General features: G+C 36.8%; 4 protein-coding genes across 5 annotated transcripts; 1 reads left to right on the forward strand and 3 right to left on the reverse strand.

The window, feature by feature from the left end:
• Positions 1-5,701: 5,701 nt before the first annotated feature.
• On the forward strand, positions 5,702-15,620 carry LOC140778463 (protein NEGATIVE REGULATOR OF RESISTANCE-like). Of its 2 annotated transcripts, none has more exons than XM_073123190.1 (2): positions 5,702-6,338; positions 15,336-15,620. In XM_073123190.1, exon 1 carries the CDS (start codon positions 5,853-5,855, stop codon positions 6,285-6,287), a length of 435 nt encoding a protein of 144 aa, XP_072979291.1. In that variant the 5' UTR covers positions 5,702-5,852; the 3' UTR covers positions 6,288-6,338; positions 15,336-15,620. The 2 variants fall into 2 exon arrangements, with proteins under 2 accessions (XP_072979291.1, XP_072979290.1); XM_073123189.1 differs by having other exon boundaries at positions 15,390-15,620.
• Positions 15,621-24,209: 8,589 nt separating this feature from the next.
• Positions 24,210-25,905, reverse strand: LOC140779003 (ribulose bisphosphate carboxylase small subunit, chloroplastic-like). The gene is made up of 3 exons (XM_073123937.1): positions 25,370-25,905; positions 25,136-25,267; positions 24,210-24,656 (listed from the first exon to the last, which is right to left on the reverse strand). Exons 1-3 carry the CDS (start codon positions 25,544-25,546, stop codon positions 24,426-24,428), a joined length of 540 nt encoding a protein of 179 aa, XP_072980038.1. The 5' UTR covers positions 25,547-25,905; the 3' UTR covers positions 24,210-24,425.
• A 13,379-nt stretch (positions 25,906-39,284) lies between these two features.
• LOC140779382 (LOB domain-containing protein 42-like) lies at positions 39,285-40,225 on the reverse strand. The gene is made up of 2 exons (XM_073124412.1): positions 39,960-40,225; positions 39,285-39,869 (listed from the first exon to the last, which is right to left on the reverse strand). The coding sequence occupies exons 1-2, from the start codon at positions 40,147-40,149 to the stop codon at positions 39,310-39,312; spliced, it is 750 nt and encodes a 249-aa protein (XP_072980513.1). The 5' UTR covers positions 40,150-40,225; the 3' UTR covers positions 39,285-39,309.
• Positions 40,226-41,150: 925 nt separating this feature from the next.
• LOC140779567 (cleavage stimulating factor 64) lies at positions 41,151-51,141 on the reverse strand. The gene is made up of 7 exons (XM_073124687.1): positions 50,956-51,141; positions 50,788-50,865; positions 46,183-46,221; positions 45,537-46,112; positions 45,371-45,451; positions 41,851-42,039; positions 41,151-41,767 (listed from the first exon to the last, which is right to left on the reverse strand). The coding sequence occupies exons 1-7, from the start codon at positions 51,049-51,051 to the stop codon at positions 41,645-41,647; spliced, it is 1,182 nt and encodes a 393-aa protein (XP_072980788.1). The 5' UTR covers positions 51,052-51,141; the 3' UTR covers positions 41,151-41,644.
• Between the last annotated feature and the right edge of the window lie 2,300 nt (positions 51,142-53,441).

The raw sequence follows: 53,441 nt of genomic DNA on the forward strand, positions 1-53,441 counted from the left end.
ATGCCGCCTCTTCTTCAGGCATGGACAAAGGCAAAGGTAGGATGGAAGACATTCCTGTAGGTCAAGGCAAAAATCACCCTAGCTTGTCCTGGGCAAGGATTGGGCAAGGCCAATGCATTAAAGGCGTGTGACGTGGAGACGGTGTTGGATGGAGAGCCCTTCCACTCAAACCTATCGATTCAATATCAATAATGCATAACTCTGAATCGAGTGTGGCAACAATTAATGGAGTGTCCTTTCGCCTTAGCCAATGGATGGGACGGTCCCCATATGTGCGTACTAACAAGACAAATATGCAAAGGCATGGGAGTTTCTACAAGAACTCTTCAAGGATGGGCTGGCCTCGACCAAGTCAATGCTTACAACAAAAAAGATGGCCAACCCCTCGAGCGCGCATGTCAAGGCTGTGAAGTCGATTAAGTAGGCACTTATGCTAGCATTGGCTAGCCACGAAAGAAACAGCATGGAAGTGGATCCAACCTAGAACAACTTGGCGTTGGTGGCAGTCCACGAAGAGCAATCAGATGAGGCAGTAGACATGGAAGTGAAGGCCTGCCTAATGGGCATCAAATGGGAGATTTGCGCTCCCCCACCTCTAGGCGTGGGAGACTCACCTGAGCCTCCATGCGTATTTCCATAGTTTCTAATGTTTAAAGCCTAATGTTGAAACTATAGGGGTGCTCTTAACAAGAAGGCACTTGATCGGTGTAGAGATCTGAACAAAAGCTATAATTTGGATGTTCTTGTCTTGCTCGAGATGCATGCATACTGGGATGCAACCAAGACTGTGGCTAGAACACTCAACCAGTGTTGGACGTGGTTTGTGATCCCGACAAAGGGTAGCTCTAGAGGGATCATCGTCCTTTTGAAGAACTCGATCGACTAGGTCAGCCATCTATGCTAGCAACAACCTCATGACTCAAAAGGTGCTATGGGAGGAGCTTTCGTCTTACCAACCTTAGCCTCCATTGGATGATCATGGGAAATTTCAATACTTATGTGAACTCCGATGAGAACAAGAGCTACGACTTAGTCAAGCTAGGGACTTTTAAGGGGTTCATTAAACGTATGAATCTTTGCGACCTTGGGATTGAAGGGCTGTCATTCATGTGGGGAAATATTAAATAATGGTCCTGGAGGATCTAGATCAAGCTAGACCAAGCCTTGGCCAACGGGGAGTGGCTGGCTGCCCAACCCCACTTGAAAATCATTCACCATGATCAAGTAGCGTCGGATCATGCCCTGCTACTAATAACTATTCAACTTAATCATCTTCTCTTGCATATCGGCCTTTTCGATTTGAGCTCCTTTGGCTCAAATATGTTGACAATGAGAGTGTGATACATGAGATCTGGGATCAACTTGCTCATAAGAACCCTCTCCATGCCCTTAGTCACAAAGTTTGTATGCTACCCAAGGCTTTTTGCAGCTAGCATAGGAGGGTCGTGGGTAATCTAGAAGCTAACCTCAAAGATGCCTCAATGATGGTCAAGTTGCTAGATGAGAAGGATGTTGTTAGTCTACTACGCTAGGTGGAGTTGTAACCCTCAACTACCAATACAGTCACAAGATGGCGCTCAACCACCAAATCAACATTAAGTGCGCACAAAAGGGCTCGCCAAAAGTAGGTGCTCGACGGTGACTACAACACCAAATATGATCACCTCCTTATGACCATTCACAAGTAGCGTAATGGGATCTCGACGATCAAGAGGGATGATGGTTGTTGGATGCAAGACTCAACGAAGACTAGGGACGGAGACTAGGACTACCATTGGCTAGTGCTTTCCATGATTTTGCTAAATGATGCTCAGCTGCTTATATCTCTGGTTTTCTTTGAAGAAATCAAAGTGGCAGTATGGAGCTTGCCTTGGGGAAAAGCGCCAAGGTCAGACGACCCTCAAGTTGAGGTCTACATTCAATTCTCGGACATCCTTGGGGTCAACTTGTGTGAACCGATCAGCTTTTTCACATTGGCTTCCCTACTGAGCCGCTAAAGCAATACTTTCCTAACCCTAAAACCTAAGTCTGACAACCTAGTGCAACTGAAGGATTTTTGGCCAATTGCTCTCTATAATGTGGTGTATAAAGTCATCTCCAGTGTGCTTGTAGCTCGGCTCGTAACCCTCCTTTCCAAAGTGGTCAGCTTAGAGCAATCAACCTTCGTTGCCAGCCGTAATATCATAGATAAGACATTGGTGGCCCAAGAAGTTGCATACTCTCTAGTCCATGACAAGCATTGGCCATTGATGATGAAGGCAAAGATGGACATGGAGAAGGCCTATGATTGGGTCAATTGGACGGCGGTACTCAGCATGCTTGCCCGAATGGGATTCCTTTACCGCTAGTGTGCGTGGATCCAAGCATGCATCACATTGCCAATATTCTCATTCTTATCAATGGCAACCTCTTAGAGTGGTTCTCGTCCCAATGGCAACCTCTTAGAGTGGTTCTCATCCCATTGCGTCCTGCGTCAAGGCAACCCACTATCATCGTACCTTTTTAGTTTAATCTCCTAGGTCCTCACGGGTTTGATGAATGCTAAGGTTAACTCCAGCAAGCTCCAAAGGTTCAAGGTGGGAGGTGGGTCCATATCACACCTTTACACTGACGATCTACTAACTTAGCTACTTATCCAAATGCTGATTACATCATTGCCTGGATGGACAATATGAGACTAAGGGTGCCAAAATAAATTAGCGGCTTGAGCTCAGAGTTAGCTCAATTTGGCTTGAGCTGAGCAAATTGGAGCCTTATTTTAAGGCTCAATTTGAATTTTGAGTCAAGACTAAGATAAGCTAGAGCCAACTTGCTCAGGCTTAGCTCGATAAGCTCAACTTATTATTTATAAATATTATGTGTGTGTGTGTGTGCGCGCGCATGTATTAATATATATTGTAACAAAGTGTATTTATAGCTATTAGATCTTTGATTTAATGGCTACTATTATTCTATCTCTACCTAACCCTAACCCTAAATCTAATAAAAATCTCTCCAACAAACCTAACCTCTTCCTCCTCCTCCACCATTGACCGGCTCCTCTGGCCTCTTCTTACAGCCTTCCTCCACTAGCGTCAACCCTCCTCTTCCATCGACGCCGACCTCCTCATCTTCCTCCTCCTTCGCCACCTCATCCTCTTCATATTCCTCCTTCGCCTCCTCCTCCTCCTTCACCTCCTCATCCGACCTCCTCCTCCTCCTTCACCTCCTTCACCTCCTCATCTGACCTCCTCGTCCTCCATCAATAAGCTATCATCGTCTTCTCCTCTTCTCCTCTTCGTTAGCCTCCTCCTCCTCCTCTATCGACAAGTTGTCATCCATATCTCCTTCTCCTCTTCCTCATCTAATCATGCTTAGGCTTGACTTAGGCTTGGCTCTAGTTGAAGTAAGCTGAGCCTAAACATCTTTGGAGGGCTCGAAATTAATTTTGATGTGAGTTTGAGCTTGATACGAATCGAGTCAAATCAGATTGCATCATGAGAACGTTACGCTCGATGGATTGAGTCTATTTATCTTTTAATTGATTTATATTTATTTCTTATATATGCCTTTAAGGTAAGTCTAGTTATGCCATGTAAGTCGCTAAGAAAATTTTAATTAAGTCAAGTAAGCCATTAAGATAAGTTTAATTAAGTTATATAAATCTATAAAACAAGTTATAGTTCGAGTCGTATAAGTTTTTAAGGCTAAGTCAAAGTATGACTCATTATACCCGACCTCTATATATAAAGGGACTAGACTTCTTTGTTTATAAATTTAGAGATTCAGCACCGATTGAATATGATACAATTAACACTACATGCTAGAAGAAAAAGGCCAATCCACCGCATAAGCTCGGTTGTCTTCTGTTATTTATTTATATTATCTCGGTATCTGCGTGATGGTTACGGCGGTGCAATTTGAATTAATTTAATTTAAGACGACATGAAATAAACGTCATAAAAATGTAGTTGAGACTTAAAAGGAATAAAAAAAAGATCACGACCAAGACATTGCTGTGCCACCTGAACTTTGATGACGTTAATCGGGAACTTGCTGACTCTGCTCCTTACGTCATCGTCCTCCTCCATTAATAGACGTCCCTCTATCCCTCTATAAATATTCTATGGATTTTTACGTAATCACCACTTGAAAACTTTGAAAATATTATAAGTATCACCCGAATTTTTTATTCTTTCAAGATTATCATTACAAATAATTCGAATATAAAATTCCTAAACAAGCCAAGTGGAGCTTAATTTTTTGGTTTGAAATAGTTATCGAGCCGACTTAGCTCCCTCGAGCTCAGATCAAATATATATATTTTTAATATAATATAATATATATTAATTTAGAGAATGCTCGGTTGCTAAAAAATAAAATAATGTTTTTACCTACTAAAATTAACTATATCTCTTCATTTTATCTTCTTTAAAAAAAATAAAATAGTCATTTCATTAAAATTAAATCACTTTATTAAACTTCACCCACTAAATACATCCAAGTAGTGGATGCCCATATCGCCTCTAATGGTGCTAGAATATATAGCGAAGGCTATTAGCGAGGCTCTTCCTTTATTCTCACCGCATTGTTGTCTCACTCCTCGATGTGTCCAAACTTTCACAACGGGAGATCTTTAATTCCCCCATGCATGATCGATCATCTGCCCAATGTGAACACTAGAAGAAGTAGAAAGAATAGAATAAAACTCGGTGCCTTCTATTGTATCCCAAACTATACCTTCCAAGCTGATACTGGATTCCCAAACTATGTGTAAGGAAAAGAAGTTAAAAAGAAAGAAAAAAAATCTTATAGCAAGTGCGTTAGAAAGTTTACATTGAAAGACTAAAAGAAGATGCTGATCGTGCAAGATATGATAGTGTCGTGCTACTTTGCTTGATATCATGTAGGATTTGAGCATTGTATTTGGGAGGGGCTGGTCTCTTAATCTAATCTAATCTATTAAATGTATAGGGTTTTAATATTACAAGTGTAACACAACCAAAAGTGTTCTCCTAATATGGAATTAGAGAAATAGTGATGCTAAAATTGTAATTCAAATAATAAAGAGAAGGCACTATTCAATTCGCATAGGCCTTGACCACTAACAGAGTAGTTTATTAGGGTTCCTATCAATGACCAAACAGTCCATGATTCGAAATTGAAATATTTGCCAAAGTTTTTATTATGTCCAGATTTGGTTTATCTATGGTCCGGTTGGCTGGTGTATAAATAACATTCAAACACTACTTTTCTTTCTTTTAGAAATATATATAAGTCTAGTCAACATACATAATTATAAATATAATTTAATTTATTATTGGCCATACTTGTCCAAGTTTAGAAGAGCTTGTTGGAGTCCACTCGACGCGACTCCATTGTATGGGTTGATGCGAGTTTGGGAGGGAGAAGTTTCTTTGATGATCCTTTCGATTAACCAAACGTATTATATTCTTGATGGTTGATTAGGGTAATCATATTACTGTCCATAATTTAACTAGACAGCAGGGTCTCTGTCTTCCAGCATGTAAAGCCCCCAACATTTGTTGTCTTATGTATCTCTGATTACGATGATATCTGGTTTGCAGATACTTTAGAAAAAGAAGCATAGGATTCGAACTACAAAATAGATATCTAGGGGGACTAGAATGCAAATATTCCATAGCCTAATAAAAGTATTGAGGTACATAACCGGGTACTCGCAGCAATGCTCAAGATGGAAGCATTGATTTCTTTCCTCTTCCTCCACTTTCCGTTTTATTTTTTTAAATTTTTTTTAAGCAGCGGCTTACTCTTTTAACTTCCCAAATTCCTCACCTACTTCCGACCATAAATACCTACGGAGGTAACGCCCGTTAGCCCGTTGCCGTCAGATGGACTCCTCGAGCTCAAAGAGGAAGAGGCGGGCCGACGGTGGCAGCGACGAACGCCGCCTCCCGGCGAAGCCACGTGACGAGTGGGACGCCAGCAACGAGGTCACTGACGCTGAGGTCGAGGAGTTCTACGCAATCCTTAGACGGATGCGCGACGCCTCCAGGTGCCTCGCGAACGGCGATAACGCCTCCCCGGCGCCGGCGGCTGCGCCGGCTGATGGGGCAAAGGGCGAGGGGAGGTGGAGCCCCGCCTTCGCTTTGGAGGACTTCGTCACCGACGCCGTGAAAGATGACGACGTGAGGCCCAAGCCGGCCGCGGCCGTGAAGCCAGCGCCGAGGCGAATCGATCTGAACGCCGATCCGGAGCCCGAGGGGATGGCGGTGGCGAGCCCGCGCGGCGAGGCGGCTGCTCGGATCTCTTCGGCGCAGGCGTAGCTAGTTTGGTGGGGGAAGGTGAAGGACGAATAGGCGGTATCCTTACCGGAGGTATAACTGACTTCTCTCTGCTCTTCTTTTCTAATTGGGGGAAAAAAAAAAAAAGAAAAAAGAAAATGCGAGATGAGATGCTAACGTTTCGTCGTCTGAATATTTTCTATATAAATTTGTTCGAAAGGTAATAAGAGACATTAAACTACTTGTTGATTAATTGGCGTTGATACATACTCGTGTAGAATTTTGTCTACAAAGATATGTTCTGTTTTAATTTTTATCAGTTATTAGGGTGATATTTTATGAATCAATTTTCTTTTGATACCAAAGGAGGTTTATATGGCTAATATTTTGACATCCACTTAAAATACTTACAATTAGTGACTTCAAATTAAGATTAGACCATCTGAAGATGTTTCCAGATGTGTTCAAAGAAAGGCAAGTGGCGTGATTAGGATAATAACTCATGAGAACTTTAGATTTCATAGTTAATTGTAGATTCCCTGCTCTCCTCCCACACTCTCTCGAAATAAGGGCATTTGGGAGAAGGAGACTTTATTAGTATTATTTTTGCACTAATAACTCTCAATTTGTCTGCAAGAAATAAATTTAAGAGAGTAAAAATGGCTATTCAATTATTTGTTCTAATATTCATAGTTTTAGTCTCTTGCAAAACTTTGTATAAATTACATAGTATGATACCTGAAAAGTCTCACTCTCCCCAACCAAATGCCCCTAATTTATGCATAGTAACAACTTCGCAGCTTTCAATGCGTATTTTATATGGTTAGAGGTTTCTCAAGTAGAACAAGTGTCTGCTCTTCTTTTTATTTTATTTTATTTTATTATTATTATTAGAAAAAAGAGATACTTTTCTTCGTTAATTGCAGTGCAGGTTGATTGACAGCGCACCCCAATATAATACCAATCATATAAAAGATTAGATCTCTAGGTACAACTTTTATATATGGATGTATCTTCTTCTAATATATGTGTCAGATACAATAGACCAATTGACTAGTCGTAACGCCAAATTTGACGAAGCATTATTTTGGATGTACACTGCTTAGCATTTAGTCCAGTAGCATTATTTTAGAGCAAATATCATTAACAGTATACTATGGACTAACTATTTAAAAACGAGTAAAGTTGGCAGAGAGTAATTCATTTGTTGCAGATAATAATGGTGCTTTACCAACTATTCAAGGTAGTGGGCAATGTGACCTAATTGTAAGTCTCGATTCACTGTTGCAAAGAGTATTTATTATAATTTTATTAAAGGTGAAATACCTTTTTTTTATTTTTTATTTTCTTCACTCTATATCATAAAAATAATTATTACACCATTATTTCATAATAGAAATGAGCATAGAAATAATTATTTTTAAGATAAGGGCCTTATTTTGTGAATAAGAATTAGATATGCCTATTCTAAAATTGCCCTTTTAGGAAATGAGTAATTCGTACTCATGTACATTAGGCGGATATTATTGTTAGGTAGAACGAGAAATGATGTGATCCGGGTCTAATCAAGTCACCTCACAGGTGAGATTAGATTTATTAGGTGGAACATATTTATCCTAATAATAGTTGTTTATTATTTAAAAAAAACTTTTGGTATCAAGCTCTTATGGTCAAACAGTTGGCCGACATAGTTCGCAGCGGAACATAAGAGTAAACTTTATCGAGGTGTTCAAACATTTGGCTAACGGTGTTTAAGCGCCACAATCCAAGAGCAGGAGAACGTTGAGACGTTCGAACACTTTGTTAGCAACGTTCGAACCCTCCAACCCGAGAACAGTCTTCGTCGAATCATTCGAACAATCATCCATTGACATTACGAACGGCCAAACTTGAGAGCAGCATTCGTCCAACAATGTTTGAACGTTGTCCAGTGGTGTTTCGAATGCCCAACGCTAAGATCATTTTGTGTTAGAATTAATTTGCATATTTTTAAATTTTTGGTCAGCTTTTAAATATGTTGAAAGCAATCACTTTAGAATTATTAAAGAATATTGATATTTTTTATTTTCTTCTACTTCTCATCCTTTTCTTATCTCTTTTAATCTTTTCCTTCAATTCAAGGTCGACCTTGTCAAGTTGACAATATTCTCTTCTCGATTATTGATCCCTATAATCCAACATAGCTTACCAACTTCTCTCCCATCCATCAGACCCTAGCCATCGACAAGGTTCTCCATCCGTATCCATCGATTCTCCTTTTTCTTTAGGGCTCCTTTTTCTTTAGGGCTGATTATCTTACTCCTCTTCTTTATTTCTAAATCACAAATCTATCCTATGCCATTATCATCTTCATTATCCATTTAATTTCCATCATCTAGATCTCGATATTTTCACAGCTTTCACTATCGAACCACCTACCACCATCATCTCAAATAAATCACTTTAGCTTGGTCCACAACAATTGGAAACAAAGTCACCATTTCTCGAACTACTATGCCTACTAGCTCATCCATAGTTTAACATCCACATGAAGGCACCTCCGTGGAGGCAAAAGCAATGACTTTACATAGGAGATGATCCCTAACCCATGATAGTCATCTTAGATGATGAGGACCATGCAAGCTTTGGCTACTCAAGCAGCAAGGCTTCTGATATTGGCATTGATCCACATCGACCTTCACCCAAGTTGTCGGTGGAAGATTTCGAGGAATGGGAGGCCTTTAGTGATTTTGTGCCTTGATGAGCTTATAATGAAGATTTATAGTTTAGATGACCATACTATAGGGCTATGGCTATCCCTTATCGTAGCTAAGCGAACCGAAGAAGGGGAGACCTAATAATTGGCATTGACCATAGGCTAGTGTTAGAGACATTCCGATCACATGTGCAGCCGCAATAGTTGTAGTCGGTGTAGTTATTTCCCCACCTTCACTATTATTGGAATTTGAGGAGGATTTTGAGCAAGCCAAAGACCCACATCCGAGCAACCCTACCTTATCAAAGCCTATACTAAGCTAGTTGAGGTCACACCTCACTAGGGAGTTTGGATTCATTGGGTCCAACCTATTTATTGTTGTATAAGTTATTTACTATTTTATAAAACTACTACCATCGAGTTCGTGTGATCGAATGCCTAGCCAATGCTCGTTTGTATAGTGGAACATAAGAGCAGCATTCATCGAGGCATTCGAGCATTTGGCCAACATCGTTTGAATGCCATAGCTGAGAGTAGCAGAATGTCAAGGCATTTGAATGCCCCAACTTGAGAGTAATATTTATCGAATCATTTGAACGCTCATCCAATAAGGTTCGAATGCCCTAACCCAAGAGCAACATTCATCCAACGACGTTTGAATGCTCTCAAGTACCATTCAAATGCCCGACGTCGAGATTATTTCGTGTTAGGGTTAGTTTGAATTTTTTTAAATTTTGGTTAGCCTTTAAATATGTTGGAAGCATCTACTTTAGGATTATTGAATAATATTTGATATTTTCTACCTTCTTACCTCTAGCCTCTTTTCTATCTCTCCAATTTTCTCCTTCAATCTACAATCTAAGGCTGATGTCGTCAAACTAACTCCAATTATTTCCATCTCAATTATTGATCCTCCTAGTCTAGTAGGGCCGACCATCTTCTCTCCCCTCCTTCAAATCTTAGTCGCCGACTAACTTCTTTCTTCTCATTCATCGATTCCCCTTCTTTTTTAAGCTCGACCATCTTCTCCTTATTCTTTCTTTTTAAGTCATAAATCTATCTTACACCACCATCGTCTCCATTATTTGATACTCATCATATCAAATAAACTATCTTATCCCACTCCACAGCAAGAAAATAGTAAGGGTTGATAAGTGGTCATGTCATTCTATTTATAGAATATTGATAGAACAAATTATAATTTATCATCAATGATTTGGTCCGATTTTACTCCACACCGTTCTTGTGATTTAAATTTAAGCATTTAACCATCTTATATTTTAAACCAAATTATAACTTTTAGATATTTCATCCAAACTAATGGTATGAATGACTAAACTGTCTCTACTATCATTAGCCCCAATATTTTTTTTTAAGATAAGATATTCCTGAATAACTAAACTACCTCGCTATCTTTAAATAATTTTTCTTATTTTATTTTATTTTTTTCAAGAGAAGTGAAAACTTAACCGTGTTTTAAGTGGTGAACACGAAAGCACAATGAGCTCTTTTAACCGTCTGAACACTATTCCATTAGCAAAATCAGACACTATTTCTATATAGATAATTATATATTTTTTAATCATATTCTTGCTAGTATTTGGTCAACAATTGCAACTTGATTTAAATTATAGAGGAGTTAATTGTTTAAGTTTGAAATATATAAATATAAGTTAAAATCAGGTCAAATTGTGGACTTAATTTCTTACAAATATTTGTAAAGCGTTTATAAGTAATACTCAAGACTGCTGCATCTAATCAATCACATAAATTTACTCTCATACTCTTTTGATGTACTCTGTTTGGTTTTTTTTCTTTTTTTCTCTCTAACAGATAATTGTCCATTTTCTACTTTTATGTGGAATGTCTGCAACGTTATCTTGACAAGAATTAATAAGAGAAAATGATGTCAAAAATTAAAAATAAAAGATGAAAATCTTTATAAATTGCTAGGAAAAATGATAAGGACCTTGTTTTATAATGAAGGTATCTAAATTTTATATGAATTTTGTCTAAATTATTTAAGCAATTATTAGATAGAGGATCAGGAGATGGGCCACGCAGGAATACTGATAGACACTTCTTTTGGCTGCATGTTTTTATTATTGCGTGGTTGTTCTTTGCGGATAAGATGGCACTTATTCTTGAATAAACCAATTTTATCGCCTAACCTAATCCGCGTTTTCTTCTAGGTGCATGGCATGAATGGACTCATGTTTTGCATTTAAACCCGTCACTTTCTTTTATTTTAGACCAGTGATAGAGTTGGGGAAACTCTCACCGAGTGCGACAGGATCCAATAATAAAGGAAAAGTTGTATATATATATATATATATATATATATATATATATATATATATATATATCAATTTTCTATTATTTATTTACTTATTTATTTTTGCTGAGAGAATTGCCTACGATAATTTATAAAGATCCAAAACTTAGACCTTTTACAAATACTAAGTCACAAGTAACGAAAGCAAAGAGAATACAAGAGCCCAAAATTCAGCAAAAAATGATTAATTCCTCTGTCAGATTAAGGATTTAGACTATATATGCACATCTCAAAATTATCAAGCATCATAGGTCTAGGTGCTGCATTGATGACATCTCAAACTAAAAAAAATAATAAGATGAAATACTAAAAAAAGAATATACTATCGGACCGCAGGAGAAAAATCCTTTCGAGATGAAAAACTACAAAAATTCTAAAGTATTTAGATATTGGTAATGGGTTTGATAATTAATGATTAATTGTTCAATTGTATTGTGAACGGTTTATTTGTAGAGATGGTGGTAACGATTTGGTAGTGGATTTAATGGAGACGATGAGATCTATCAGATGGGAGCGAAAGGGATAATAGTGATGATGATGATAATGTAGAATAGATCTGTGATTTATAAAAGAAAAAGGTAGAGAAGATGGTCGGCCCTAAAGGAGGGGATCAACGGATGAGAAGTAGGAGTTAGCCTGCGGTTAGGGTTTATGGGAGAAGGGAGAAGATAGCCGGCCCTATTGGACTATGGGGATCGATAGTTGAGAAGGAAAGAAATGACGTCGATTTGATAGCGTTAGCCTTGGATCGAAGGAGAAAGTTGAGAGAGATAAGATAGGAGATGATAGAAATGTCAATATTCTTCCCTAATCTCTAAATGACTGCCTTCCACATATTTAGAGGTTAACCAAAATTTAAAATATTCAAATTAACTCTAACACAACGATCTTGGAGTCGGACGTTTAAATTCCATAAGATTTGTGTTCGAACACCATTGCATTTGCATTCGAATGCCATTGGACGGATTGCACTCTCAAGTTTGGGTGTTCGAACAATGGGCGACAACAATTTGAATGCCAAATTCTAGGAGTAGTCAACATATTTTGTCATTTAAACACTAGGTTGCTGCAAATGCCAAAATTCGAGAGCACTTATTCTCTGATAGGGTTGTGGCGTTCGAATGCCAAAACCCAAGACCACTTATTCTTCAATGGGCTTGTGGCGTTTGAACGTAAGGTTGCAACCGTTCGAATGCCATAGCCTAAAACTACTACTATTGAAAAGAAAATCTCGATGATAATCTAGTTTGACCTAGCTAACCCAATTTCCCTTATGAGGTAATCCAATTGGACCCAGATCATATTATTCCACCATACTTCTACTCATTTTGTCCTCAAAGTGAAAAAAAATCAAGGAAGCCATCCTCTATGGCCTCGGGTGGAGTTGCTAGTGGTTGTAGCAACTTTAGCACATCTCCATCTGCTTAAGGTGGTTTAGGCAGTCGTACCATCTATTGTGAGGTAGTGGTGAGTTGGTGTCAAATCTCATTAAGCTGCTCATGCAGCCCTTTCAATTTTTTGTCTAGCTATGTCTCCGCAAAGTCAAAAGTGATTGGACCCAAACTATAGAGCCATGGGGTGCCAAGCATGAAGTTCACTTTCTCAAAGAGCCAATGGGTTAAAAGTCTATTTTCGACAAGTATTCTTAGATCTTCAATGTGGCCAAGAATGAGAAGACCCTGGGTTGGTTTGAATCCATGTTTGGCTTAAATGCGGTGGAGGTTTGGGCTTGGATGCAAGGGGATGATTCTGACTAGCTCAATATAGGCATATGCAAGATAGGGCTGCTCATATGTGGGTCTTTGGTCTGCTCTAGATCCTCCTCGAATTCCGATGGTGATGGAGGTGGGGAAAATGCATTACAGAGTGGAGCAACTACGGCTGCTAGCCTATGGTCGGTGCCCATTGTTGGTGGGGCCAGTGAGGGCTCTATTGGTGGTTTGGTGTATGCCTTAATAATTCTCTGTCATGTGACGAACGTGGTGGTGGGGTCTAGTTGTGAATGAGGATATCCAATGTCTTAGGGTAAAGTTGCGAGTTGATGATGGTTTGCATCAGTGCTTCCACTGAGGCCTGTACAGCCCATTGCGATGTTAGAATTGAGGCATGTGAATCCAAAAATAAGGCTTGCATCGATCTCATCATCTGGATCAAATTGATAGACCTCGATATTATGGAAGCAGCTACCGTTGGCAAGTTGGGGCTTAGTTCTCTATCTTTGAAGGCTGCCATGGATGTCTCCACTAGGTGCATTGCTACCATGGATCTAGTGGTGGCCATGGTTGTCTGAGGATCTACTACTCTAATGCTAGTTGTTGTGTCTCTAGCTAAGATGGATTAAGTGGTAGATGAATGGTGGTGATGATGGTGGCAACAGATTTATGGATGGTGGTGATAAGGGTGGTATTGATGGATATGGGAAAAATGAGAAGGGAAGATGAGGGAGGAAGGGCTGGCCTTATGGGTCTAGGGAGGTGCAGTAGATGAGGAGGGGGGAGGATGACGTCCTTGAAGAAGACGGTGGCCTAGACCGAAAAATCGAGAGATAAGGAGAATGAGAGAGAGATAGAAGGAACAAAAGTAGGCTAGAGGAAGGAAAAGATAGAAAAAAGGTAATAATCTTTTATAATCGCCAAAATGGCTGCCTTCCACATATGTAGAGACTAAAAAAATTAAAATAATTCAAATTAATTCTAACATAACGATCTTAGCGTTGGACAGACTACACTCTTAGGTTTTGGCATTTGAACATTGGGTTGCCACTATTTGAACACCAAAACCCGAGGACATTTATTTTGTGGCGTTCGAATACTTGGTGCTGGTCCTTCGAATGTCAAAACTTGAGATCACTTAATCTTCGATGGGCCTGTGGCATTTGAACGTCGGGTTGCAACTATTCGAACGTCATAGCCTGAAACTACTATTATTGAAAAGAAAATTTCGATAATAACCTGGTTCAACCCAATCCCCTATGAGGTGAGTTGATTGAGCCCGGATTAGATCAAACTTAAACACACTCAAGGGTCTAATTCACACTTGTTTAGTTTTCACCCTTATAAATGAAAGCATGCTTAGCCCTTTTTAACAAGTTGTAGTGTGCTTTAATATGTCCTACTTTATTGCAATGTAAACACGAAGGGACAAATTATGTCATTCTAAGTACCTAAGTGGATGAATTGATACTTTGATTTACTTTCACTCTTGAACATACCCAACATCTCTTATCTATTGTTCTCTTTCAAACGTTGGCCTTAGCTCTATTAAAATTTGGTGCAGGGGTTCTTCTCTCCCTCTTAAGAGGGATCTCTCCCTCGCCCTCGATAAGGACTTTCCCTTCATGACCCTAGCCGACGGGCTATGTGAGGAGAGCATCCTCCTCCCCTTTTCTTCCCTCTTTCCTATCTTTTCTTCCTCTCTCTCTCTCTCTCTAAAATCAGTCTTCTTCTCTATGCACCCACATAATTTGTCACATCTCCTCGTCATTGCCAAACTTCTCCCCTCTCAACATTGTCGTTTGTCACCACCACACTTCTCACCCATCGACATTGTCATCTACTGCTCCTCGCCACTGCCACACCCACACCTCTTCCTTTGGCCTTCTCGACCTAGTTGCCCTTAGCTTCTATTCCTGCTTGCCCGTTGGCCTCCTTCTCTCCTCCTTTAGTTCAGCCCCAGCTATCTGCCATTGTAGCTACCACCTTTCATTGTCAACCTCCCACCCATGAGGATGCATTTCTGTTGCTCTAGCATTGCCTCTCCACTTGTTTCTGCCACTATAAAACAATCTTTCCGCCTCCGCCTTGTTGTCATCCATCCTCTTCTCTACTGCCTGCTCCTTATGTGTAGTGGCTTCGAGGTCTCTTGTTGGGTTGGGTGGTCTTCATTTTTGTCAAGTTAGGCTTTTTTTTGTATAGCGTTGTTGTTTCTGTGAGATTTTTATCAAAGTTGTGCTTGTTATGGGTTTTTTTTTTTGTCTATGCAAGAGGTTGTATTTACTTTGGAGTTACTTTAGCCTAAGCTAACTTCTCCTTCTTTTTGCTTTTATTTTTACATTTTGTAGTGTGTGCTGTAGATTTGCTCTTTTGGATTTATTGTGGTGTTGACTCTTCTATAGGACACAGAATCGTCTTTGCCTGCATCTTCTCTCAAGCTTCTTAATGCTTCTACTTGTGAAACTACTAGCATTTGGCAAGGCGAGAGGCTTATCTCTAGGGCACTTGTCTAATTCCCTTTACTTCTTTGTAAGAATGTTTGTTTTTTCTATCTTGATACTGTCCATCTCAGTTAATCTATTTGTATGTCAACTAAGTGTAGAGCTTGTTAAAAGGTTGATGCCATATTTTCCTTCTTTTTCGGTGTAATAGATCGCTAAGTTGATTGAATTATTAGTCTATAGACTTCCTCTCTCTAAAAAAGATATTCTTTTATGTACCAATAAGCAAAGAAGATCAATGGAATCTTACCATTGAGAAATAAATAAATTAAAAGTGAGGCAATCAAACATAATTAATTAAATTATGTGTAACTCAATACCAAGCATATTACTTAGTTATTAGAATGTACAACTATTAGATCTAGCTTTAAATATAGCTATAAAATGAGAGAGGGAATTGTTGGCGGTAATAATCTAATTCTAAAAGTCACAAACATCTGATCAATAAAAGAAAATGAATTATATAAACTTATAGATTTAAAAATGTAAAATTCTATTTAGTCGAGTCTAATATTAGACACTATTTTCTTAAATCAATTTGCCCAAAGTACATGGAAAGTTTGACACTTATATACCCTGCCAATATTTTTTAAATATCTATTATGATAGTAAACTGACTTCTTTTTATTTTTTATTGCCATAATGGACATTTTAAAGCCACTTTCCATTAACTTTTCTTTATAGATTTGAATAAGTAAATACATGACACTAAAATATTCTTTGAGCTTTTTTAATTCTACGATCAAATTCCACGATCAATCTATCATTAAAAATATGTTGACCGCACAAATTTTGGTTCGAAGGTAATAAAATATTAATGTTCAAATATATGATATGTCTAACAATCTCCCACATGAATGTATTTGCTATAAATGCACTTGAAATGCTTGATTGAGAGTACAATAAAAAGTTACTACATTAGGATAGATAATTTTTAGCTTTGAACCTTTTCTAGTTAAGTATCATCAGGTTTATTTGCTAACTAATGAACACAATGTCTTGAACTATTCATCTTTTGTATAAACTAAAATAATAATAATACTCACACTTCTTCTTTTCAACACAGTTGGCTCTATATGTTGTGTCCATTATATCCCTAGACACACTTTGTTATTCTTTGAGTACTCTAGAGATTTAACCTAGTCATATTATAAAAAACGACCCACTTCACACTCACGTAAGTGATCAATTATTAAGAGTATCTTATTGCAATCCACTTAGATTTCTAAGATATAAGGATAATTAAAAGTATTGCGTATCCCAACATACAGTATATGTTTATCACTATGTCATCATAAGAAAAGGTATAGAAAATAATTCTTTAGTGATTTTAGATAACACCCCAATAACTCGGTTGCCATTTTGAACCAAGATCTTGAGATCTTCAATCAACTAGGTTGGATTGTTGTTGTGTTGTTACTCTAGGTGATAGGCTTTAAATCTATTCTCCTTGATGAACAATACCTTAATATTTTATTAAGCCCTTCATTAACGGATCCGTGATGTTATCCATTGATTTTATATAATCAATAAATATTATACTATTTGAGATTATCTCTACAATATTATGATCCAATCACGAGAGTGGAGTTAGTTAAGTTGAGTTGAGTTGACTCTAGCTAGTTGATTCTGCTTATTGCTTTTAAATTTAAATGAATTAGATTGGACCTTGCCTTTATCTTTTAATATTAGCTTTCTAGTTTCTTAGGAGTAAATCTTAACCTTAGAAATCCTACCAAACTACCAAATCCTAATCTACACCTCCCCTCACGAGCCACCCTATTTTACGGCCGACCTCTAGCATCCCATGACCGTCCGCCAGCTTCTGACGACTGCCTCAATGTCAGTATTCTTGTTTTAGTCTTATTTTGACCTTTCCTCATTCTTTTGGCTACAACATCTTACTTCAATCTCCAAATCTACTCAAACTAGAGTTAAAAGAACTCTAACACCTGAGGCTACCACCTATAAAACTTTTATATTTATCGTACAAATAGATCGTTCCAAATCTAGTTTGTAATAGTGATATCAGAGCCACCATTCCTCAGACAATGGTGAACACAGGCTCCAATGCAAATCCAAAGGAGATCGCTTCTCTTGTTTAAGCGCATCAAGCTAATCCTTTGATCGAGAAAGTGGTGATCAACTACCTTACTTTTATGACCCCTGGCTACAAGATAGGGAATGGTAGTTTATCTTCCACTTGATTAAAAAAAGTAGGGTTAACGACTCTTTTGAGTCATTACTCCTTTTGGCCTGGTGTTGCGGTTTTTGATTTAGATACATATTGGACATGATTAAACCACTTAAAATTGTATCATTTTCTATTTATATTTTAGAAAAATAAGATGACTTATGGCAGGTATGTTCGAACGTAAGTGGAGGGCGTTCAAACATGGCATTTGAATACCTGATTTGCGTTCACATATCTAGAGCCCTGTTTTTAGCAGTTTGAACATGATCAAGGGGCGTTCGAATGTAAGTTGGATAAGTTGTTTTGTATTAGGATTTATTTAGAATTTTTGGATAATTAGCTCGCCTCCAAATATGTGAAAAAGTAGTCATTTTTGGATTACTGATTATTGGAACTTGTTTTACATCTAGGCTTGAGCGAACTTCTCACTCCTTCCTTTCCGTTGGTATCCAACCCAACCTCTCATCTATGATCGAGGTTAGTCCTCCATCGCTTCTTCCTTCTCCTTCTAGTGACCAACCATACCGAGAAGCTCCCTTCTCCTACCTTATCTTGTTCAAAGTACTAATCCATCCACCATAGCCATCGTCATCTCCCATAACCCTAACAATATAATCCACGTCCATCCCCCCACCTCCTGACCTTTAGTTATTGTTTTCTTTATAACTTTTGATCTACTAGCCTGATCGATGAGATTCCGGTTGCGCTGGATTTATAACTTCTAGAGGAATAACATATTGAATCTTAGATCATTCCAATCGTTGGATCAATCCCTATTGTCTTCACAAATTTTGTGTTGAGTTCTATCTAGATTAACAAATCCGATAGATGATCATCTTCCTCAAGGGCAATCGTAATGCCTGACTAGCTTTCATGGATGACCAAGAACTCATCTCCACCTCTGTGGAAGTTTTCTTGACACCACCATCGTCGATTAACCAACCATGTGGACGAGAGCGATAATTGAGTCCATGGACACGTTAGCTAGATCTACTATGGAGAACATCGAGAGGCTCTCTTGATGCAGCACCACCATCCTACGCTACCAGCGCATGATACAAAGTTATAACCCCCCACTTGAGTATGTAGGGTAATACCCCGCAGTATGTAGATATACGAGGTTGCCTTTGGAGAGAAGAGAGAGAGGAAATAGCAACTCGATGCTATGGCAAAACTAGCCCCCCATGGCAAGAAAACTCAAACCAGGAGGGAGGGGAAGAGTAGGACCAAATTGCGGCCACAACCTCTCCTTCGACAGCGATGGACCTCTTGCCACCTTAGTAGACCCTCCTTACCTGTAGTAGTGACACTGGAGCATCTCGTAACGACGGTCATGACACCGTCTTCCCCAACCACGATGGAAGCTAGGGCTCAAGACCCTACTTCTTCATCGGTAGTAATTTAAGCCCTTTCGGTCCTAGCCACCACTACTAGTCCCTTCTTCAAACCACCAGCACTCAAACTATAGTTAGAGTTTATGCCAGTACTGGCCAAAAGGCCCCCGTCGACAGCCTTCGACATTGTGATGAACCTTTTGTTAGGTTTTTATTTGTTGGCAATTGTGTACAAAATAATCTAAGTGTATTTTTTACATGTATTTGAGCTTTACACAAGTCTAGAATATCTTTGGTGTGAAGAATTGCAAGATCATTGGAGAAAAGCCTCGCGTTCTCACCGCGTTCACAAACGCGTTCGAACGCGGGCACTGCGTTCACACAGACAGAGAGCCGCGTTCACAAGCGCGTTCGAACGCGGGCACTACGTTCACACAGACAGAGAGCCGCGTTCACAAACGCGTTCGAACGCGGGCACTGCGTTCACACAGACAGAGAGCCGCGTTCACAAACGCGTTCGAACGCGGGCACTGCGTTCACACAGACAGAGAGCCGCGTTCACAAGCGCGTTTGAACACGGGCACTGCGTTCACACAGACAGAGAGCCGCGTTCACAAATGCGTTCGAACGCGGGCACTGCATTCACACAGACAGAGAGCCGCATTCACAAACGCGTTCGAACGCGGGTACTGCGTTCACACAGATAGAGAGCAGCGTTCACAAACGCGTTCGAACGCAACCTGAAGAATTCAAGCTGTCGCGTTCGAACGCACTTGGGCCCGTTCGAACGCACCTGAGATTAAGTTAGGCCGTTCGAACGCACTCGGGCCGTGTTCGAACGCACATGTGAAGTTTGCAAGTTATTGGATTTTCGTGAGTACGAATATGACTTGGATTTGGCTCTATCTTGGAGATCATATATAAGGATAGTGTTGCCCTAACCTAGGGTGGTTGAAGAAGATTATTCAAGGAGACTTTTTGGAGGCTACATCGGTTCTTCAACAAACAAGGCCCTTCGCATCTACAAATCTTAATCTTTCGTCTTAAGGGTGATCTAGACGAAAGATCAATCTCGAGGGCTACTGAGATTGGACTTCAATCACAAGAAGCAGTGAATCGTGGGTTCTAGCGATCAAGACTGAGAGGAACAAAGTCGTTTGGATCGACGGGTTGTTTTGTGAGTCAGTCTTGTAACTGCTACTGTCATAGTGATTGGTTTTGATCCGAGTTTGGATCCGTGGTTTTTTTCCCGTTTGGGTTTTCCACGTTAAAATCTTGGCGTTCATCTCTACTTTCGTTTTTAATATTTCTTCTGACTTTTACTTAAGCGAACGAGAAATATCATTGCCTAGAGATTAGATACATACGTGTGTCTAGGGATTTATTTTTTTCACCTTTGGCTAGTGGCATCAAGAGAACTAACCAAAAGATCTACCATTGCGAGGACTTATCGGACGATGACCGTTGTCGGATAGCAATGCTCCCTAGCCACCATCGAGGCTATAACAGCTTGTGGTGGCGCCCCTAAGCTGAAACACAATTTTATCCTAAGGATTAGGGTTAGGGCAATCCTACGAGGAGATGAAGTACATATATTATAAGACAAGCTAAAATTTCATGAATTGGCTCAACCACATTATGCGACTTAGTTTGGGACTCATGAGCATGATTTTAGGCTCGAGTATGAGCCCGAGAATGACTAGTGGAATGATACGGTGGGCTTGCATCAGTTTATTAAGCTGAACATGTATGAAGCCCAAGCAAGACATGAGCTAGACCGATGGGCTTGAGCAACCAAAAGGTCTAGCTCATATATTAGTCACTTTGAGGACAAGATATCGAAAGCGAGGTGGACTGTTACGATCTGACCATGAGAACCAAATTAGTTAGGTTGAATCAGGTCGAGTCTAGCTAGTTGATTTTGCTTATGACTTTTAAATTTAAATTAAAGTGGATAATCCATGGATGTAAGCCTAATAGGCTGAATTGGATTCAACCGGCTATGAGTCTACTCCTATATATAAGAGTAGTCATGGGTTATTTATCATCATAGAATGAATATCAAATTTAGTTAATTTATTTACCGTGTCTTTATCTTTTAATTGTAGCCATCTATTTTCTTAGGAGTAGATTTTAACCTTAGAAATCTTACCAAGCTATCAAGCCCTAATCCACACCTCCTCTCACAAGTCACCCTACCCTAGAACCAACATCCACCATCCCACAACCGTTTGCCATAGAGTATGCAATCCATAGTTAGTAGTGTATATCTATTATCCGAGTACCCTAATTATTATTTTTCAGTTTTTATTTTTTGAATTACTTGTATATTTACTCAATTTACTCACAAAGTATATAATATCTAGATGAGTGTAATTCATGATGTACGTCAAACTATCTATTATCTAAAAATACTCTAACTGAGATGAAGATTTACATTTACAACTATATTTATTATCTCTATCTTTATCAAATTTATTGAGCAATTTCTCAATATAATGTGATTGACATATAACATATCTTTCAGTTGTTTTAGTGATCTTTACACCAAGAGTCATACCTACAACTCCCAAATATTTTATGTCAAACTTACTAGCCAATATATTCTTGGTAACTTTAATAATGCTAATATTGCTACCTATTATTATCATATCATCCGTATAAAGATATACAATGACATAATTATCTGAAGCAACTTTCACATAAATACACTTATCACATTTATTAATGAGAAAACTATTTGACATTATAACTCGGTTAAAATTTCCATTTGTTTAGGTGCTTATTTATGCCTAAAGAGACTTAATTAGTTTCCACACCTTTCTCTCCTATCCTAGAGCCATAAATCCTTCGAATTATTCCATATAAATTTCTTCATTTAATTCACAATTCAAGAATGTTGTTTTCACATTCATTTGATGTATGTTAAAATTATATAATAGTGTAAGAGTAATTATTAATCGGATAGAGGTTATTTTTGTAATTAGTGAAATATGTATCAAAGTAATCTATTTCCTCTATTTATTTATATCCTTTGACTACAAATCTTGCCTTGTATATATTAATTGAACCATCTGCTTTCATCTTTTCTTTGAAGATTAATTTGTAACCTAAAGGTTTGCACCCTAGTGGAAGATCCAATAGTTTTTCGGTATGATTTTGTAAAATAGATTCAACTTCACTATCAATAGCTTCTTTCCATAAAGGATTTTCAAGAGTAGACATTGCTTCCTTAAATTCTGATATTCTTTTTCTAGCAAATATGTTAGAAATGATGACCAAAAGATGTAGAGGTCATTGGCCTCTTACTTCATCCAGGATTCATTATCATTTCCTTCATGCATAAACTCTTGGTCTTACTCATCTTTTTTTTATATTTCTGTTAGTTCTTTAGAAAAAATTTACTTTGGATGTAAACTTATATAAAAATACATTCTAAAAAAATAATGCATTCCTAGACTTAATGATTCGATTCTCATGTACCTCAAAATTATTTGATTTAAAAACTAGGAATTGATATGCTCTCTTACGAGCATAACCAATGAATAGACAATCAATAGTTTAAGGTTCAATTTTTGTGTTTTTAGGAACTGAAATGGTAACTTTTGCCAGACATACACTCCCACACTCTTAAGAATTTATAGTTAGGTTCTCGACCTTTTTATAATTCATAAAGTGCTTATCCAATTTCTTATGAGGTAATTGGTTAAGAGTATGATCTACAGAAAGCAAAAAGATTCTCCCCACAAATTTTGAGATAAACTAGAATTGATTAACCTGACATTCATCACCTTTTTTAGAGTTCTATTCTTGCATTCAACAATATCATTTTGCAACAGAGCGTAAAGAGTCATTCTATATTCTGCACATATTTGTACAAATGTTGACTTATATTCATAACCTCTATCACTTCTTAGCATTTTAATTTTTAGCTAAGTTAATTCCCAACCTCAGTTTTAAAATATATAAGCATTTCAAATGTCTCATCTTTGCTTCTTAGAAAATTCACATATTAATATTTTGTACAATCGTCAATAAAAGTAATAAAATATTTTTTCCACCTCTAGTTTGCGTAATCGTCACTTACACCAGTTTATATAAGTTTTAGAGATTTTGTACTTCGTTCAATAGAATAAAATGAAGCCTTAGCCAATTTGGCTACCACATATGCTTTACATTTATTATTCAAATTAATATGAAAATTACATCATTACATGCATTAGGGGGTGAATGTTTCAACTTGGTCTCACAGCCAGGAGAGTTAGTCAGATTCCATAGATATTTTAGGCAATCTACGAATAATGTAATTATTATGATGATATTACTTTATGTTATTATTGATTACTTTTATGTGCATTAATTATTATTTATCGCTTTATTCATAATAGACTCCATACTTGGTTATGACATATTATCTTGATGATTATGATGTAATAAGGTAATAGAAGACATGACACCATATGCACATATCATTATTTGTCTAATCCCAATTAGATAGTGTCCTTCTCACCACTTAGCCTAGGGTTAAGGGTAGAGTATATTATATAGTATTATCATATTAGCGGTCTATATCTGAGGTCATTAACTAGTGGAGCATTCAAATAATTGCACCGCCTTGTTTGGAAACTAGTCGAGGATGATGGTAAGAAGATGCTTAAGAGGTAGGGTTATAGCTCTAACAGTACCCGATGACACAGGGTTAGGGCGTCCATTGAGCTATGAGCTTTTTCCCATTGTATGCAATAATTCTGCTATGTGTGATGATTCAACTACAAGTAGGCTATGTGCTCATTATATTGTTCATAGGTTATTATTGGATTATACTTACTAAGCTGCGTGCTCACCGGTTTTTTGGTAGAAACATTTTAGAGTTAAATATAGTGGATGCATATATCAAAGAGTAGTAGATTTATTTTCTTATCAGTATTGCTTATTTTTTTCTTCCTAGTTAAACTTTAGCCCCTACGAGAGTTTTTATGTTTTAAGTTTGTATATGAAAAAATATTCTTAGAGGCTTAGAGGCCTATGATATTTGTAATTTTGGATTATTTGCTTGTTATTATTATGGTATTTTAGACTATCTTAGATACTTTGTGAGAATAATTTTTCTACGTGATTTTTGGAGATTAGTGTTTCAAATAATGTGTGAACTCCACATAAATTTGGGCTCAAAATTAATAACATATTCATGTTCAATATTTCCAAGAGGAATTGATCAAACTTCTTCACGTTGCAGAAGGAGAAAAAATAAGTTCCACGCCATTAAGCAGACAAAGGATAAAAACAAACAAACAAACGATGATCCAAAGCACTTCGAAAGAGCAAATCCGTTGGGACAAACACTCTTAAGAAGATGTAACAACAACAACATTGAGTTGTCAATGCATGAATCATGCATGCATGCATGATCTAGTAGTCCTCAGGCTTGTAGGCGATGAAACTGACGCACTGCACTTGGCGGTTGTTGTCGAACCCGATGATCCGGATGAACGCCCTGGGGTATTCCTTCTTGCACTCCTCCAGCTCCTTCACGACCTGTGTGGCGTCAGTCGTGCCAAACATGGGCAACTTCCACATTGTCCAGTAGCGCCCGTCGTAGTATCCTGGAGACCGGTTGTTCTCACGGTGAACAAACCCTTCCTGCATGCACAAAATCATACGCTGGTAAATCCAGCCATTCTCCACTATTCATTTGATGACCGATTCCCTAGAACCTAATCTGACCCATTCATCACCTCCATCGCCAATTTGCTGGGTCTGCTACACATTACTTGGTCTAACTTTGTGATATATAGGAGTATAATTTGCTAGGCATAACCAATTAAGCTGGTTCAATTCGAGTCAAATTAAAGATTATTATGTACTTAGTTTGCATATATAGTCTTCAAAAATATATAGCTTAATATTACTCCCTTGTTATATATATGCATCAATATCAGCAGAAAGGTACTTTTGTCCTTTTATTTCACCAGATAATGACCTTGACAGCTGTCTTTTAGAGGTATATATACACATTAAGAGTGTCACAGAAAACTTACCAGTAAGAGTGTCGATATATTAATGTCGATCGTCTATAGCTATATATATATTAAGGAGATTCTCTAGTTCAGAATACTCACGTAGCTGAACTCCAAGCAGGGAACCCAATTCGAGCGGAGAAGATATTCGATTTGCTTGATGAGATCCTCGACGGAGAGTGGTGGGAGGTAGGAGAGGGTCTCAAACTTCTTCACCCCCTCGATTGGCCACACCTACCATTAACACAATATACATCCATAATATATGTATATATATATATATTCGCAGCTAGCTCATCTCATATTATGTGTACCCTTAAATAGTTTTCAGGTTACCTTCATGCACTGCACTCTTCCTCCATTGCTAGGGAGGTGGGAGAGGTCGGAGTTAGCCCGTCGGGTGGCGGGGAACGCCGAGTTGGACTTGAGCCCGGTGAACGGCGCCACCATGCTGGATTGGGCCGGGGTGGTCCGGGCCACAGTAGCAGTAGACACCATCATGGAGGAAGCCATTGATTCCTTACTCTCTCCAACCTCTCCCTCTACTTTCCTTGAGAGTTGTGCAAGAGGCTTGAGGGTTTAGGTCTGCAACTCCAATCCTATATATAACCTTATTCCATGGCTTCCATTCAATTCTGTGGTGGTCTCCTAGAGATATGGATGGAGTAGCCATGCTTGGCTGCTCGATTTCGGGAAGGGGGAGGGGTGACATTTCACTTGGAGCACCACAGGAGAAGGGTAGCAGTGGATGACAACCTTATCATCTTCTGCACCTTCCGGGTTGCCACGTGTCATCAGGTGACTCAGCTTATCCCCATGGCCAATGGCCATGAGTGAGTGATGGACCCAAGTTTGCCGGTGGACGGACCGTTATTATGGTCGACTGGATGTAGGTCACGAGGAGATTTAATGCTTATAAAGAAGTTTGGATCACCAAGCTAACCATGTCCCTCAATATGTTTCATTTGGCTCCTAACTTGGATGGGAATTTAATAAAGGGAAATCTTTATTTACATGTTGACTCTTTTGCCCTTGAATCATGGCTTGGGAGATCGGTTATTTCTTTTATCAGATGAATTATTAGACAATAGAAAAGTTATTACAAAACATCCCAAAAGTAATTACAAAAGTTATCAGATGAGTTGGTTCCTCACCATTTCACAGTAATTCCAAAACTTTCAATATTGCTCTCAATGAGTGTCGTCAAATGCTTATATAACCCTCATCTTTGTTCTATAGACTTGCATACTGAAACATTCGACATACAATCTCTTTTTGTTGCCCTCTTCATAGCCTTCGATTTCCAATCATAGTTGTCTATTAGTTACTCCATATTAGAGTTTGCTTTTGAATTGGTGTAAACTCTTCCACATGAGTGAGGTCCTCTTAGACCCTTAATCTGAAAAATATTTAGTTGTTCGTTCACGTTGGAGAGGCATGGCATCTAAACTAACTATTTTCATTTGAGAAGATAACTGTTACTCTAGAAGATTCATTTTTGACAAACTTGTATTGATAGCCTTTTTCCAATATGAAATTCTTTTAATTGATTCCCTGAAAGACTCTATATTTAGATAACTATTTCAAGAACCAACTTAGGCTTGCTTAAGTCCTTTTGACCTCTAAATTTATGATATTTAGGTCCTAAGTGGTCCATAAACTTTTTTACTACTGTCAAAAGGATCATCATTATTATTAAAATTGTCACCTTTCTATTTTCATTTTCTTTTTCTCCTCAAAATTTATATCAGAATTTGCATGGGTTATAATTGTCACATCCTTATTATTGCTACTTAATAATCACCGATTTAGTTTTCATATTCCCTGGATCAACTTCAGTCAAAAAAAAAAAAAAAAAAAAAAATCTTCATCTTTAGCATATCTTTTAGCATTTTTATCATCTTTTTTAGTAGTTTCTTCCCACTTGGATTTTTTTAACATGTATAGTTTGAGTTACATCAGCAATGCACCCTCACATTGCATATACTGATCATTATGCTTAAACTAGTCTGGTCATGGCTTGTCCTACAAACTCCAAAGAAGTATCTCTTTATTAGTCTCATTTGCTTTGCCACTCTTTCAATACTAGGGTCTTACAATATTGGCTCGTGAATCATTTCATTACTATCTAATTATGGTATATCAATATAGACATCCACTCTTTTAATACCAACATGCACAACAAACATTGTCAAAATATTTTTGTCATTATTGATCTCTTTAAACCAGTACTTAGGCCATGTCTATCAAGGTTATAATACAATTTAGAATTTAGAGGATATTTTATATGTAACATATAGTCTAAATCAACCATTTATGACAAAAGACACATTCTTATGTAAAAAAATAAATAGTCATAATTGTCTAGTCTTTACAAACATAACACATTCTAAATTTTAACCTACTGGGACCACAATCACTCTGTGTCATAAATAAAACTGCATATACACATTCCCATACTTATTACATGTAATTAGAATAAAATTCATCCTTGTTAAATGTAAATAAGAATAAAATTCATGCATATTACATGCAATTACAAATACATTCCTATGTAATCTGACAAAAAAGTATAAAAGAAACAAAATTTTAAACAAGTCCATGCATATCATATGAGCATGCACTCATAATTTGCAACAATACAGAAAACCCTAATTTTTAACATACTAACGCGACAAACACTTTGTAAATTATAGACCCATTTCTATTCTTATCCGACCACATGGATTAAGCCAGTTGAATTAAGTCGAGTCAAGTTATTTAGTTAGATTTACTTATTATTTTAAATTTTAAATAAAGCGGATAATCCATATTTGGGTTTGATCTACTAGGACTTCACTCCTATAAATATGAGAATCATGAGTTCATAATAATTAGCATGGAATTGATCATTGAGTAAGTTATTTTATTATCTTATCTTTATCTTTTATTATAGTTGTTAGATTGTCTTTATTTTCGTAAGAATATATCTCAACCGTAAAACCCTTTTGAGCTTCTAAACCCTGCCACCATCTTTCTCCAACAGCCACCCTACTCTATGTTGTCCACCACCACCCTTGGCTATTTGTCATCCTCCGATAACCGCCACAAACGTCAGATGTTTTCACGTCTATCTCATTCTAACCTTTCTTCACTCTTTTAACTTTAACTTTTCATCTCGATCTCTAATTTATATGAAACTAAAGCCATTAGAATCCTAACATATGAGACTACAATCACAAAAAATTACATAATTTTCTTACGTCCAGATTGTGTTACGAACTAGATCTGAATCATTCTAGATGTAAAAAAAATTATAATATTTTATATAGTGATAGCCTCCTGAGTTAGGGTTCCAATGGTTCTAGTTTCATAAAAGTCTAACGTCTGGATGAAAAAATATTAATAAATTAGTGGAACAATGTTAAATAGGGCAGAACGGTAAATAAGCAATATTGTGGCAGTCATCAGTGGGTGGTAGACGACCAAGTGTGGTTGTGGATAGTCATAAGGTAGGATGGCTGCTGGTGGAGGAAGATAGCTAGGGTTTAGAAGATTGGAATATTTCTATGACTATGATCTACTCTTAGACAAATAAAAGTGATCTAACACTACAGTAAAAGATAAAGATAAAAATAATAATTTGGCTAAATTCAGATTCGTTTGTAGATAATAATCAACATATGTTCGCTCATATAGATAAAAGTAAAATTTCCTAGCAGATCTGATTCACATATAGATTATCTGTTTTGTTTGAAATTTAAAATAAGAAGATAAACTAACTAACTAACTCAAGTTGACTCGACTCAACTAACCTAACCCACGTGATCGGATCATAATAATCCACCACACTTCCAACACCTTGTCTGCAAGGTGACTAGTCTCTTACATCCTTGTACTCATATAGCTTGTCGTGCTAATTAGTTGATTCGGGTTCATCCTCCTCGAGTCCACCTAAGAATATGACATGGGTTGGCTAGCGCTTGCATTTATGATCAAGCGTAAATCGGTCATCATATTAAAAACACGAGCCTTTTCTTCGACGCTCCTCCAAGTCATTAGATATAAAGCGACGCAAGATCTATTAGGCTGAGCCATTGGCGCAAGCTGAGTCGAGGAAGATGTAGTCTCTAGTAGGTCATGGGTTTGAGCCATCTTTCTTTTCTCCTCTTTGTAGATCTGGTTCACCTAATCCAATTTGGACTCCATCAGAACGGCTAAGGGAAAGGCCTCGTCAGAAGTAATGGGCCTTAAAGTCTTGATCTCGACTTGAATGTCATGCTTGAGCCCACTAATGAAGGTACTCTTTAGGGCCGAGTCAGTCCAATTAGTGATCGATTGTAAATCCGCTCAAACTCCACCCAGTAAGTTCAAACTATTATTAACTAAGTCAGTTAGTCAACATGGCCTAAAAGTGGTCGTACTGGTACCATCTAATTGCCAAGACTCAAATAGTTGAATTCGCTCAGCCGACTAGTACCATCTAATTGCCACACCCTCCGATTGGAATAAAGCTAGCTAAATCTTTTGATGGTCTAGCGTGCTATGGTACGTGAAAAGCTACTCCGCTAGATAGGTTCAGTGATGTGAAACAATTAGATCGTTAAGATTCTAGGAATAATGATACTAAAAGAAAGAGAAAAAAGAATGAGGTTTCACACTTTTATTCTCAACTAGGGTTTCACACTCAAAACTCACATTGGAGATATTAAAAAAAATTTATTTCTTCATTAACTCTGATTGAATAAAAAGCTGGCATATATATAGACCTTACAAATGACAATAAGCAAATAACACCCTAAACAATTGCAAAAAAACAAATATAACCCTAAACACCATAAATAGCAAATGTATAATAAAAATAATTAACTTAAGACCAATTTTCTAAAGGAGGAACTGCACTGATACATGCGCCTGTGTATTATGTCACTGATATTTGCATCATACTCCCTAAGTGGGAGAGAACTCGAGCAATGACAGAGTTTAAAGGAGATGGCGTTGGCGGCTACAAGTAGGCGACGGAGTTCATAGAAGATGGTATTGGCGGTGGTGGAGACTAGGGTTGGCGACGTCGGTGGAGAGCGACACTGACGATGACGGCATCAATGGAGAGCACTACTAGTGGCAACAACGTCGACGGAGAAGTTGCTGGCTATGGGGAGTCTGGTGAAGGAAGGAATTGGGTTGGCATTAATGTAGGTTTAGATAAAACTAAGGTGGGAAAGGGGTTGGGGTTAAGGCTAATGGGTTGGATTTAGTTAGGTGCTAATAGATTTGGATAGGGTTGAGTTGGTAAGCTGAATTGGTTTGGGTTTAGGTGGATTCGAGTTTAATAGGTTGGAGAAGGTGAGAGAATTTTGGTATTCTGGGGAGAAATTAAAATTTGAAATTTTGGTAGATATGGTAAAGAAGAAAAGAAAGAAAATTTTGATATTTTGGGGGAAATTTTAAATTTTGAACTTTGGGATAGGCTTGGATAGTTTTTAGATAGTTAGAATTTGTTGAGAGAGTTAAGGTAAAAATCTAATTTGAAATTCAAAAATTTTAAAATTCAAAATTTTCTAATTTCAAAAATTAAAAAAAAATGAATATTCAAAATTTTAAAATTTGAAATTCTTTGAGAACAATTTTTTTTTTTTTGGCTCACCTATGGAAAAGAAGGTTGATTTAAGTAATGATAGACTATTGGATGATGTACGAACACTCCACGTTTGGTCGGATCTTGCTTTACAATTCCAGAATGATGACTGATTCTTTTTGTTCTTCCACAACGACGATCTCCTCATGCGATGATGATTTGATGTTCATGATGTAAGTGTCGAATGAAGGACAAGTGTAAGGTAGTATAAAACCTAGAAGGTGTCTATACACAGTGGAACTGGTGATAAAGGTTAAGGAAGATGGGTAGCACGAGAAAATTAATGGACAATGGAGACAGAAAATATGGTTTGGAGAAAATTTGAATCCCAAAAAACCATTGCGGCGATACCAAAATGAAATGAAACAATTGAATCGTTAGGATTCTAGAAACGATGATGGTAAAAGAAAAAGAAAAAAAAAGAATGTGGTTTCACACCTCCATTCTCAACTAGGGTTTCACACCCAAAACTTATATTAGGAATCTCAAAAAATATTCATTTCTTTATTAACCTCGATTGAGTAAAAAGATGGCTTATATATACACCTTACAAATGACAATAAGCAAATAACATCCTAAACAAATACGAAAAAGCAAATATAACCCTAAACACTATAAATAGCAAATGTATAATAAAAATAATTAATTTAAGACTAATTTTTTGAATGAGCAAGTACACTGATATATGTGCCTGTGTATTATGTCACTAATGTCTACATCATTCAGTCTCGCGAGTCTCCTCGAGAATTTTGGGAAATTAGATTTGATGGTCCGAGCTTGGATCCCAAAATGTGGCTTGTCATCGAGAGCCAAGTGACCTCGTAGTCGAGGTTGGCCACCTGGGGTATGGACCCACGGATCCAGCTCATGTCACAATTTATTTAAAAATTTAAAATAAGAAGATAAAGCTAACTAACTAACTCAAGTTGACTAGTCGATTCAACTAACTCGACTAACCTACCCATGTGATCGGATCATAATAGATTGGGTTCATAACAACTTCGAAATTTGATAAAAAAGTATAAATTGACCAAAAATTTAAAAATCCATGCTATTATATGGACATCCACTCACATTTAGCAAAAATACAAAAGACCCTAAATTTTAGCCTAATACAAATTTTGACACCTACAAAAGAAGAATCAGAGGACAAAGAAGTATACATTTAAAAACATTCCCTTCAAGAATGTGACTACTAAAACAAATGAGATGACTCAAAGATGAACGAGAGGAATATCAGATCGACTTCAAGATAGGTGTTCGTAGTTAGGAGTTACCTTAATCAACTTCAAAATCTCTGTCTTGATTAGCTTAGCAGATGCTTTCATTGGTGGAGACCTTCATAGTTAGAGACGATGGCAAATGTTGGTAAGAATGGTCGGGTTTTGGTGAGAAGATAGGTTGAAGGCGATTAGATCATCTCGGGAAGAAACACATGTCACAATTCATAAACTCCCACCAAAGTAAATGGTAATATGAGAATATAATTAATGTTGGTCAATAATCAATCAGATTGCAAGTCAATGCCACATAATCATGGGTTAAAAAGTTATTTTGCCTACCTGGCTCACCAAGTCTTTATCGTTATAATTTCCACTTTTTTAGAGGGTGTTAGTATAATTTAACCTAAACAAAATAAAAATGAAGACTAGTCTAATTTGGGGTCTAAGAACAAAACCCACCAGACATAGACTTGATCAAACGGCCCAGTTCGCCCGTGCCAGGCCCGAACCTGATTTAGGCCTGGCCTAGCTTGAGCCCGAACTACCTATGGGCGGCGCAAGCCAGCCCTTTGCTCGCCCAACCCGGCCCGGAAGCCTGCCCGTTTGGCCCGTAACTAGGCTCGCCCGTTCTGCTAGGAGCCCACCCGTCCTGTTACAGTAATTTGCCCGTTCTGCTACAGTATTTGTCGTTCTACTATAGTAAAAATCAACACAAATTTTGGTATTGTATCGTTTTGCATTATTTTAAGCACACCTTAAAAAAATTTTAATTTATTTTAATTATTCTTTAAATGGAGGAACATAGATTTTTTTTAAAAAAAATAAGCTAATAGAAAAAACAATTCTAAAAATAGCTAAAATGTGGGTTGAGCCGAGTGATTGGTGGGTCGGGCCAGCGTGGCCCGACAAGCTAGCCCGATCTCTCACGGGCCGACGGGCGGTAATGGGCTAGATTATTCTAGCCTGGCCCGAGTGATTGGTGGGTCAAGCCATGAATAAATACTTAAGCCCGATTGGCCCGAAAAGCCTAACCCAAACCTAGCCCGGCCCGTCCAATGATCATATCTAACTAGATCTTTGTAAACGAGGCCACTTTAGCTTTTATATTATATATTCTCACTTTTATGTCACCATACGTTTTAAATATAATGTAATTATATTCGATTCCACATTGTTCGTAAATAACTTAAAGTTTGGTTCATATTTTTAGTGTGATTACAAAGTAGAATAATCCTTATAAAAAATTATCATTTTTATCCTCATATTTTATAACAACTTAGAAAATAAAAATAATAGGAAAAGAATCTTAATATTTCAGCTTATTTACGTAAGAAATTTCTTGCTACCCAAATTTCCAGCATAATAAATTTCGACTTTCATTTTAAAAGGTAAGGATAATTATACTTTGACCCTTTTAACTATACGTTAATGCTTACCCTGTGACATAATTATCAAAAAAAAAAAATTCCCCATCTTCAACCTCTTGCTCTATCCAATTTTTTTTTTTCTCAAACTCTAATCCTAAATATAAATCCCACCACCACCATCACCCATGACCAACCTCTTCTCCATGCTATGGTGTTATGAACTAGATTTGGAATGATCCAAACGTAAGAAAATTATAAAAATTTAGGTGGTGGTAGCTTCGTGAGATAGAGTTCGAATAGCTCTAATTTCATATAAATCAGAGGTCGAGATGAAAAGTTAAAAATAAAATAGTAGAGATAGGTTAGAATAGGGCAGAATGATAAATATCCGACGTTGCAGGGGTCGTCGGAGGGTGGCGGATAGCCATAGGGTAGGGTGGCTGCTAGAGGGATGGTGGGGGCTAAGGTTTGGATTCTTTGGAAGTTTTACGGCTATGATCTACTCCCAGAAAAGTAAAGATGATCTAACGACTATGAATAAACGGTAAATACGGTAATAAAAAAATAACTAAACTCAATTAATTCTCAATACTTGGATATATTTGAATTCTTAGATTCTTAACCAAGAGCCCAACCCCACTATATATAGAAATAGGTTACAACGAGTCCCACTATGACTAGTCCTAAAGGTTGATACGACTGAAATTAGGATTTATCTTAAATATTTACATGACTTAATTGAACTTGTCTTAAAGGCTTACTTAACTTAACTAGACTTATCTTAAGGACTATTATGACTTCTTTTAACTTGCCTTAATAGCTCACATGACTAAACTAAACTTACCTAAAATGTTTATATCATAAAATAATTAAAAGATAAATAGACTCGATCAATCAAACCCAATGTTCTCGTGAATTGATCTGATTAGAACCTATTCGCATCATATGGACCCTAAACCCTCATATTGTTTATCTTCTTCTTTAACCTCTTGCCTTGTCCTCCACTTTTTCACAAAATTTAGACCAACATAGAAATCGCACAGTAATTATAAGTATCATCCTCATGACCTTAGTAGTGGTAAATGGATTTGTCGTTAGAAGTGGGTGTTTTTATGTACGGGTGAAATTGTTCCATTTCAACATATTACCTAAGAAGATATAAATGTGATTTTTAGGGGCATAATAATCATTTTTCAGTGTTTGTTGACAGCGTTCAGATTATTATTTTTAAATAGTGTGGAGTCAAGTTAGTTGTTTGGAAGGAAAAAAAAAATCAGAAATAAAAGTGAAAATGGTATGTAATTAACAATAACAGGTATGTTTTCTCTTTATAGAACTGAAACTAAGATCATGATACTATGATCTGGATAATTGTTAAGTATTTAGACCTTCAAAGACTGACACAAAAATTATTGTGCTGAAAGAATTGCTATAATTCGGGGTGCCTTTTAGTGTAATGTTGTCTTATTTCCATGCAAATAGCATGAGTTAGAATATAGCAACAACCTCTCTAATGACAATACAAAGTTGTATATGCCAATTCTTGCATTGTGTGCATAGCGAGATAGAATAATTACCATATGTTCCTTTCTTGTGTACAAAGTTCTTTTCTTTCGCATATCTAGGAGATTTGTATGAGCATAAGCACAAAATTGTGCGACAAATCTTTCGGAAGTGATGTGATCACTTCAAAAATGGTTCAAACAAAAAAGAGTCAGAATTTTTATGCAAAGGCTTTAGAAGATTGGTTACTCTGGGAATGAAAATCGGAAAAAATAATAATTTGGTAATCGAGTGTTCGGAACGCGATGAATAGTAATCAATGAGTAGTAGTACTCCGTTCAAATAGTGGATGGTGAGTTGGAATGAACTCACGGATTCCTTTTCACTTTTTTTTATCGATTTTATAGACAATTTTTAGGGTGTTTTAATTGGTATTAGATTAGGACTCTCTTATTCTAGAGAGTAATCCTTCATGAGATAGATTCATGAAGGATTTTCCCTTATTAAGTAGGCAGCATATAACACGGATTTTCTAATCAAAGCTGTGTGCAGGTTTTATGATGTTTTGGACTTACTCAACCATTCACATATATCATAAAGAAGAAGTCTCAGAAATTCTCAAAGTTAAATGTATTCACGTACAATTTTCTTAGTCCATGAAATTCATCGACGCCCGTAATTGTTGCTATGTTTTACTTCCAAGAACTCATACAATCATGAAAGAATAATGACAATATCTATTCCTTCATAGTTTTTCTTTTTATCTTTGATAAACGATAGCTATCATTAGAACTTAGTCCTCTAGCTAGCATTTATTTATTTATTTTACAATCAACATGGATCATAGCACTCAGATTAAGCTGCGTTCAACAAATAGAGACGCATTCTGATGGTAGGTCAATGAATCAGCTCAATTATTCTGATTTTATGACAATCTACAGATTGAGTGATTAAACCCATTGACCTAACTATAATTTAGATTACCAGGATCTGAATATTAAGCCACGATGTTGATTGCATTATCTAAGAAAATTAATGGAAGCTTGATTAGAGTACTTAATTAAATGTCTAATCTAATTAACTGAAGAATTCGATCGTTTGCTAGCTAATCGACTCCATCCCCACCTGGATTATAAACCACAGTGCTTCGCACTTTGCACCATCTCTATAAAATAGACTATATTCTATACTACCGAAACTCCAATTGTTTATACGTTTTGCAACTCGTATCAATGCTTATGGTTAAGGATCAAAATCTCGAACAGTTTCTGCTTCAGTTCTTAGAAAAAAGACACAAGGAATCTTCGCTTAAAAATGGATTACAGGCTTTTCTGCAACTTAATTAGTCTCTTTTTTAATTGACAAATTTGGATTTTAAAAAACTTAGTGCAAACATTTTCTAGAGTAGATGCACATCTTACCATATTAATAATAGTGCATATAATTTACATGTAAGATGCAGACAATAACTTATTGTTCCTAATTGAAAAATAAAAAATAATTAAGTTGCAAAATGCCAACAGGATCATTATAGCCCTAATTAGAACTAAAATTAAGCTATAATTAGTGGATTAGAATCACAGGATCTATGAGATTTACATTATGATAAAATTAGGGTTTGTTTTGACTGACCCTCCATTTCGATAGAAAATCTAGAGTTTGTTCCGGTGATCTTTTCAAAAGAAGTTTTAGCTCAGAAGGTGCCTAATTATGTCATTAGCCCCTATATATAAATTCCAATCCTTATCTTAAACCTCATATAAAAGCTGATTAGTGTGCCCAACGCTTCCAATAATTAATTATAATGCAGTAAGTACTACTCCTATACGTTATCTAACACCATAACGTAGTACAACAAGACGATTTAAAAATAGGTTAAAGATGAAGATATATATATATATATAATCAAGACAATTGGAAGAAACAAAAGCAAATAAATAATAGTACATAACAGTGGTAACAAATAGAGAGTGGGGAATATTCTAATACAAAAGCTGGAAAGATGATACAAACCTTGGCACATAGTTTTCTTACTATAAGATGGATCTCATGGCAACCACGCGACTAATTATTCTATGTTAAAATTTTCATCAAGTTGACTCCTATTAAGCTTGATAAGGGCCGGGGCAGATTTTCATCAACCCTAATTGCATGGATTTCATGCATCATTGGATGGCAGATAAAAAGTATAGACTTACTTGGATCACTGCAGGAAATTCCTGCAACAGATGATCATTGTCACTAGAGTGGTGCTCCATTCCAGAATGTTCTAGATGGATCGAGAGACCAACTAGTTTATTTTTCACTGGAGTAGTATATTTCTTTTGTATATGTCACTGGTTAGGTATGAAATAGAATGGAACTGAGATAAATGTTATCCTGATAGAGAATTGTAAGCTTGTGAGGTGATAGATAAGTTAGCCCTAACAAGTTTACTACCATTGCTGGAATTTTCGATCTTCTGATCTTAAAACTCAATTATTGTTTCCCTACTTTTGTCTGATTTGTAGTTAGTATATAGTTATTGTAGGGTTAATTTATATGTTCTCGTTTTTGCTTGTTTCAGCATGGGAGACTTGACTTTAATTCTCTTGCATTTTGTTCCACCCTGCTGTTACTTTGAAGTGGCAAGATTATAATGAGTTATATTAAGTTAATACTAACGTGAATGCAAACAAAGAAAAGATGCAACTTATTTATATAAAAAATTCTAGACTTATATTTAATGAAAAGCATAACCTCAACTAGTGTGCTGAAGCAATTTTATTTTTCAAGAGATGAAAAAAATGTTAAATAGATCGAACGTCAAAATAAAGATGAATTCCTTTTCATGAGAGTTTCACAAATAGGCCAGTTTTTATTCTCCAAGTATGCTGTTGGATTATGCAGTCAGCTTATTAGTGGGCAGCAAATTGGGCCAGTTTTAAATTAATAATATTTATTTATTTTTTTCGAAAAGTTGGGTAGGTAGATGTGGCAATTAGTCTAGAGAAAGTCTAATATTAACAAAGAAAAGGCTAATTGATTTATTTCTGGCCATTAGCCAAACTATTCACCCTTTCTAAATCAAGTGATTTGCTATCCTAATAGCGGTTAATAAAACTATGGGTTAAATTAGTTCTCCTTGTAAGTTATTGATAGAAACTATTCTGATGATATCTACTAAAAGTATTTTCAAATCATAAAATTGTTTCTCTGTCAAGTCTTCCGACTTATTCAATCTGAGATTGAGTCATTCTAATAACCCTGGTATGTTTGGCTAATTTAGCCATTGGTGGAAATGACAACTTGAAATAAATATACATAAATATTACCAGTTCCATTTTTTAAGACAGAGAGAAAAGTGGAAATTTATAGTGCCCCAATTAAACCGACAACTGAGCATTATCCCATTTGCTAAATCTATGAGATCTTATCACAATATATATAGATAGATAAATCTAATTTTAATGTTTATATATATATATATATCCTTTTTTATTCGATTTCAACAGTCTTCTGCATGTTTAAATATTCTTCACTAAGTGACATTCAACAATATTGCCATATAAAATAATTAATGACCCAGTCCAAGGAGAAACCCACTGCCATTAACTAATACTATTCGATTATAAACCGGTTATGCATCTCTCATTTTCTCCTAACGTATTTTAAATATAAAAGTAAGTATCTTCACAACTTCTAGTAGTTCGTTATCTTGTTTCGGGATCATAATGCTGCATATGCATATAATCTTCTTTTTTTCACGGTAAGGGGTAGCGAGAACAATTCATTAAGGCCTGGTTGATAGAGTTGAAAAAAGGGTTATTCAGGATAAATCCTCTTTTATTTTAAAAAGCTCATGTCAAATAAGAAAACAAAAGAAGATAGTGGCACTTATCCAGATATCTTTTATCCCAGCAGTTATTCCAAAATACAAAGAGCTAATTTGCCACCAAATAATAATGTCAATTTGATCATTTTTGTTTCTTATTTTAACTATCATAATCAAACGCTATCTTATCTCTGTGTTTATCCTTTTTTTTTCTCAACCAATTCACACTCAACAAAAAGTTGGAACAGAAATTTATTTTGTCCTGGAATAAGTTTTATTTTATTCCAATCCTAATTGTCTACTTATTCTGCCAGCAAACTAGAACTAGCTTGATATACACGAAAGATATGGAGAAATAAAAGAACTAACTCTTTGACAAAAGCTTCGTACTAGTCTAACATGCATATAACTCACAGATAGTGTTGATTGAAAAGATAGTGGGGAACACTAACATCTTTTTCTTTTCTTTCAGTTCTTTTCGTGAAGTACTGGCAAAAGATCATTTTAGCTAGCATATATATACACTTACTACCAAGCTGCAGGCGATAATTGGGTACTATTAATTATGACAAGGTTTGCAAATATAACATTAGCCAAAAGATGAAGTAGTTGCTCTACAAAAGTGAAATCAAGAGGAGGAAAGTAACAAGGAGGCCATTACGAGGGATGGATTCATAATTTCATATAATAGAAACATTTAATTTCTTAAACAACCCCAGGACTTGTTATCAGACACGTTGTAATGAACAGGGTCACGCCGGAGGTGTCGGCATAGCATCTGCCGGACACGTGTCAGATCTTGATTCGTCTGCGTCCGACCGGATCTCCTCGATGGGTCCAGCTGCCGGAAGGAGCCCTAGGGGCCCTAGGGTTAACTCTAGACCCATGTCGCGCTCCTCAACTCCGTCTCCAAGCTTTCGGCTCAGCTCGGCATGGCTAATGTGCGAGTTGGTGGTCGTCTCCGCGGAGAACTCGCTGTCGTACTCCCGGCTCACAGACTCACGGCTCGGCTCAACCCAGACCTCGACGGGCTCAGCGCCCGGCCGCTTGAACCGCGCCCGGGACTTGGTGTCAACCTTATGTAGCTCCGTCCCGGCGTGGCGGTTCTTCGTCACGTGGCGTATGTCGTAAATCTTGAGAGGCGGCGCCGCAGCGGTGCCCGCAGTGCTCTGCGGGATCGCCGCCCCTCTCAGAACCGCGTCGACGGTCGCCTGGCATTGCTGCCACCTGCCGGACCACAGCAGCCCGACCGACCCATAAATCGGGTTCACAATCCGACCGCAGGCTTCATACAATAGTGACCTAAATATAGCTGTCACGTATAGTAAAACAATAAACATTTTATTTTATTTTTTTTTCCCAATTTATAACAAAGAGAATAGTACGTCGGAAGAAGACCGACCAGGACGAAGGTGTTGGGGGCCGGCGACAATGAGGTTGATGAGGCCGGCGCGGCCGTAGAATTTAGCGAGGAATACGGTGGCGTTGGCCTGCCCGTCAGGGCTTCGGATCCACTGCAGGCACGGCCGGATGACGCAGTCGTCGCCGCAGGCCTTGCGGAGGACACGGCAGCCGTTGCAGCTCATCCTCATGATTCAGCTGCAACGGCAATATTGACGGCGAGGATAGAAAGAAAGGAAGGGAGAATAGTAGAAAAAATTAATGGCGAATAATGGAGGAAAGACTGAAGAGAGGAGGTCGGAGACAAGGAGAGGAGGGAGGGATGATGGAGTATATAAAAGCATTAGGAATGCATGGAACCGTGGATTTGGTGGGTGGAGCCCGTCGATTTTGGGATTTAAGAATGAAATTTGAGACGTGGACTTCTCTTAAAGAAATGCTTGAAGACTTTCTTTGTTTTCGGAGACAGTACGGTAGTAGGGCTGCCCAGGTTTACAGGTGAGTTGAAGTAGAGGGTGGAATCGGTAATTTAGCAATTAGGAGGGAGGGAGGATGAGAAAACAGTACGGACAACGGACAACGGTAAACCCGTACGTGGCCTACTGCTTTGGAATTAGTTGGTTGGGCACATGATCTTATTCCTTCCATGTCAGTTCCCAATAAAGAGGCCAAGTTGAAACATGGGACAAGCCAATTACTTGTTTCAGGATAAGAACGGAGAGGAGCATTATTACTCTCTTTTTTTCAATGAAGAAGTTATTAGAAATTTGGGCCTATCTGAATGTTTTGGTGTCGTTAATAGAGAATAAGGTTAGGGAGTTTGAGATTTGGCACGGTTGCATAAGATTGCAGTTGTAAGGTTCAAATGGAGTATCAGTTGATCAGAAGATAGCCTGGGATTGTTTCCATTGCCATGGGAGGATTTACTCTCGTTTACAATGCAAGAAATCTCTCTTAAAACTCTAGAAATTAGGACGAGCTACAGATAGCTCTCCCATCAGATATAAGTTACACAGTAACCACAACTCAAGAATTGCTGTATCATGAGAGCAGCCCATCTGCAGTGATAAAGGATGTGAAACACTTTATATTGAGATCACACGATCACTGATCGGAGGAATAAATTTATCAATACGATTATATTAGTGTATCAAACTCATTACATCTTGAAAGATTAGAGGACTACAAGCCAGCAATTTTCAACAGCCAGCATCTCCATTTGCAAATAACAATACATCTGCTTTCAATTTGCCATGATCTACATACTTCCCTTCTCATAAAGAGAACAGGGCTGCAGCAAATCCAACCGGTTATGCGAAAATGTTATGCATTAAATAATCCGTCAGTTTCAGTGTTTCGAGAAGGCAGAGTACAAGCATAAAAAGATTTAGATCATGCCAAAACGAAAAACATGCTTTTACTGAGTCATCAAAACTAGGACAGACAAAATTAGATAAATTTAGGACAAACACTTTAACACAGACAGGACAACGATGTTGCAGGACAAGCGAATCTAGATAATTGAAAGAGCTTTTAAGCACAGCTGAACCAAATGGCCTATGATAAATAATGAACCACTACTAAGAGCAGCAAAACAGCACTGTAACGGCCCATCTACTTAAAACTTTGTGGTGTAGAATGTAAAATCTTCTGTAAAGTCATCTGCACTGAAGGGCTGGTTCATCACTATCGAAGCATATCTTGTAGTTGAAGCACCTGTTGTCTTTGCTCAGGAGGCAATAAATTAATCTGTTCGGTAGTGAGGTTCAAAACTTGCTGAAGTAGGGTCTTTTCCATTTCAGGTGTCAACTGCACAACAACAAAGAAAGAACTAATAAAAATGAAGGCAGTTCTAGGAACGGAAATACTAAACTTTATTTAAGAATAACTACCGGTCGTGGACGAGGTGGCTGACTGCCCATGCCTTGCATCATCTGTCCAGCAAAAAAAGATGGTGGTCCCAGCAGTTGGGACCCAGCTGTAGATGCTTCAGGAAGGCCAGGTACCCAAGGAGCTGCCCTTTCAGCTTGGATGGACATTCCAGCTTGAGAACTATAATCCGCACCAATATGCGGACCGCCCTGTAAAAAATAAGCATTGATTTAGGCAAGGAACAACTAAAATAGAGAAAATAAGCAATAATTTGTTACCATCCAATCACGTAATTTAAGTCGAGTCTAGTCGAGTCGAGGCGAATTAGTTAATTAACTTTATCTTATCATTTTAAATTTTAAATAAATTGGATAATTAGTATGTGGCTCCGATCCACTAGGATTTTTACTCCTATAAATAGGAGTGAACATGTACTGATAATTATCATTGAATAAATCTGAATTTAACCAATTTATTTTTTTTATCTTTATTTTTATATATACCCAATAGATTGTCCTTATCTTTCTAAGAGTAGTTTATAATCATATAAGTCTTCCGATTTTCTAAACCCTAATAACCTTCCTCCACCACAAGCCACCCTACTATACGGCCATCAACCACTACTCTTGACCATCCACTACTCTTCGACGACTACCATAACATCGAATATTTACCGTTCTGATTTTACTTCACTCTTTTCTTTATCCCGACTTCCGATTTAGATAAAATTAAAACTATTAAAACCCTAACTTACGAGGCTACTACTATCTAAATTTTTATAATTTTGGTCTGTTCAAATCGACCTAGATCTAGTTAATAACACAACTTAGCCATATACGGCAAGGCTATCAAAATTATCAAGCCAGCTTGAGCTCAGCTAGACAAAGCTCAGCTCATATCTGAAACAAATCAAGCTTAATCAATTGGATCAAGCTCGAAACTAATTTTGGGCCGAGCTTAAGCGAAGGCCAGCTATACATACATTAGTTATATGTTTGATTTAATATTTCAAAGTGTAGACCACCCAAAATTCAATTCATGCTTGATTCGATCTTTGGCTTCATGTGCATTATCTTGAGATCAGCTAAAACGGGCAATGAAGGGATCTGAAGAGAAGCTATTTATCCAGTACAACATTAGGTTTTATTGTAGAGGAGGATAGGGCAACATGAGATGATATAGTATAGCTGTAGGTCCAAATGAATTACATGTTTTCAATGCTTAAATTTGATATGGAAAAAACAAATATAGAGGCAATGTCAATACCAAGGCCTCAAACTGGATACTTCAATAGGTCAATAAGTGCATGTCTTATTGAGGTTGTTGATATTAATTATTGGATCTTATGGTTCTAACTTGGAAACAGCTTCAATATCCCATCCAGTCATTGCAGGTTCAATGGGGGTTGACGAGTAAGCCAGTGGAGGATTTTCATTGAAGATCTCAGTACTGACTTCAGTCTATTCTAAGTATTAAATAAATTTAATTTTCCTAGTCCACCTGCAACTCTAACAATAGGGAGAAAAAATTGCATTGTTACAACTCACAAATAATTGACAATTTTATACAATCTCCAGCCTAAGATAAATTCTTGCTTCTAGAGAGAGAAACAACCAGATACTTCACAAGCTCCCGTTCCTACTAGATCAAAAGATTTTAAAGTGCATTCACTTATATGACAAGCAGCAACTAGACACTATGGATTGAGATTAGACATACTGAAAAATAGAACAAAGAACAAAATATGCACACAATCTATTTCACTGGATTTGTCAGTGCAGAAACTAGGGGCTAGCGTTCATTATTCTTTATAAGATGTCACAAATTTAACATCAGATCTTTATATTCATTCTTTTCTCCATAACAAAAAATGCCAAATCTGAAGCTACACAACTGAGTTTTCTCAGTAATGTCTTCCAACACTCCTCATTCATATGGTTAGATAGTCTTAACTTGAGAAAAGGTATGCTGATACAAAATAATAGCAACAGTGTTGGTATCAGCCTGCCTCATGGAGTATATTTTGGCAACCCAGAGTCCCAGACACTTCTTTTTTCTACATTTCAATTCAGCTTTTTGACATCCTAAGATACTGAAGGAATTAGAAAAAGAAATAGAAACCTCAAAAGCAACAATGTAGCACATTTTGATGTAGTAAAGTTTAGTCTAATGCAATGTAAAAGATTATAGAACTGTAGCTGTCACTAATCAAAGAGAAATGGTTGTTAAGTATCTATTTACCTGTAATATGTTTTATAACTCTGTCCGAATAGTGTCCTATTGATATCTATGGTGTTCTGCTTAAGGTTGTTGTATGCAATTATCTCAGCCCATTACTCATCCTTCTTTGCTACCATTGTAATCTCCTCATAATTTTCATATCCACTTCATTTCTGGCAAACAGATAACATTTATCCAACTCCCAGTTAAACAGTTATTATAGCTACAAACTCTCTTTATCTGGAAGTATTAAGTGTATTGCAGTTGCTAACCTAATCCTATTTTCCTCAATTAGATTTTTTTTACCATGCATAGCAACCATCCATGTGAAAATGATAGATCAGTAAGCACAAACTGATGGAATTAGTGAACCAGGAATTTACTTAATTACAAGTGAGAAGTTACATTATCTTTCAATACTCCCAAATAAACATAGATTCATAATTCCCCAATGATGAACACTAAGTTGTTAGAGAATAAATTACACTTTAAAATAGCTGCATCCAAGAGACCTAGTATCCAACAAAAAAAACTTCTGAAGAACTAGTGCAACCAAAAGTCACCATAATTCTTTTTTTTGTCATCCAGGCAATCTTTAAATCTTGTGCTTTAAAAGCCAACCTAAAAAATGAAAAGAGGTGCACATGAAAAGTGAGGCAGAAGCTACCACACTATCAACTCACTCAAGTATTTTGACTCTGTCCATTCTTGCATGCCTACCGAGTCTCAAACACTAAACATTTATTAACTTTCAAATTTATAAATAGAATTTCTTTGGGTACTCTATGATAACTATTTTAAAAAAAGTAAAGGTATCCAGATAGATTTTCTATCCTGTAAAGTTGGAACCATTTAAATAAATTGTTTACCAACAGAAAGATCATATTATATAACAATTTTATTTAATTTGAAAAGATTGCATATTTGCAGGAGCTACCATAGATACTATTTAATAATATAAATACAATATTTGCAGTTTGCACAAACTTTTATATTGTCTATTAAGCATGGACACAAATTTGAAATAAGGACATGATAAGACCAGATAACTAGTTATATAATTATTTAGTACTACAACATAATATGGGTCAGAACTCAGAAGAAGCTTAATTTCTTAATATGTAAGACAGGTATAGACCAGTATCATTGAACACATAGAGCAAGAAATAAAAAGACTCTAATTGCATGAGGCTCCCACATATGTGGAGTCTGCAGAAGAGAGCATACATAACCTTACCCTCATTTTACAAAGAGGCTGCTTCGAAAACATTAGTAATTGATTCCATAGAAAATTTGAGGAGAAAAATATAAAAACCACACCTGATATAGCTGCTGAGGTGGTGGCTGATTAGGCAATGGAGGAAGTCCTTGAGGAAAGGTAGATGAAGGATTGCCAGCTGACTGCATAATTAACCAAAAAGATAACATATTACAAGGATTTCAATCAATGGGAAAAATGTAATCCAGCTGTGGTTGCCATTCTTACATGAAACATAGGGTGTGACAACAACTGTTGAGGAGCACTTGATGCCTGAAACCCAAGAGCGTGAGGCATCTGTGAATGAATCTGATGCTGGAAAGGTGGCATTGAAAGGTGCCTAGGCTGCTGAGGCAAAGGTGGTTGCAGTTGTTGATTGAACATTCCAGGAGTCTGCAAAGGCTGTTGCATTTGGCCAGAGAGCATGGGCACATGGGATGGAAGAATTGAATATTGTGGAGGTACAGGAGCAGGGGGAAGAGTTGCATTATGAATCTGAGAAGATTGTGGAAGCGACATAGATGGCACTTGAGAAATAGAAAATGCCTTAACTTGTTGCGCTGCTTGTGGGGGATTTGCCATATTTTGTGGTTGAAATGCCAAAGAAGGAACAGAGGAAACAGGTGGCAATGGAATAGAGGGTTGAGCTGGATGTTGCTGTTTATCAGGTAATGCAGATTGAGGAGCAGTAATCTGTCCCTGTACTCCAGATTGAATTGGTGATGACTGGGCAGCTTGAATATTTGGAGACAGTCCTGTTAGTGATGATTGAGATTGCGACAAAGCTTGCTGGACATTAGGAATCTGAAGAGTAAAAGTTTAGTTCCATGAAAATACTCCAACCATAAAGCAGAAAGTTTAAAGAGAGGATTACCGCTTGAGGAGGTTGCACCATTCCAAGCATTATCTGTGCCTGCAATTAAAGGATTAGTGATAACCAATTGATTTAAAACCAATCTCAGAACATAAATGAAGCGCACTTTGTTAGAAAGAACTTGATAATGAAACAGTACAAATTACAAAAACTGATTAGCGACAAATCCCTCCATCTGTGTTGAAACCAAAACATAAAATCCAGAAGTATTCAAATATCCAGAAGAGCACAGATGGAAAAGGCAATTCTACTCTATCTATGTGGGAGGTATCTCAATAAAGGTATCTTTCATAAATATAGTCTTGGACATGATTAAATACCAAAAGCACTCATATCTGTCAAAGTTTATTTTATATGCATTTTAAATATGTATAGATCAAGAAACATGGTGTGTATCACTTATATTGTTAACCATGGATTCAAGTATCGGTCAATCCCAATTTGTATCACCGAAACGGATCGGCCAATATGGCTAATTTAGTTGCTCCCTGCTTTGAATTGTCCGAAACGGAAGGCTGATACTTAAAACCTTGTTGTTAACTAGTATAACCTAAAAACTCCAATATGCTTTGTCAGACTATAATTATTAGTTTCATCCATTTATTAATTTGATGCATAACAAGAGACCTTAATAAGGTCATTACTCTTTTTTTGCAATCAGAACAGCTAAATGAAAAGCAGTATTGCACCTATACCCTTTCTTTATAAGATGTAAATAGCAAACTAGATGATTTGTTTCCATTCTTTTAATAAATTGTGTCCAATTTCTTCAGGATAATTCTCATATAATCTTCAAAAAAAAATCTCTCACTTCCAAAGATGAGCAGGAAGCCATGAAATAAGATAGCATATCAATCAAGGAAGAAAAAAAGCCTCTGTGCCGAGCATCCTGCTCAAGGAGTAAAGAGCAAGCTTCACATCAAAATGAGATAGATATGAAGGTAAAGCAAATTTGTTCTTCAATTTGAACAATTAAACATCTAATCCTTAACATACTACACCAGATATTTCCCTATAATGCTCTAGCCCTCTTAATACTTAAATCTTACTTTCTGGGGCCCCCTATGTCCTAAGAATAAGAACCACAAATAGAGAAAACATTATCATCTTACCATTAGCTGCAGATAAAAGTATTCTTTGCAGTACCCGAGGCATCAAAATGTCTGCATCCATTAATCATCAGTGCTATTATGCCTACTCATCAACCTTCAGTGGGCAGAAGAAAGATGAAAGAAAAGTATATCATACTATAATATCTGCTAGACTATAGCTCTAAAGTTCCATAAGGGCCTTAATTGAGGTTCTAAATATCGGTTTCAAGATTGAAATTGGCTGCTTGAGAAAACAATGCATATCTATTATACCAGTCATCCGTTTTGAGTGATTTGGATCGGGGATCGGTCAAATCGGCCACAGTGGCCAATCCGTTTCTGCAATTCGGATTGGGATAGATCAATACTTCAATCCATTTCTTTCCCCCATAAAATTGCAAGATCAAGTAATCTACTTTACTCAGCAATATATTGGCATATGCTCTGCAAGATTTTCGTCCATAACTATTAAACTTAACCCTGTTACTACATGAAACACGTGGAAGTTAATTGTCCTCACCTTACATCTAGAGAACATCAAATTTGAAATGTTGAAACTATCTGTAAAATTGCTATTGTTAATTTCCAATGATCTCGCCATTAGATCTTCACCATCAGTACAACTGTATGCTTGCCTATATACAAAATAATTAAATGTGACTGTGTAATCTCTTATGATACCTCATTAGTTCATTATACACATTCCAACAACCTAGGCGTGAAAATTTGAGGCATGTCAGGCATAAATAAATATAATCTCAACTGTTCAACCAAATTACCTGAAGGATCCTGTTGTAACTTGTAAGAAAAAAATGCCACTCCATAATTATGAAGTACCTATTTATAAGGTTGGAGACCTAATTGTAAAAGTTGACTAGAGAAAACCAAAATAAATGACAGGCACCCATTAATAAGAGAAAAAAGGACCTATTTGCAACTTTGGATGCTGTACAAGAAGTTATACACAATGTAAGGAATGTTGGCATGAAGATCATAATTATCTTCTTTCCCCAGCTGATTACATAACCACATACTTCCACCACCTACCAATCCCTTCCGTCAAACTTTTCTGCAAATCTCCTTGGTATCTCTCAACCCTAACCTACATTTCAATTGTCATAACAAACACTTAATAAATAAAATTCTTATAAAGTATCAATGAGCACATTTTCTCATACTGTATTTTGAATATCTTTACAGTGATGATCATCAATGAGTAGCACATCCTTTGTGCTAAACATTGCATTGTGGACATTGTATAGATCATGTGACGATTGTCTGTCTTGTACCTTCTTGGTGGTCTAGTGTTGCCTGCACCAGCACAATGCCCAGTCTTTTAGTACATTGCCCTCCTCATATTACATGAGAAGTAGCCACTGTGGCACCCAATGGATTGGCCACATAGAATACACATGTTGAAAATTCAAATTTGCTAGGGACACCTCCAAGGGTATCATAAGTTCATAACTATATGTTCTTTATCCTCCCTAAATTATTCTAATAATTTATGAAAGAAAGCATCAATCTCTGTTAGTAATCATCCTGAGAAAAACATAAATGTTAACTAGGCTAAGTATAGCAGCCTTGAAGATTTATTTATCAAACCTACCCAACATTTATCAATTTTTGGTTCTCAAGATCATACCAAATGATCAAAGCTAACTGCAACCAAATCCACACTTGAACTTGCAAAACCCAATTATCATTTTCTCTTATAACCAATTACTTAGCTTTTAATAACATTAAATAAAAATAAATGTGATATACAGCGTTGCACAAATTATTGTGGAATTGAAGTTATGAATCATACTATAAAAATTTGGAGAAAGTAATTGACTAATGATTAAGACATAAATGAGTATAACTGAACCAATTTTGTTTTATGCTAGATTGATTGACTACAAAAGCTTTCTACTTAAAAAGGTGTTTGATGGAGAAATGTACAGAAAAGAAGAAGGATCTGCAAATGTTATTTATTGAGATCTAGAAAAAGCCTATGATGGGATTTGTGTGTAGTTCATGTCATGGGTGCAAGTGAAGCAAGTAGGTATTGAATAAATACATTGATGTTATTAAGGATATGTCTGATAGAGATACTAGAAGTTTGAGGGTGATCAGAGAAGAGATAACTGAGTTTTCTAAACCCTGGACCCTAAAAGTTTCGAGTCAACTAAGTAGATCTAAGATTGACATATGGAATGTGATTTTACTAAATGAAGTTATCACAATAATGGACATAAAGTAAGCAATGAAAGAATAGCGCTTAATTTGACACAATAGAATGCACTAAATATAGATGCATGGAGAGAAATTATCTATATAGCTGACCCCAAATACATTGGGCTAAAGGCTTGGTTGCTGTTGATTTCTTGTTGTTGCCAATCTTGTCCTTTTAGCCTCTTAGTTTTTTTAATTAATTCAGAGAATTTGACACTCAAAATCATTTTATGGTATAAGTTCTACAACTTTGTAATTTATATCAACACCATTACTTCTTCATTTTCATGAAAATTATACTATTCCATGGTTCAACATCCAAACCTATGGAACTTTAGATAAACTGGTTAAGAAAATTTCACCCTTCTGAAACTCAAAACCTAGCTTACCATTTCTAGACTAATTTAGTAATGAGGCTTCATTTTATTTCTTTAAAAAAATTTAGCAAAATTAGTCATGGTACCCATAAGTATTTTCTTCCTTTTACCACTACTTAGACAATGTGTTGGTGCAACTGAAAATGCTCTTTGACATAAATGACCCACTTTCTAAGATAGTGAAACATTGAATTCTTTCAATTGATGTCCAGATTCAGAGAGGTAGATTAGATGCTATTATAATCCCAAAGTGCTAAAATGTATCAAAATTACCCCCATCAAAATGAGGTTATTTCTCTAACTGAAAACTATTGCCACCATCTGCAAGGTAAAAAAAAAAAAAAGGATGGACATATAGTACATATAGTATTGACATCCGAATATTGAGGTAGCTATTCATCCATAATCTATTCATTCACTCACATGCAACCACTATGCATTAGAATTAAGTAATCAAGAGACTTCTAAATTATTAAGGGTATGTTTAAAACCAATTCTAGATGATGAAACTGAAATGAAATCCATCTAAGGTTGTTGTTTGGAACAAGTCAGGAATTCATTTCATTATATTCCTTCTTACTATTTCGCAGCTTCAATAAGAATGCAACAGTTAATGGTTAGTTTTGATTCTGAAAAGTTAACTTAAAGTGGCAATGAATTTCATTCAAATCTGACTTCAAATCATCAGATTTCATTGCATACACCGAGATCCATCCAAATCTCAATCACTTAATGGTTCCAAACAGCGAATTTGGTGAAATTAGAATTCCAGATAAATTGAATTCCGCAGATTCGGTGATTCCGAACAGGGTGTAAGCCCCGCAAACAATTACAAACCAAAGGTTTAGAACTAAACAAACCTTAACCCTAACTTGCGAAAGAATTCCAATTTGAAAAAGAAAGAGGAAGTGAGCCCTCACCTGAAATAGCGTCCGCGTCAAGAGAGGATTATCGATAAGAATCTGCCGCGCCTGCTGATGGTTCTGGTCGATCAATACCTGCAATTTCACAAAATTACCAACGTAAAGATTCATCCTTTACTCCATTTCTCTTTTTCTCCAAAAAGACGAGAAATATGCCGGCCTTACCTTCATCTGGGACATGACCTCGTAGAGCTGGGGCTTGGACATGCCGGCAATGTGGGAGGTGAAGACGTCGCCGGCTTGTTGCTGCTTCGCGGCCATCGCCAGGACTTCGCGAGGGACGAAGGGGGAGAATTTCTGCGAGACCTGAGGCGCTTTCTTTTGTTCGGAGAGGGGAGAGAGACGTTGGTCCGTGTCGTGATGGAATTTATTCGGACTTAATGGGCCAGAGATAGGCCCGTAATATATTAGGTTGGCTCCAGCGGACTTGGGTGTTTATTTACAATTTGACCATTAGACATACCGAAATTTAAAAATATATCCGCAATTTTGAATTCTTTTATTTATTTATTTCCCTTTGCAATGTGGTTTATAATTTTGAATTCCTTTATTAGTTCCTGCCTCTATTGGTTAAAAGAATAAAAGTAATTTAAGGTTAGTGTAGAGTCCTCATTTTCTACTCTCGTTTTAGAGAGTAGTTATCTTTATTCAAAATAATAATAATTGTGTTTGGTTTTAATACTAGAATAAACGATGCAATCATTTTCAGAATTAGAGAGGTGTTTGGTTTTCGAAATATGAATAGTGTACTTGGATTGCAAGAATAAGTTGCCAAATACTAAAATTACCTTTCATGATAGCAGAAAATTATTTAAGTTTTTTATATATATCTTGTAATTGTATGAGCTAAAAGACCGTTGAACTTAGATGGCATAAAAAAGAGAGCATACTGCCTTGGTATCTTGAACATACCACAAGACTCTTTTGACAAGCTGAAAATGATTGTAGGTGGGAGATAGCATGTATTAAACAATGGAGTTCCATGCATGGACAATATTTAGCCAAGTAATGGTCTCAGTGATATAAAGTAGAATTAGAAAATTAAGCACCTAAAACTAGATAAATTGTGGAAAACAATCATATGCCTCTGAACCAATCTGCTATCAAGTAAAGAAATCCGAGATAAAAGATCCTAAGCATATTTCGTTTGACTGAGGAAAAGGTTAGTGTGAGAACAAAGAACTTGCAAACCAAGAAAATAATCTAGAGAATCTAAATACTTTATAGCAAATTCTTGATAAAGCTTGCAAATAACTTTATCAAGCAATCCAATGTGATTACCAATGATCAATATCATCAACATAAGGTAATAAGTAATTGGGGCTGCCATGATGAGATAGCACAAAGAGAGAAGGATCTGCATGACTACAATGCCGAAAGGAGAAAGGTATTAAACTAATGAATTTGTAAACATAATTTTAGGCAGCTTCAGATTGATATATATTACTGGTTGTTCTATGTAAACCTCCTTTTGCAAGAGACCATTCAAGAAAGCATTTTTGACATCAAGTTGATTGAGTGACCAATTATTTAAGATTACTAAAGATAATACAAATGAAATAGTAGATGCTTTGACAATTGGACTGAAGATGTCTATGAAGTCAAATCCAAGTAGTAAATGTACCTTTTGGCTACAAGACAAGCCTTGAGAAGATCAATGGATCCATCAAAAAAGATACTTCACATAATTGACCCATTTCAAGCCTACAATATTGGTGTGAGTTGGCCACACAACTAAGTCCTTATTGTGATCGACGATGAGAGCTTGAATTTGATCTTCCATGGCCACAATCCAATCCAAACCTTTAGTTGCGGAATGAAAGTTTTTCCATTTCTTAATATTCATTAAGGAATAGATCAAAAGAGAATAAGGGATGGAGCAAATATGTGCATAATATTTAGGTTTGGGATGAGCATTACTCAAGGAAGGAGATGAGATGGAATCAGTTGTGGTGGTAGAGGAAGTTAGAAAGCAAATTGTAGATCATAGAAATAGGGATTCCTCATGGACATTTGAGAGTGTGTTGACAGTTCCTAAAAGCATCTAGCCCTATAAAGAAAAGGCAATCTAGATATGGTCACTTGAAGAGTCAGTAGCACAAGAAAAGCATATGTGTAATAAAGAATGTGTAAAAGTAGATGATGAACAAACAATAGAATTGGTTTAAGAGAAAGATGACAAGATGGCAATGACAACTCACATAAACTTGAAATGTCTAAATTTTTATAATCCTATTGTGATGAAGAATTGAAAAGAGAAAATATTAATTCATCAAATCTTGGATGTTATGTAATATACACCCGAGAGATACGAGGGTTAAGACACTAAAAACTTTTATATGATATTATACTCAAGAAAAAAATGCAACGAAGATGGGGTTAGGGCAAATGTATTTCAATCTAGCCACATAGATAAAGATATATATATGACTGTCAAAATGATAAAATTTTCATAGATAAGTGGCTTACCATATAGAATCTCACAAGGTGAAATAACATCAAGAACAAGTGTAGGCAAATGGTTGATGGCGTAAGTAGCTGTGCTGAAGGCATCAACTCAGTCTTTAGAGAAATATGAGAGTGAAAAAAGCATGGTAAGGCTTGTCTCATTCACATATCGATGTTTTCTATCTCCTCAATCATTCTAGAAA

This window comes from Typha angustifolia, chromosome 15 (assembly GCF_048772165.1).
Source record: "Typha angustifolia cultivar Huaian chromosome 15, ASM4877216v1, whole genome shotgun sequence".
Lineage (NCBI taxonomy): Eukaryota > Viridiplantae > Streptophyta > Magnoliopsida > Poales > Typhaceae > Typha > Typha angustifolia.

Excerpts from the sequence above, each read along its gene's own strand:
- LOC140779567 (XM_073124687.1), bottom strand. The coding sequence starts at position 51,051 with ATGGCCGCGAAGCAGCAACAAGCCGGCGACGTCTTCACCTCCCACATT. Across the intron at positions 46,113-46,182 it reads TGGTGCAACCTCCTCAAGCG|ATTCCTAATGTCCAGCAAGC; the intron begins GTAATCCTCTCT and ends TTTACTCTTCAG. Across the intron at positions 41,768-41,850 it reads AGCCACCTCGTCCACGACCG|TTGACACCTGAAATGGAAAA; the intron begins GTAGTTATTCTT and ends GTTGTTGTGCAG.
- LOC140779382 (XM_073124412.1), bottom strand. The coding sequence starts at position 40,149 with ATGAGGATGAGCTGCAACGGCTGCCGTGTCCTCCGCAAGGCCTGCGGC. Across the intron at positions 39,870-39,959 it reads CCCCCAACACCTTCGTCCTG|CTATATTTAGGTCACTATTG; the intron begins GTCGGTCTTCTT and ends TATACGTGACAG.
- LOC140778463 (XM_073123190.1), top strand. The coding sequence starts at position 5,853 with ATGGACTCCTCGAGCTCAAAGAGGAAGAGGCGGGCCGACGGTGGCAGC.
- LOC140779003 (XM_073123937.1), bottom strand. The coding sequence starts at position 25,546 with ATGGCTTCCTCCATGATGGTGTCTACTGCTACTGTGGCCCGGACCACC. Across the intron at positions 25,268-25,369 it reads GAAGAGTGCAGTGCATGAAG|GTGTGGCCAATCGAGGGGGT; the intron begins GTAACCTGAAAA and ends TGTTAATGGTAG. Across the intron at positions 24,657-25,135 it reads CCTGCTTGGAGTTCAGCTAC|GAAGGGTTTGTTCACCGTGA; the intron begins GTGAGTATTCTG and ends TTGTGCATGCAG.